Source organism: Dreissena polymorpha, chromosome 2 (genome assembly GCF_020536995.1).
Source record: "Dreissena polymorpha isolate Duluth1 chromosome 2, UMN_Dpol_1.0, whole genome shotgun sequence".
Lineage (NCBI taxonomy): Eukaryota > Metazoa > Mollusca > Bivalvia > Myida > Dreissenidae > Dreissena > Dreissena polymorpha.
Genome location: NC_068356.1, coordinates 26,983,756 through 27,055,844, shown reverse-complemented (window position 1 = coordinate 27,055,844; position 72,089 = coordinate 26,983,756). Strand labels below are relative to the sequence as shown.

Genomic DNA, 72,089 nt, shown 5'->3' with positions numbered 1-72,089 from the left:
ACCACCACCACCACCTTTCCGACCACCACCACATTTCCAACCACCACCACCACCTTTCCGACCACCACCACCACCGTTCAGTGACAAAAAACGTATTCACACAATGGCTGCCACTACAACTGTTAGCCCATATGGGGGGCATGCATGTTTTACAAACAGCCCTTGTTTAATCTAGTCGTGATTTATTTAAAATCCTCGTACACTATATTTTATTTATGCGTGATTTAGTTACCAACACCACGCTTATTATTATTTATAAAATAACGGCATGATTTAGTTACCAGCCTCATGCTTTATATTTATGCGTGATTTAGTTGCCAGCCTCACGCTTATTATTATTTATTAAATAAAGGCATGATTTAGTTACCAGCCTCATGCCTTATATTTATGCGTGGTTTAGTTAAGAGCCTCACGCTTTTTATTATTTATAATATAAAGGCATGATTTAGTTACCAGCCTCATGCCTTCTTTTTATGCGTGATTTAGTTGCCAGCGTCACGCTTATTTTTATTTATAAAATAAAGGCATGATTAAGTTACCAGCCTCATGCCATATATTTATGCGTGATTTAGTTGCCAGCCTCAAGCTTATTATTATTTATAAAATAAAGGCATGATTTAGTTTCCAGCCTCATGCCCTATATTTATAATATTTCTTATATTTTAGTGTGATTTAGTTACCAACCTCACTCTTTTTACATTGTATTATTTTATCAATACATGATTCTGTTGTCAGCCGCTTGCTCTATAATTATTGTGTGTGTTACACAAAAGTAAGGGAACTAACTGGAGCAGTCTTGTGAATTGAAATATCAGATTTATCTCCCTTGTTCACAATGCAGTAACCAGCCTCACGCTTGTTCTTTTATCTAGGCATGATTTACTTGCCATCCTTTTGCCATATCTTTATGCGTGATTAAGTTACTAGCCTCATGCATTCCTCATGAATCATCGGTCCGCCTTTAACCATTTATCTTTGCGGGACTATCAATCTCGCACTTCTTCTGTCTATTTTATCACGTCATCTAATTGGGGATAATCAATTTTCCTTTTGTACAAAATATCTCGTACAAACACGGAAAGTATTTTAATCCCCGTTCAGAATGTTTAATAATAACATGGTTATGTGGCTTTATACACGACAAATCCAGCAATCAACACTTGGAAAAGTATACATTATAGAATATATTTGAATTGGATATCTAATTTTATAATTACCTATCAATTGATTTTTCGATGAGGCCTGCAAAGAAAACTAAAAAACGATCGGCAACAAGAACAACAACATGCAGTTGTGTGAAAATACAACGGCCAAGAAATCACGCTCCACACCCACCAGTCCTCCTCCATCAATACCCACAGCAGTTCCATTACAAGAAACGGGGGCATTGACTGGTCCATCCAATGCTCATAATGGATCTGGGAATATCACAATCTAGCACATCCAGGATGTTGAGTTGAATCCTGGACCAGTGCCTCTCAATGAAGTTGTTCTACCGCATCAACAATCCCATCAACCGGTACCATTCAACTTCTCGGACGACTCTTCTTCAGAAGATGAGGTCGACCCACCAACAAGTCTCCAGGACATTCTCAACACACATATGATGGCAATACGCAGAAACAATCACCACATCAATACTTCCACAAATTAAAAAGTCATTGTGAAAGGAAAATATGTAGAACTCTCATCTCTCCTTCCGGTCAATTCTGCCTCTCAACCTACTAACTTCACTCTGCAATTGGACAAACATGCACATATTTCCATTCAACCATCATCTACACGCTCTACAAAAATCACCTCAATTGAAGTTTGGACGTCTGCGTTCATTCGCTACATATCCCTTAGGACACACAAGTACCCTTGAGAAACAACTCCTAAAATACATGGAGATAGTACGGGATCTGGCTACTCGCTGTCCAGGACCGGCTTTTCAACATTACGACAGTCAATTTCGTTTGTTTCGAGCTTCTGTTCCTTTGCCTTGGGACAGAATTCACACTGAATTCTGGTTAATGGCAAGCACACTAAGCACAAATACTCGAATACTCAGTCCTTTCGTCCCTCAAGACCCACCACTCAACGTAGATCATTCCCCTCAAACCGTCCAAAACGTTTCGTGGACAACGTATGTTGGAACTTCAACAAACCAGCCCACTGTCAACGCATCAACTGCCCCCACCCTCGTATCTGTGGTTTCTGCCGGGGACCCTACACTGCTTTCAACTGCTCATTCTCCAGCAAGGAGCAGGCCTCCCAGTCCCTCTCTGGCAAGAACAACCATTCCGGTTCCGACCCAAAGCCATCCAAGCAATTATAATTTGGTCACACCAGTTAATGTCAACCAGTTAATCCCATTTCTTTCATGATACATATGGTCACAATATATTGTAGATGGTTTCATGACAGGTTTCAAATTGGGTTTTTTAGGACCCCGGAAAGCTTGCACTTTACCAAATTTAAAATCTTGTACTGATTTACCTCAACTGGTATCTCAAAAAATACAAAATGAGCTTTCAGCTGGTCGTATAGAAAGCCCTTTCGATTTTCCGCCATTCCATAACCTCGATGTAAGCCCCATTGGTCTAGTTCCCAAACAAATCGCCGGGGCAATACCGCTTAATTCATCACCTGAGTTACCCTAAAGGTGATTCTATCAATGATTGCATTGACCCCACCCTTGCCACTGTAGTTTAATCATCATTTGATGAGGCAGTAGACCTTCTTTTAAACCTGGGCCCCGGTACACTTTTTAGCAAAACTGACATTGATTCAGCATTTCGTCTTATCCCCATTCACCCATCAGATTACCAGGTAGGTTACAAATTCCAGGAAATTTTTTATTTTGATAAATGTCTCCCAATGGGAGCATCCTCATCTTACGCTATTTTTTAACGGTTCAGCACTGCTCTCCACTACGCATCAGAAAAAAATACTGGATATTAAACACATGGTACATATTCTCGATGACTTTCTTTTCCTAGGTACCGATGACTCACAAATTTGTCAAACAAATTTACAAAAGTTACTTGATTTTTGCAGCCTCATTGGAGTTCCCATTAAGTCTGAAAAGACCGAAAATGCCACACCTATCATCACTTTCATGGGTTTAGAATTGGACTCACTTACAATGGAAGCACGTCTTCCACATGACAAACTCTTAAAACTTCTGGAACTAATGATGAAAACCTCCAAGTCCAGGAAGGTTACACTTAAAGAATTACAATCCCTCCTAGGTTTACTAAACTTTTGCTGCCAGGTGGTAACACCAGGTCGCAGTTTTCTACGTCGCCTTACAGACCTTACCAAAAGGGTCACAAATCCTAACCACCATATAACTTTGAACAAAGAAAGCAGGAATGATGATCTACATGCATGGCGGCTTTTTGCAGATCATTTTAATGGAAAAAACCTTCATAAGCGCCGTTGGTTAACCTCCGACACCCTACACCTTCATACCGATGCATCTGGCTCAATCAGTTTTGGGGCAGTATTTAAACACCACTGGTTTTATGGCACATAGTCAGATAATTGGTTACCTTATGGCATCACGTTTAAAGAACTGTTCCCAATTGTTTTGGCAATTGAGATCTGGGGCCACGAATTACAGGAAAAGTGTATTATTCTTCACACAGATAACGCTGCTGTAGTACATATTATTAACCGCCAGACCTGCAAAATACCTTACATTATGCACCTAGTACGTCGCCTAGTTTTGGCAAGCTAAAATTGAACATTCTACTCAATGCTGAGCATATTCCTGGTAAATGTAACATATTACCTGACCTACTCTCTGGTTCACAGATCGTGAAATTTCAAGCTTCAGCCCCACAAATGGACAAGGTTCCAACTGCGATTCCGGATCCTCTTCTACTGCCCAACTGAACTTGCAGGTTTACAATCTTTTGAACGCGTCTCTTGCCCCATCCACTAGGTCAAGTTACCAAAATGCACTGCAGCATTACACAATTTCCATATAACCCACTATCCTCAACAACCGCTATGGCCCACTACTACAGAACAACTAGCCCAGTTCATAGCAATATGTAATGCACGTCAGTTAAAGGCATCCACCATTACCTCGTATATTTCAGCCATTACCTATGTTCACAAACTTAATGGCTTTTCAAACCCCGCAGAGTCATTTGTCATCAAGAAATTACTGCACAGCATCCGTCGCCACAAAAACTTTGAAAGGCGTTATTCTTTCACACCAGACCATCTTCAGTTGCTAATGTCAAATCTTCGTGTCTTGGTTGCAGACAAGTACACCCAAGTTCACATGCGAACTATGTTTTTGTTTGCCTTCTATGGGCTGTTTAGATTAGGGGAACTAGCCACTTCCTCTATGGGTTTCATGAATGTCATTCAAAGGCAGAACTTATCCTTTACATTTAACGGCTCAATTGTTTTAGGAGTATCAGTCTTGACCAATGCCTATAAACATTCACAAGACCGCTGTGCAACAATCCCATTATCCCGTCAGGCATGCAAACAGTTGAGGACTGTATTACGTTATTTACGTATAGCCCCACAATACCCTGGTCCACTTTTCCATTTCGCTATAGGCGAGGCAATTTCAACTACATTCTTCCGAGCATTGTTACACAGATGTGCAGTTTCATCAAGCTACTGGATCCAAAACTTTTTACAGCTCACTTCGTATTGGGGGCGCAACTCACGCACATAGCAACCACATGTCCCCATCCCAAATTCAGCAACTGGGTCGATGGAAATCACAAGCATACCTTAAATACATACGCCCTCAATCTCTCCCCATATAGGTCCTATATTGAGCTTACACAGCAACTCTGGAAAACTGGGAGCTGACGGTTTAAGGCAGCAGCTCTCGTTCTCTTTTCCTCATTTCACAAACTCATATACGAGTTGACGGTTTAAGGCAGCAACTCCTAGTATTTACTTTACTTGTTACAGTTCACGCTCAAAGCTGACGGTTTAAAGCAGCAGCTTTTGGCTCTATATTTGACCCTATTTCTTCCCTCATACTGTATAACCATATGAGCTGACGGTGTAAGGCAGCAGCTCAAAGGACGCAATTTTTGTTTTTGTACTTTAGCAGATATGACATTTAAAGCTGCAACCAGAAGCTCTCTTACGTGTATATATGTAAAAATAGCAATCCGTGTTTGTGTTACTTTAGAAGGTACTGTTTATTTTTTATAGTCTTTGCTGGTGAATGCTATTTTACTCATAGTTAATATGCTAGTCATTGTCTGTTCTCAATGGGCGGTGGGTAACCATTGTTACCCTTCAGTGGGTAACCATTGTTTACCCTTGTGGCGTTTTTCTATCGCCCATTATGGCATAACTTGTATGTTTACATGTACTATTATGTTTTGTTTTATATGAATGTACATATTTTATACACTGTTTTTTATATGTATTACATTCATTGTTTTAGGTCATCCAGTCTTATATGCCCTCACTTTTATGGCATTTTTAATAAATGCCCTTTTTCAATCTTAATACGGTGTTGGTTGTTTACTTCATGCCATACTAGTTTCGATCGGATCTATATGACTGCATATCAGGAACAATACATAAAACCAAGTTTATGCACACATAAAGTTTTTTATGTCATTGTGATAATTTTTCTTGTTTTGTAGAAATTATCCTCAATACCTTTCTTTAAATACTACGTTAGTGCAGTGTAACCTTACACGCTTAGGCATCAGCCAATCATTGTTTAGATAAAAGTCATGTGATCTGTTAATGCTTGTGTGCAAGTTGCTCCGCAAAAGATTACGCTTCAAAAACCTCCATCTCCCCTACCTCCGCCGCATTTCATTTCAGGTTTTTTCACCCAGTGTTCTCATTTGATTCGTGCCATGTATGTTTACAGGCGTTTTTCTATCGCCCATTATGGCATTCTGTACATAACTTGTATGTTTACATGTACTATTATGTTGTGTTTTACATGAATGTTCATATTTTATACACTGTTATTTATATGTATTACATTCATTGTTTTAGAGCATCCAGTCCTATATGCCCTCACTTTTATGGCATTTTTAATAAATGCCCTTTTTTAATCTTAATACGGTGTTGGTTGTTTATTTCATGCCATACTAGTTTCGATTGAATCTACATGACTTCATATCAGGAAAAATACATAAAAAACAGATGTGAAGCAGGAGAAGTACATTGACTAGGAACCATAACTCTGTCTACCTTCGTTTTTTAATTATCTTCCTTTTTTAATTTCAAAGTAAATTTTTGTCCGGAGCATAACTCTAAATCTACTAATGGGATTTACTCAAAACTAGAAATATAAACAGATGGCAACTAGGAGAAGTGCAGTGAACATGAACCGTAACTCTTTCGGTCGTAGTTTTTGAATCATCTCCCTTTATTTATTTATTCATTTTTTTAAATATTTATAATATATTTTATTTATTTATAATTTTAATTTATATTTGATTTAATTTTTATACTAAATATTTTAGCTTTTCAATTGTTAATATCTCCCTTTATCTAATTTTACAATACTATTTTAATTTGAACACTGAAGTATTCAATGTAAAATGAATATAGGAGTTTAAAAAAATACAGTGATCAAGAACAGTAAATGTTTATAGTTTTTTTAATTACCTCCCTTTCTTTTAATTCTATAAATTGTAGTCTCTACAGCATAACTCCAACACTATATAACTAAATGATCCTTGAAATATAAATAGAAGACACAGTTGCCATGTTTTACAAATATTATTCTACTCTCTTTAACAAATGTTTTCATACAAGCAAACACATTTCGGCGAGGATATGGCACTACTGTGACAAGCTCTTGTTTGAACTACTCTTTGGAAAAAAAAAAGATTCATATATAATATGAGTCTTGCTCTGCGAAAACAGGGTTCAATGCATGTGCGTTAATTATCGTCCCTGATCTAATCAACGACGACAATTTCTGCCTAAACAAGATTTTCGCTTATAAAGACTTCCTTTAAACGGAAAATTCCATTAACACGGACAGTGTCGTCCCTGATTAGCCTGTGCCGACTGCATAGGCTAATCTGGTACGACACGCAGCGCAAAGGTATAAATCCCTGTTTTCCCAGAGCGAAGCTCAATTATTTTACAGAATCAGCTTGTTTAATAAAAGTCGTGATATCATTTTGGTATTCGGAAACACAACGACATTCGTTCGTACCAGTGTTTTATTGACTAGAAGCAACCTCAAAGTCAATGACTTCAACATGAAAACATTTGCATGAAACATGAAATACGCCATCGGACACTACACACATGCGAATAATAAACCATGACTAAACATAAAATACAGGGGGTGGGATAACACACTGAAACTGATTAAAAGACCCGCGTTCTATTCTAGTTCTGACATGACAGTTATACTGAACATTTACCATGCTGTAAAATATCAATTAAATGCATCTTTTGACGATTTAAAAATCTGAAAATTATAAAGCGTTTCGCACGCGAAACGATTTAATAATTTGTAGAGTTCTGTTGTTATCTTTATATTGTGTGACATTACGAGAATTGCGTATATAAAGTATAAATTACGAATATCATTGTATGAGCACGGATGACCGAGTGGTTTAGGTGCTAGACTTTTACTCCAAGGGTCGGTGGTTCGAGTCCAGTTGATGATTACTTTTTTTCTTTCTTTAATTTTATTCGAGTTTTTTTACTGGGGCTGTATAGTGGCAATGTTTATATTTATCAATTTTAAGAATGTAATGACCAACTCCAATTCATGCCAAAATATGTGAAAAGGTCCCTTATGTCAGTAAATACCAATTTTATTTGAGAAAAAAGTAGTCCATAGGAGCCTACAGAATGGTCACAAAGATTATATAACATTTTACTTGGTATTACGCAGTTTGGTGTTCAACCACGTTAACCAAACAATGTACACATGATTAATTTTAATTTTTAACGTTGGTTTTACTGCGGAACATTTAAAGTCATTGGATTGAATTTCTTAGCATTTCATTGGATATTAAGAAAGGTAACTAAATGTCAAAACCTGGGTTAGACAGCTGCGTAGAAAGTGTCAGAGTGAAGCACCATTTTTTAAAACACATGCAACAGAATGTAAAAGTTTTCACGATGCATTAAGCAACGTGTACATGTTGGTTGTCTCTAGTTGTGTGATAATGTTTGTCCTCATTAAACGCTAGTGTAAATTGAATGTAGTTCGTTGTGCTTTTGAACGATTGGTAATGGTTTAATATTCCGCCCCCTTTATCCAATGAAAGTACTGAACGTACTGGTGGAGCGATTTTGCTCAAATTTTGTGGTCGTAAAAACACTATACACCGTGATGCCAACCAATCACCTTTGTTGAATAAAACAGATCGAATTAAGGAAGGGTGACAGGCTGTCAACATAATATATCATTTAGCTATTGGGGTTAAAAGTAAATGCTGCTTTTTAAAACAAGTCATTGTCGTACGTGCCAATTCATAACTGCGAAACGTTGACAGAAAAGATTTTTAATAAAATAAATCCCTTTAATTCTCACGAAAATGAATACAATTAAGTTCAAATTCCAATAAAATCAGGAAAGACCAATATTGTTTGGACAACCCCTGAAATGCAAAACACTAACGTAGACAACAGATGAAGTCTATAAAGCATTTTATAGTTTGGTTATTGCAAACCAACATATGAAACACTGGGATTGTACATATAATTTGATCGGAGTAAAAATAGCTGCTTGGAAGATCAAGCCGGCATAAAAATACATGTAGTTAAAAATACACAGGCTTCTACGAGATATTAAGCTATCAACTCTGCCCATCTCTGAAGTTCTAAAAATATGTCCTTTAAAACGGAATTTAGTTAGTCACAGCTAGATAGATCACTTTAATATACAGGGGTTTTCCTGGCCACTTTGGGAAAAGGAGTCTGGTCAAATAGGATTTTTTTTCCGACAAAGTGGACAGACAAAGAGGACCGAATTGGGATTTTAATCAACAAATATTGGCACATCAAACCTGTATTTTGAATAAACAGCATTAGTTTTAACTTGAATTAACATTCTGTTTACACAAAATCATTATTATGTTTAACACATTATTTGTTTATTATAATTAATGAAAATAACTATTAACTCGCCTGTTTATTTCTCCATTTACGTTAAAAAAACTGCATAGCAGTTTAATATCCAAGTTTGAACCAATATTTCGTCGCTGTATACACCTTCCATGAGGACTGCGTGTAACTCGGGTGCTAATGCCACAGTGAAAAGACGTTGCCATGGATGGAACGCGCGCTGTAAGCTGTTTGTGCGCATTAATACTAATACCATGCGATCGGAGCTATTTTGTTTGCGAATGCAGACTCTGGATGCAAAGTGGTTAATTACAGTAACGGACTTTATTCTTCGGTATACGTATAGTATGTTACCTATGGGGCGAATTGCAGAAGGCAATCGCCCCAAAAATCATGTATCGCTAATGCATTATCTCTATAACCTAATCGTGTAGTGAAACGTTTCCAATCATTATAATTATGATCAATTCCCCTGCAAGCGGGGCAACTCACGATCCCCGCATTGACAGTTTGTGCCTCAGACATAAGCTTAAGATAGGCCACGCTCTGGGAAAACCGGACTTAATGTATATTCGTAAAGTGTCGTCCCAGATTAGCCTGTTCAGACTGTGGTTCGTGTAGAACGGATTTGGGTTCAGGACACACTTCCTTTCAACGAACAATTCCATAAAAGCGGAAAGTGTCGTCTCTCATAAGCCTGTGTCACCATATGTATACCATTATTTCGGACATTCTGTTCACGTGAAAACAAACTCAGAAAGATTGCACTACACATGACTTAGACTTGAGGAGACTCCGCAGAGGCGGAGGCATCATTCAAAGACGAAGACGTTTGAGCAAAAATGTTTGTTGATGCATGCAAACTATGCAACAGCAAATTATATATTTAAAAATGTTTTATTTATTAAAATCGTTCAATAGTTTTGTATATATAACGGAAGAGGTAGTATACATAAGAATACGAAGAATTGAAAATATAAGGACAATGCAATGTTTTATAACCGGAAAACGTTTACGGTACTTTTCCTTAAGAACACAAAATAAAGCTATATAAGGGACAAAGGGTCCACGTTTTTGAAACATAAGTTGTTGTTTTTGTTCAAAACAAATGCCCAAATCCTACTCAAGATTTACTCATTAGCTTAAAAGTATCATGGACGACAGTTTAGCAAACAGTCTTCATATATATATATATAAAAGTAAATTTAAATAAAAAATAAGTCTGCTTTCCAAACACAAATAATGGAATACAACTAAAAACTGAATATGTGTTCATTAAAATCACATGTGGATAATCTTAGATATGCTAATATTTAATTGCCGCGTGTATGTGTTATACATACCAAGTGTATCGTCGTCGTCCGTTTAATAGCTACAGTATGGCACGCATGTAGCACTAAAGATATATTTTGAAATGTGAATCAATACAAAGCCTGAAATATTTACATAAACACCAATTAACGATTAAGACAAGTGAAAACAAATCGAGCAGATATCTTACCTTGCTCTTTTTGTCTAAAACGCATATACAAATAAAATAGTATGCATTTAATAAAATATACAACCGGTTCTACTTGATTCTTACTTTAGCACATACATAAATAATAAATTACGGTAGGACAAATAAATCTAAGTTTATTATATAAGTTTAAAATAAGCCTTTTACTGCAGTGAGTTATGTTATCTTTAGCTTGAATCAATACCATACGTTACATATTTTCACGCATTATTGTATTATTTACAAAAGTAGCTTCATTGCATTTTTGTTGGCTTAAGATTTAACTTAGCAAATGGGAATTATTCTCTGGCAAGGCAAAATACTGTCTTTTATCACAAAATATCAGATAAATATTATCAGTGGTAAAATCAGTTGCACAAGAAATTGAGAATATATGGTTGGTGACTTATGATTACATGTGATATCTGACAAAGCTGATATGGCGTAGGCCAAAGCGAGGCTTGCCGAGCCTTTCTTTCGCTATATCTGACGAGTCTGATATTATATGATACCAAAAGTCACCAACAATTTATTTTATTTATTATGCTTTTTTTAAAGGGTAAAGAACTAGACCCTTAAAAAGAAAAATTAAACAAACCGCAAATATTCAGCGGTTTACAGTACAACACAATATGCAAATGAGACAGTCTAATGACGTTAACATGGAAAGGATGTGTATTGAACATTTCACACACAAAAAGTTCTAAAAAACATCATGAATAATATCATTTTAACACACATTTGATCAATAAGCAAAAAACTGAAGCGAGAAAGTGTTACTTGTCGTGAGATTAAGCATAAGAAAAATGAAATCAAATAAAAATGAATAAAGTTTGTGGTGGGTGTATGTGTGTGAAATGTAAACACATAACAAAAACATAAAATATGCAATCATACGGATTCTTCATTATAAAAAACAGTGGAATTCTAACAAGTGCGTCTTTGATCAACTTTTTACAACAAGAAGTGACACATTCAACATTGAAGTTTTGATGATTACTCTTGAGAAATCTGGGATAATAAATTGGGTGAGGAGAGCATACCTTCATGAGTGGAATTTTGAATGTTAGAATTTTACATAATTAAATTTTAGGCGACAAACACGAAATTGAATTAAAATTTATGTTATTTTATAACAGCATTATTGCCTTGTGTAGTAATGACAAAATCGCTCTGATGCATGACGTTACTATGACATAAATTATTGCGATAGTTGTAGCAATATAATGGCTAAAATACTACCCAACTGTTTCAACACACAATGACGCCATAATATACGTTAGGATTGTTGTTATTATGCAACTCGAGCCCTTTATTTATATAAAAAAACACCTTATACTTAATTTCTCTGTCATACCACTCTTATACAGACACAACAACACTATACAGCATTAATGTTTCTCAACCAAGCCTATTGTCAATGTAACATTTGACACAGTCTCAGCCTCAGTCTTAGCAACCAGGTCTTTGGTGACCGTGATTTTTTCCGCTTCCTCGTTGAGATGGTCGTACAACGGAAACTCACAACAAAACAGACACTTGAGGGCCTTGGGCAGGCACCCATAGCAGGCTGGAGGCAGGGGTATTAACACGCTGGTGCGGGACTTTTAAACCAGGTACTGCTCATTCCTATAAAAGATTAAGGTTAAAGCGGGTATATACGATTTTTATATGTGCTGAATTGTAAAATATTGATACAAATATGTTATAATAACACACAATATGCAAGAAAAATGATACATTTAAGACGAATTTCATAAAATACAGCAAATACAAATTAGGGCCCTGAGCCGATTGTGACGAAGATAATTCGTAATTATTTTCCTACAATAACCGATGCATTCGTCTTTTTAGTAAGTGTTTGTGTGTCGTATGAATCGATATCGCTGCAGGAATTTCAAATGAACCGTTAAACTAAATTTAGATTCACATCGTACATGCATTATATACATGCTGGCGAATTCGGCTGTACAGCCTTTTTCGATTTCAGAATTAAATATCTGGCTTATTTAGCATTATTCGACACATGTTCTTCTTAACTTTTATTTTAGTTCATATTGAAATATATGTATAATAAATTTTTACACATTTTATATTAATAAATAAATATTTGACAAGATCGTATATACCCGCTTTAAGTAATTGAAAGTTCTGTATCTTTTCTTCATTAAAAGTTTGTTTACTTCTCTAAGATATGGCAACGATATGGTAGCAAATTAGATTAAAACGTAAGATACCTAGATGATGAATTTACAAAATAAAAGGTTATCGTTATCAACACAAATGTTTACTTTTGCGTTATTTTATCTTTAAAGTTAATATTATTTACATATTATATACCAGTGTATTTAAATTATATTAAAATTCAATTAAAATCAATCAATTAGTAAAGATGACATCATTCAATAACCCATAAACTTGATAATTTCTCCTTTTATTTTGTTTCGACCTAGGCCTTTAAACCTTTCATTTTAAGAATCGCTTATTTTTGGAAGAATGAAACATTATTAATTTTTAAACACGAGCACCGCATAGCGGGTGCAAACGCTCGGCTGTGGGTGCTTGGATTTTGTTTTCTGACCTTTGACCTTGAAGGTCATCATTGACCTTGACCTTTTCACCACTCAAAATGTGCAGGTCGATGAGATACACATGAAAAAAAGAAAAGAGTTTTTGACCTTTGACCTTGAAGGATGACCTCGACCTTGACCTTTCACCACTCAAAATGTGCAGCTCCGTGAGATACACATGCATGCCAAATATCAAATTGTTATTTTCAATATTGCAAAAGTTATGGCCAATGTTAAAGTTTTCGGACGACGACGACTACGACGACGACGCGGAAAGACGAGAGGGCTTTGACAATACCTCGGGTTTTCTTCGAAAACAGCCGAGCTAAAAATGATGTTGAATACCAGTTTGGATATTATTTACTCTCAAAACTGCGAAAGAAAGATTATATATGGTTTTAGTGATAAAGATAATCTCTGATTCATCCAAACAAAGTAGCATCAATAGAGATTTTTTAAAGATAATATAAAAACTTTAGGTATACGCTCAAGAATTCACATCAATACATTCACTCAGTGGGGCTGATTTCTTCCTTGGGTAAGAAAGTACGAAAAGACAAAGTGGAATTAGATGTTTTTTATTTTTAGGGTCTTATTTAAGAAATGTTCCAGATTTGTTTGGAAGAAAAACTAAAAAAAAAATATATAGGCAAAAGATAATTTTTTTGGGGAACTACTCAAAATTGGAGGTAATAAAGGATACATAAAAAATAAAATAGTAATAACAAGATGTGTTTGTGAAACACTATGCCCCCCAGTAGGTACCCTGGCTTACTCATGATAAATGACATTGGAAATGACGTTTTGCATATTTAAAATAACAGATTTTGACCATTGTAATTGACCTTTGACCTTTCATGATGACCTTGACCTTAACATCGTACCCCTTAAAATGTTCAGCTCCATGAGTTACACATACATACCAAATATGTAGTTGCTATCTGCAATAGTTCAAATTTTTTGGCTTATGTTAAAATATTTGACCTTAGACCTTAAAGGATGACCTTGACCAGCCACAAATGAAAATGTTGGGGTCCATGATGTACACATGCATGCCAAATATAAAATTGCTACCTTAAAGGGACTAAAGGTATATAACATTACTTGATAATTTTTATTTTTTTATTTTTACTTTATTTTTGTATTTATTTATTTTTACTGGGTATGTCTACCAGGTAGCTACCAGTTAACTTTAAATAATGCAAGTAGATTGATCATCATCGCCACCTGGTAAACCCAGGAATGCAAATTGTACATGCATAGTGAATTGTATAAATTTTTTATATAAAATGATCAAACTACTTGCGTTATTTATAGTGTGTATATCGTTATGTCACCTATTTTCGCGATGTACTTTCAATTTCATATCGCAAAATTTTATTACCGAATATACTAAAAATATGAACTTTTTCAAGTAATGTAATATACCAGTCGTGATATTTTAATCAATATAAACTCATAATTGTAAAAAAAATACAGTATTTTAGAACTTTTCTTTTTTCCTAATTCGTGGTTTAGAGTCCCTTTAAACGGTTGAAAAGTTTTGGCCAATGTTGAAGTATTTGAGTTTGTAGAAGAACTTGACCTTTGACCTAGATGGGTTACCTGGAAGTTACCAATTCACTATTTCAAAAATTCAGCTGTATGAGAAACATATGCATATCAGACATGAAGTATGTGAAAGAATTTGTTAAGAAGTTATAGTGTATATTGAAGAGTGATTTTGACCCATATATTTGACCTTTGACCTTGAAGGATGACCTTGACCTTTCACTACAAAAATGTTCAGGTCCATGAGATACACATACATGCCAAATATCAAGCTGCTATCTTTAATATTGCAAAAGTTATGGACAATGTTAAAGTTTGACGCAAACAATCTGACAAACCAACAAACAAACCAACAGACAGGGCAAAAACAAAATGTCCCCGAGTATAGACTGGGGGACATAAAAATGGTAGAAAATGAAAAGGATAAAAATAAGTAAAGGATAACACATGGGCTTAAACAAAGAAATTAACTTAATTTCTGAATCGCTCGTCTGCTTTCTTTTCGAGGAGTGGTATACCGCTGAGGAAGAGAAGTATGACAGATATGAAGATAGGGGAAAGAACCACAGCCCACTCGCCGTACGACAGCACGCTGGTGCTTATGATGAAGATACCGATCCATAGCAGGATCTCGCCGAAGTAGTTTGGGTGTCGGGACACCTTCCACAGACCTGAACACAAGAAAATCATTTATGTTGGTCGTAATGAAATTTTTGGTTATTTAAACGATGGCTTTTTCGTGATCATTTAAATTCAAGGACTTCTTATTTTGGAGAAAAAAAACACCATTGAATTTGCGTCGGTCATTTTTCAATTTGCTTGTTTTTAAAGCATGGATCTGGAAAGCGACAAAAATTAATGTTCCTCAAATAATTATTATTTTCCAGCATATGGGTCATGACAGTTTAGTGGATATTATATATTGCATTATTATATATTAAACAAAAGAACACCTTTGATAATTTTCCATGTGTGTGTACTTTTTTACACAAAGACTTGTGTGTCAGTTTGTGTTTGAGCCATTTATACAAATGTCCGCTCTTATGCGGGTTCTTTCTAAAACGAATATAAACGTTGGATATCAAGAGGGCTGATGGTCGCACCATACCTGTGTCACACCATTTCCCTTTGTTTGCTGGGTCGTTCCTGAACATGAACTTAGACTGGTCAGATATCGCCTCACACAGAAGTCCAAGGATAAACAGAACTAGTCCAACTATGTCCTGTAGTGTCCAGTTGTCGCGGACCACGGCATTGAGTCCCGCATTGACTATGATCACTTGTAGGCTGACTGTGAACACCCAGAAGGCCTTAACAAAACAAATCAAATAACTAATAATGACAAAGCTGATTGTTAAAAATGTATGCATTCACAGGTGCAAAAAACAACTGTAATTGTTTTCCGTTGATTCTGTAAAATAATTTATGTTCGTCTGCATGAAATTTCTTGGTTTAAAACAAATTGATAAGTAAATCCCCATTCTTCAACTTTTCTTGTCCAAACCAAAAAGAAAATGATAACAGTTCTGATTTAATAAGATAAATTTGGTTTGGATCATGGAATATAACATGAACAATTTGAAAACGGATTTCATATATATTACCTTTATATTACCCTCACAGTCTGTTAAGGTTTTATGTTGTTTGCTGCTCGTCTGTACTTTAGAGTTGGAAAAGAAGGCTTTAAAACTTGAATCTAGTTGAAAAAAATCTAACATTTAATTTGATTTGCTAAGGGACTACAAATGTGTCAAAGTGCGTATCTAAGCAGTAAAATTAAACTGAAACAAACCTGAAAGGTCCAAAATCCAGCAAATGCCAGACAGCTGTCCCGTTTGTCATCAAATCTCTTGTCCTCCCCAATCTTGATAATCCTGTAGAGCAGGTAACCGGAGAGCCGTACTCCCCACACGATTATACATATGGTCACCATTATCTGTCTTGCAGCCCATGTCTGTTAGGTGATAGTTTAGTGAATTATACAGGTTTCAAAGAAGATATTTAAAGGGACTTGTTTACAGTTTATGAAAATGAGAATTTTTCAACTTTTTGTCACAGATTCAAGAAACAATTAATGAACAATGTACATCATTGTGCGAAATGACACTAAATGACGCAGAATTATACTGAAAATACACTTTCGTGTACGAAAATTCATTGTTTGAAATTGATTCTAAGTATAAAATAAATGGCAACCCCTGTAAAGACGGATGGTCAGGTCCGCACATAATGTAGTCGTCAAGACTTAACGACAATCCGAACATAAACTCTAAATTACACACACATACACATGTGAAGACGTATGGCTGAGTGGTTTCGGCGCTTGGCTTTACTCCATGGGTAAGTGATTCGAGCCCTGATGTGTTTAACGTTTTTTTCCCATTTTTTCTTTCTTTTTTTACCATTGTTCTTGTCTTTATATGTGAGCTCTTTAGTTCTGACGCTTATATTTATCAATTTGAAGTATTTACTGACAAACTTCAAAACATGCCAAAATCTGTGAACAAGTCCCTTTAAAGTGTTCACTCCATGTATATACATATCAGGAAAACAAGATATCCTTAGGACTGGGCGTGATTTGAAAAACTTGGAAGAGGATCCCCATACGATGTTTACTACTGCATTATGTAATAATATTTATAATTCGTCCATTACATTTAAATTTCAATATTACATTTTCCTTTTAAAAAAATCCACTATATAGCACTGAAATAAGAAATAGAGCCTTGCTCTGGCAAAACCTGGCAGCACAGGCTAATCAGGGAGGACACTTTCTGTTTATATGGATTTTTTTTATCAAACTTAATCTCTTCTAAACGAAAATCCAGTTTATATGGAAAGTGTCTTCCCCTGAAAAGCCTGTGCAGACTGCAAAGACATAAATGGGAAAACTCTTTATGAACACTCATTAAGCCCCATTTTCCCATAGCAAGGCTCAATTGGTCTGTACATTTACCTGAGCCATGAGAAAGGTCAACAATGCCAGCACCACAAAGTTGGTTCCTCCTGCGAAATCTGTGACCTTATCAAACTTGCATGAACACGCCACAAGGAAGAACGAGAACTGCATCGCGGCTGTGACGATGGCGCACAGAGCCAAGTTTCGTTCGTCTAATACCCATACCATGTTGATTGATTAGGCAGTATATCTAGCAGCAATATGATCTGAAAAAATGCACATTAAAATTATAACTTAATGATATTACCTTTAATTAGTTTAAACCTATTTTATTTTAGATTGATTGCATCAAAAGCCTGAGGCTTTTGAAACGCTCTCGAGGCGGTTTCCTGGTCCTAGAATGTGAGCTTGGTGTCTTTGGAGGGAGATCTAAAGAACGCTCCCGGAGAGGGGATCGAACCCGTTACATCTCATATGCCAGCCAGACAACCTGATATCAAATACCCCATGGCAACCTCTTGATTACTTTTACTTGCCGGCCCTGTGGCCTAGTGTCTGCCTAATCCTAGATATTAGACATTATCACTTGATTGATAATTCCGAGAGAGATATCGTTATGTTTTTGAGAATAAGCTATATTATTCTCAGCTGCATTCTTATACGGGCAATTTCACACGACAACTAACAGATCACAATTTCACACTGACGATTTACACAGATCACTTGAGTAAATTAGTACCAAGTAATCATGAAACCTGTCTACCCACCAAAGTGAGCGAGACAAACAAAACAAAATACAAACAAGTGGGCGGGTCATGATGGCCCTGAATCGGTCTCATCATCAAGTCAAACAATACTTCATTACACAAAATACTGTTCTAGGTTCCTATGTCATTTTCTACAAGTAGGGACCCACCATTTGGAATTCGGTGATCACATAATTTCTATCAGAAGTGTAGCTGAAACAATTCGCGTTCGGAATAAGTAAAAGAACATCATGCCGCAATTTATATTGACAACGGTAAGTTTTTATGTGAGTAAAGGGAGGTCGTCAGTTCCGAAAATTCTTCAGTTCCGAAACAAATCAAAATTAATTCAACATTAAAAAAACTTAACACTTTTAGCAAAACAAATTGTGCAGTCATGAACAATAACATTTAATGTTTTCCCCCACAAAAACCGGAATTAAACAGACAACTCTTAGCAGTCACCATCATTGAAGCGCTCGCAGACATTTGTTTCGAATGGCTCAAAATTCTGCCTGCGGATGTGTAGATCAGTGAGAAAGAAACGATTATTTTTCTAATAAATTGTCAACAGTAAATGATCGTGGTATCAAGTTGAAGGATATTTATCAGAGAATCAGAAAACAACTAGATGTGTACATTTTCAGTTGAACTGTTGATTAAAACACGCGAAACAGACACCTTGGTACAGATGTCAGTTTTGAAACGCCCTTTTCCCATAATGGGGGTTGTCTCCTGAATCGTAATGTTACCCTTTTACTGTATATTCTGTTTCAAGATTTTTTTAATATGGTCCACGGAAATATTCATTATAGATCAGCCTGTGTGGACTGCAGCGGAGATAACAATTATGCAGATGCAATGTACATGGTTTTCTCTTGAAAGGGTCCATTTGTTTTTGTTTTCTTTATTGTAATTGTTATTACAAGATCTGTCATTACATATCAATCAGGTAATGTAATTTATATTTTAAGAATGTTTGTTTTGCGACAACCCCTGTAATAAAAATGCACCTGCTGTTACATAATTCGCTATTGGAGAATATTCACCATAAATAGAGCACCTGTACGATGTAGAAAAAACATAAAACACAAATTTATATTTAGAAAGTAACTGAAAATCAAGGTTAGTGCAGTATCGACATTGAAATTATCTGACAATTACCCTATATTCGAAATTAATGTCGGTCGCTGTTTTTAAGAGGCAGGTACTAAAAGGCGCATAAAAGAGCGGATGATATAGGGTATATAGTAAAGAGCGGATAATATAGACAAAGAAGGATTATCGGAAAGAGCGGAATATGAACAAAGAAGGAAACTGCGGATGATAAATACCAAGAAGGAATCTGCGGATGATATTTTTTATATAGGGTATATAGAAAAGAGCGGATAATATAGACAAAGAAGGATTATCGGAAAGAGCGGATGATATGAACAAAGAAGGAACCTGTGGATGATATATACAATGAAGGAATATGCGGATGATATATTTGATATAGGGTATATAGTAAAGAGCGGATAATATAGACAAAGAAGGATTATCGGAAAGAGCGGATGATATGAACATTACTTTATTGATAATAAACACATCATATCATCCGCTGCTTCCTTCTTTGTTCATATCATCCGCTCTTTCCGATAATCCTTCTTTGTCTATATTATCCGCTCTTTACAGATTTTTTTGGCGGCCGATCGCAAAATTTTGCGCTCGGTCGCCATTGGTGTGTATTACTATGTACACTTATACTAAGATTAGCAGACTATATATATCATCCGCAGTTTCGTTCTTTGTATATATCATCCGCAGATTTATTAATTATTCATGTTGTCCGCAGTTTCCTTTTTGTATATATCATCCGCAGTTTCCTTCTTTGTACATATCATCCGCAGTTTCATTCTTTGAACATATCATCCGCTGTTTCCTTCTTTGTTCATATCATCCGCTCTTTCCGATTATCCTTCTTTGTCTATATTATGCGCTCTTTACAGATTTTTTTGGCAGTTTCGTTCTTTGTATATATTATCCGAAAATCCCTTCTTTGTATATATCATCCGCAGATTTATTAATTATTTAACTGCCCGCAGTTTCCTTCTTTGTATATATCATCCGCAGTTTCCTTCTTTGTACATATCATCCGCAGTTTCGTTCTTTGTATATGTCATCCGCTCTTTCCTTCTTTGTTCATATCATCCGCTCTTTCCGATAATCCTTCTTTGTCTATATTATCCGCTCTTTACAGATTTTTTTGGCGGCCGATCGCAAAATTTTGCGTTCGGCCGCCATTGGTGTGCTTTACTATGTACACTTATACTAAGATTAGCAAAATAAGTAAAAAAATGCGGAACTAAAAGGGGAAGAAAGGGTGATGACGATATTCAAGTCAATGCGGCTACGGATGCTATAATTAAAAATAGTTCTAAAAAAGACATGCTAACGTCCTCCATTACACCTAATAATGCCGCAAAACAAACCGTTAATGTTCGTAGATCGTTATTTGACGCCTGAACGCCAAAATCATTCATTAAAACGCCTTATTCCACAAGTGGAAATAAAAGAAAACGTGAGTTATCCCTACAGAAGACCCATGTAAATTTAAGAAAATACCTGACCTGTCAATTATACACGAAATAAATGAATTCATTGAATTGAGCGACCTTCGAAATGATAGCGTGATAGGATTTTGTGAAAATGATGTTAAAGGGATCTTTTCACGCTTTGGTAAATTGACAAAATTGAAAAAAGTTGTTTCAGATTCGTAAGTTTTCGTTTTAGTTATGATATTTGTGAGGAAACAGTAATACTGAACATTAACCATGCTCTAATATAGCCATTATATGCATCTTTTGACGATTTTAAAACCTAAAAATTATAAAGCGTTGCAACGCGAAACGATTGAATAATTTGGAGAGTTCTGTTTTTGTCGTTAAATTTTGTGAAACTACGAAGATTGCTTATATAAGGTATAAAATACGTCAAGAATGTGTACTCGGCGGAATAGCTCAGTAGGCTAAAGCGTTTTTACTTCAGGACTCTGGCACGACTCCAGGGGTCACTGGTTCGAAACCTGCTCCGGGCAATGTTCTTTTCCTTTTTTTAAATTTTTTTCTTGATTTTTTACTGGAGCTTTTATGATCCAATGTTTACATTTATCAATATAAAGCATTTAATGAATAAGTTAAAAAAATGCCAAAATCTGTGAAAAGGCCCCTTTAAACTAGCAAATGATGATTAACATTTTTTAACAGTTCAAGAAAAACCTCTTACACAGATAGAATCGATTAACACATGTATTGATATCAGCGACCGTCGCGATAGCAATCCAAATAAAATCATTTTATGGTGGAACGAAAACCTCAAATTAAACGTAAATGACAAAAATGACATAACAAACAACGAAAAACTACATTCTCAGCATATGGAGGCAGTCAATAAGCTTTTAAGAAATCAATTCGGTAATGATATTGGCGGCCTTCAATTACCCGAGAAGGTCCCACAATTTGACAAGACAACAAAAAAATGGGTAACGCATATTCCCTTAAAACCAATTAATAAAAACCTGTCGTGTCAGATCCATCACACCCACAACGATCATAGGGTAACATCTTCGAACACAAATTTTTTTTTATTTACTTGACAGTTTAGGCAATACAAGACCCGATGATAAGATCATTCCTGATGGTCTGAAAATACAATTGGCGCAAATTTATGGTGAAGGCGAAGACAAAATTAATATCATAGTTCCGTCAGTGCAAAAACAAGATACTTCCGTCGATTGTGGTCTTTATGCAATTGCGCAGGCAACATCTTTGTGTTTTAGGAAAAAAACATTTTTTGATTTGATATTTAATTCCTTAAAGTTAAGAGAACATCTTTTGTCTTGTTTAGATTCCGAACATATGATTGAATTTCCAACAACCAGTAAAACTATCAGTGTTCGACAAAAAAATAAATCCAAGTCAATAACAATTGATTTATTTTGTATTTGTAATTTGCCATCATGTGTAGGAGATCAAGTTCAATGCGACAAATGCTCAAACTGTCAAATGTTTCACAAGCAATGTGTTCATGCACCATCGGACATTTCTAATGTTGATGTGCAATTTGTTTGCCCAAATTGCAACATGTAATAACTTCTATTATATAAAACATAATACGGGATAAATAGAAATGTATGACTCATTTTTTTTTAATTATATGTTATGTATTTATATTGTGTACCATATATTTAATTACACTTTTTTATTATAAAGTATTTTTATTATTTTTATTATATGTATTTATATTATGTACCATGTATATAGTTACACTTTCCGGCCAAAATACCGGTGTATGTCCTTTTTTTTTAAATTAAATATGTAATTATTTTCTATTATAATTATCTAATTTTTGCATCATGTAATAACTTCTATTATATAAAAACATAATACGGGATAAATAGTAATGTATGACTCATTTTTTTATTATATGTATTAATATTATGTACCAAATATTTAATTACACTTTCCAGCCAAAATACCGGTGTATGTCCTGTTTTTTTAAAAAATATACAATTACTTTCTACTATAATTATCTAATTTTTGCAACATGTAATAACTTAAAGAATACATTTATAATTTGATTGATGATTGGGAACTGACGACCTCACTGTACCAGTACCCTATATAAGTTTTACATGTAGATTATCCACACCTAAATCTTCGTCTATAATTTATAAAACAGTTGTTTTGAGTACAAGTTCTTCAACATGCAAAAATGTGTTACATAAAGTGTACAAGATACATGTTTGTTTACAGTTCTTTTTTGGATACGTCTCTTTTCCATTGGCTGCACAGTCTCTTTTCAATACTCGGCAAAAAAGGCAGTGAACCACCAAATTACGTTACAATTTTGTTTTATTTAGCAAAACAGTTTAACGCTTAATAGTTTGTGCATGATGTTCAAACGGTTAAAGTTAAAGTTTAAAGCAAACACGTTTTTGTTTGTAATATGTGCGGTACCGACGGACTAATACATTTAAAACAATTCTTGTAATTTTTTTAGTAGTTTCCTTCTTGGAGTCTAGCAACGGCGTGAGAAAATAATTATTCAAATTGCATTCGTTAGTACAACTCATCTTCTAGCACTGTAGATTATTATAAAATCGAAATATCGCTATTGACTATAAAAAGTCTATAGTCTTGACTAGAAGTCGAATATGGCCACAGTAAATACCACTTAAACATGCACTAAGGTTCGTTACTGAAAGTCGTATATTGCAACAATATATGGCTCTTAAAATCCCACTTTTATTCATTACTGCAAGTCGACTATGGCCACAGTAAATGCCTCTTAAAATGACACAATTGTTGATACCTACAAGTAGCCTATGACCACAATACATGACTCGTATAATGGCACCATTGTTCATTACTGTAAGTCGACTATGGCCACAGTAAATGACTCTTAAAATGACTCCATCGTTCATCATTGAAAGTCGACTATGGTCACAGTTAATGGCTCTTAAAATGACACCATTATTTATTACTGCAGGTCGACTATGGCCACATTAAATGACTCTTATAATGGCAACATTGTTCATTTATGCTAGTCGACTATGGCCACAGTAAATGACTAATAAATAGACACCATTGTTCATTAATGCAAGTCGACTATGGCCGCAGTGAACGACTCTTTTAATGACACCATTGTTCATTAGTGCAAGTCGACTATGGCCACAGTAAATGCCTCTTAAAATGACACCATTGTTCATTGCTGCAAGTCGACTATGGCCACAGTAAATGAATCTTAAAATGACACCATCGTTTATTACTGAAAGTCGACTATGGCCTCAGTTAATGACTCTTACAATGACACGATTGTTCCTCACTTCATGTCGACTATGGCCACAGTGAATGACTTTTAAACCATTGTTCATTACTGCAAGTCGACTATGGCCACAGTAAACGGCTCTTTAATTGACATCTTTGTTCCTTACTGCAAGTTGATTATGGCCACAGTAAATGACTCTTATAATGGCACCATTGTTTATTACTGCAAGTCGACTATTTGCAGAGTAAATAACTCTTATAATGGCACCATTGTTCATTAAGTCCAGTCGACTATGGCCACAGTGAATGACTCTTAAAATGACAGAATTGTTCATTACTGCAAGTCGACTATGGCCACAGTAAACGACTCTTTAAATGACAACATTGTTTATTACTGCAAGTCGACAATGGCCACAGTAAATGACTCTTAAAATCCCAGCATTGTTCATAACTGCAAGTAGACTATGGCCCCAGTGAATGACTCTTAAAATGACACCATTGTTTATTACTGCAAGTCGACTATGGCCACAGTAAATGACTCTTAAAATGACACCATCGTTCATTACGGCAGGTCGACCATGGCCACAGAAAATGACTCTTATAATGGCATCATTGTTCATTACTGCAAGTCGACTATGGCCACAGTAAATGACAATCGGTAACCCTCGGACAATTCCGCCATAACGGCGATCGTCTCTCGGGTGTATGTGGTGTAGGGATATGTCTAACGCCTTTAGACGGAAGATATTACACCGAAAATATAGTTCTCAACAACAATAACAATGTCGTCGTTCGAGCAATGCGTGTTATTATTGACGAAATTGAAAGCGAAGATTGAGCTTAAGCAGCAACAGCTAGATGTTCTTCGAGCTGTGTTCGATGGAAAGGACACAATAGCAGTCCTTCTTACTGGTTTTGGAAAAAGTTAAATGTTCCAGATGCTCCCATTTTTGATGGCAGTACTTGTACACAAATTTCCTTTTGCAATCACGATCGATTTCATAAATGGTTAAGTCAAAATTATTAGACGATGGCTATATGGGAGACAATCCCGGAACACTCGATACAAATTAAGACACAGACACCGTAGATTGAAATGTATGATCCGTGTTATGTTTTGTTTTCCGAAAACATTAACCCAGTAGAGGACTGCTGTTTTGTCTGTTGTAAAGCTATTCTTATTACAGTCGGTTGTGACACCTTATGTACCAGGTCTTTTATGTACCACGTTGAAATGTTACGTACCACCTATATATTATATAGTTGTTAATGTCCATTTATTCATAGCAGTATAGAAGAGAAAGGTATAGGTGTTGTTACTGATAACAAATTAAAATTTGACAATCATATAAATGAAAAAGTTAATAAAGCAAACTCGATCGTTGGAGTAATTAGACAAACGTTTGAATATATAGACAAGACAGTTTTTAAAATTCTGTTCACATCGTTAGTGAGACCTCATTTAGAATATGCAAATCCAGTCTGGAATCCACATCTGAAAAAAGACATTGAAATGTAAGAAAATGTCCAAAGGCGTGCGATGAAACAAGTACCTGGTTTATCTGAAATGTCATATGAGGAGAGATTGAAGGATATGAAATTACCTACTCTTGCTTATAGAAGATTACGAGGAGACCTCATTGAATAATATAAAATAATAACTATAAAGCACAACACAGCTGTTTCAAAATTATTCGAGAAAATCACCAGTCATTCAACAAGGAGACATGAGCATAAACTTTTTAAAAGGCGATAAAGATTGGATGTTAGGAAATATTCGTTTTGTTACCGGATTGTGGACATATGGAACAAATTACCTGAACATGTAATATCAGCTAAGACGGTTCACTCTTTTGAAAGACGATTGGATAAATTCCTAAGCGATCAACCCATAAAATATCAATACATGGAATGTCTAGAATTTACTAGAAGTATTCAAGATAACGAGGAGCTAGCATAAAAGGATGGGGACACCAACCTACTGCTAGAACGACATCTGTAAGTATCCGTAAGTATTAATGGGCAATAATAACCTGTGCAAACAACTTTGATTAATTTGACACAAGCGTTGATTGAGTCAAATTTGAGTTAATCAAATAGTGTTGCAAATGAATCCGGGTTGTTACTCTAATTCCCGTTCGCCCCTGAGTCGTTTCGCCCAAATTCCAGTTCGCCCTGGGTCGTTTCGCCCTAATTCCTGATTTTGTTCACAGTTTGACAATGAAGTTCATTCTATTTTTTTCTTCAAAGTATCACATTTCAATTAAACAATAGGCAATACAAATATTTAAGACTTAATAATCCTAAGTCAGGATAAGATAGAGACAAATGGATTTTTATCATTTTCTTCAATTTCGGGTTACTTATTGATGTAATTTATTAGCCCCAGTAGTAATAAATGATTCATTATTCTTACCGTAAGAATAATGAATCATTTATTACTACTGGGGCTAATAAATCACACTAAGAAACTCACTGACACTTAGACAATCTGGCAACAAAATATAATCTATGGCAATATATAAGTCTTAATTTATAAATAATATCACACAAAAATCATTTCATTAATAACACACATTTATATTAAACCATATATTTTTTATCTCTATATATTATATATATGTTACATAAAGTGTCAGATAGTGCAGGTACATAAAGTGCCGGTACATAAACAGACTGGTACGTAAGGTGTGACATTCATTACAATCTCATATTGATGGTACATCGTCAGCAGACACACATTTTAATAATGATCATAAGTCGTCTGAGCTTACAACTCGGATGCATAAGGTCCATACAAGTCAGCTGTCAATTTTTATGGTGTTATGGCTTACAGTCATGTCCTCTGTACCTTGGAATGTAATTAACAATATTTACATTTATGCCATGACCTACATGTAGCTGCTTGTTTAATATATATAATTCTACTATTTCTTAAGGGTAAATCTGTTATTCAGCTGTTTAACTTCCATGGTGTAACTGGTTAACATGTCCACTGGATCAGTGGAAGATCTAGGTTCAAATCCTAGTGGTAGTGACAGTTGTTTGCAGCTAAAATATTCTAAAATGTCTTTCAGAGTATTAAATGCAGGTCATTAATTCATTTCTTCTGCAGTATAACAAATTACTTGTTAAATGCATAGATATAAAAAAATACCATACTAGTATCTTCCAGACTGATGTTCTTGTATACACTTAACAGAAATACAATACAGACATTTAAGGTCAGTGTACTCCAATGTTACAGAGAAATCTTTGGTTAAGCGCAGTAGTTCTTTCTTTGGGTTGAATAAGATATCAGATTGTTTTGACTAGGAAACCTGATTTATTTATTGAGCCACAAAACGGGCACAAAAACACAAGAGTCGTCTTTTGCAGATGAAAAGAAAATATTCAGCAGCTTAAGAGCAATTATAAGTGTGGCAAATCATTTTTTTGTTGAGGACTGTATTTTTTGTAAATTTCACCACATTAGAATTTATTTTGTTTTTATATAATTTGAGAGTTTCTAGTGCCTTTATTTCCTACAGTTACAACTGAATACTCAATAAGTTTCTTTACTTTTATTTTTCCCCAATCATAAACAAATAACCAAGGCAATTAATTCAGTAATAAATTCCAACAAACATCACATTCAAGTTCAAGTATCTAATTTATAATTTGAAGTTAAAGCCACACACCTTGAAATGAAATACATGTTAATCAATACATATAGATGCAATTTGAAAGTGTGCAAAATTGTTATTAAATCTACAGCCTAGTTAGCAAGTAATTTATTATTTTTTAAACGGTACCGCTTTAAAAACCGAAAGTAGGATTTCTAGACGTATACGTCTATTTCGACAAACGCGATTATTTTTAAGCTTTAAATCTTAAAAAGAAGGATTTCTACCTTGTAACCACCAGAATTATTCTAATTGGCAAATATTAAATTAATTCAATAGCCCAGTTAGCAAGTTTTTTTTTTCAAACGGTACTGCTTTTAAAACCGAAAGTAGGATTTCTAGACATATATGTCCATTTTAACAACATGATTATTAAATTTATTTTTTAATTTTAAAGCGCAAAAAGACGGATTTCTACCGTGTAACCACCAGATATATTCGAATTGGCATAGATAAAATATGTTTCTTATTTATAATTAAATTTACTATGCCAAATAAGGTGTGTTGCTTTAATATCCTAATTGAATCACAAGTCGAAAGGTTAAAGTACTATAGATATAATCCAAACAGTCTCTAGGTGGAACTCTTGGTAGAAACTCTTATGTCGGCCCCGTATATATCATCCAATCCTGTAAATCATTATTTTAACAAGCAAATTCGTAGAATTAATATCCCCCGCAACATATATTTTGTTAAGGAGTGGATGCAAATCGGACGGATGAACATACTACGATACAAAGGGCCATAACTCCGTTATTAACAGATGGTGTACAATGCCATTTGGTGTGCATCATCCTCTTATCCATATATATATACTCATAACAAGTTTCAATGAATACCGCCAAAGCACTTCCAAGATATGGCTCCGGACTCAAAAGTGCCTATAGTAAAAAGCATTTTTTCAAGATACAAAGGGCCATAACTCCTTTATTAACAGATGGTGTACAATGCCATTTGGCGTGCATCATCGTCTCATCCATATATATATACTCATACCAAGTTTCAATGAAATCCGCCAAAGCACTTCTAAGATATGGCTCCGGACACAAAAGTGCCTATAGTAAAAAGCATTTTTTCAAATACAAAGGGCCAATACTCCGTTATTAACAGATGGTGTACAATGCCATTTGGCGTGCATCATCGTCTTATCCATATATATACTCTTACCAAGTTTCAATGAAATCCGCCAAAGCACTTCCAAGATATGGCTCCGGACACAAAAGTGCCTATAGTAAAAAGCATTTTTTTCAAGATACAATAGACCATAACTCCGTTATTAACAGATGGTGTACAATGCCATTTGGCGTGCATCATTGTCTTATCCATATATACGCTCATACCAAGTTTCAATGAAATCCGCCAAAGCACTTCCAAGATATGGCTCCGGGCACAAAAGTGCCTATAGTAAAAACATTTTTTCAAGGTACAAAGGGCCATAACTCCGTTATTAACAGATGGTGTACAATGCCATTTTGCGTTCATCATCTTCTTATCCATATATATACTCATACCAAGTTTCAATGAAATCCGCCAAAGCACTTCCAAGATATTGCTCCGGACGCAAAAGTGCCGGACGGACGGACAGACGGACGGACGGACAACGCCATAACAATATCCCTCCGCCTCTGGCGGGGGATAATAAAACGATTTAAATCACGTATTCGCTCTACCCTGCTTGCCTGTCGAATGACAAAACCTACAAATATGTGCACGAGGAAATATTAATTTCCGCACCAATGGACATGTACAGTATCACCTTAAAAACCTGTATAACCAGTTGATTCAATCACACAACGATAATAAATACATCTATATTTTGAATGAGATGCGAGTTGACTAAGGTACGAGTTAACTCCCGTGCGAGTTGACCAAAATACGTGCGAGTTGACTACGAGTTGACTGTAAACCTTTCTTGGCTATTACCCGTGCCATTATACGAGTCATTCACTCAAGCCATATTCGACTTGCAGTAACAAACAGTGGTGTCATTTTAAGAGTCATTTACTGTGGCCATAGTCGACTTGAGTAATGAACGATGGTGTCATTTTAAGAGTCATTTACGGTGGACATAGCCGACTTGCATTAATGAACAATGGTGCAATTATAAGAGTAATATCGCGATCGTGTGGTATAATAAAGGTACAAAGCGTTGTTTGTTCAGGTTCTTCCTTTTACTTCAGATTCAAATATAAACATGACGTATATAAACAACAACAAATATGGCGTGACGTCAGGGACGTAATACACTTAAGTGGCGCGGCAAATAACGTTACGTTACATTCACAACCTTCTGGGGGCCGCGAAAAGTGACAATTATTAACAATCAGAGGAGAATATGTATCATTACTTATGAAATCCTGAATCATTCGTGACAATCGTAAGATTGCAGAAACACTAATTTGATCACGAGTATACACGTTAATTTGAAATGAATATCAAATGTTTATCACTCAGTTTCTTAACAACAATTCATTAAGTGTCTCTCGTATTTCAATTACATGTACACTCGACTGTCTTTTTCGGTAGTTCAATCACAATTGCGCGTTTAACCTTTAATACTTAAATGTTCTCTATTCAACATCACTGGCTGTTTCTAATGGATAGAGTTTCACTATTGGTCTATTTGTTATTCCACGTTTCGTCTTTATTTTCGCGGCACGGACTGAACCATCATTTCCGGTCATCAGCTCCAGGACTACAGCAAGTTTCCAACGGATACGTGGTCCCTCATCGTATATCTGCACGACATCTCCGACCCGAATGCGTTTCTCGTTAGAGCCCGTTGTTGTGTGGAACTCTCTTAAGGCAGTTAAATACTCCGACTTCCAACGTCTCCAGAACTGTTCGATGATGTCTGACTGCTGCTTCGCCCGATTGGTTAGTGTCGTCTGGTCACTTTGAATTTGCATCATTTCATCGTCGGGTAAATGTGTGTGATGCGGAAGTGACGTCATCTTGCGGCCATAAAGAAGATGTGACGGCGTTAACGGCTCCAAGTCGTCGATGCTTGATGATACGTGCGTTAGCGGTCTATCGTTGATAACAGCTTCAATCTCTGTCACTATCGTCTGCAACGTCTCCATGGACACGTATCGTCTTCCGAGGATCTTCTTTAGAGACGTCTTAGTGAGTGCAATGAGACGTTCCCAAAAACCACCGTACCATGGTGCACGTTTGGGAATAAATCGCCACTCTGTTCCTTTTCTGCTGAGCTCCTCTTGAACGACTTGGGAGTTGAATAGCTTCTTAAGGTGATTAGCAGCAGCAATATAAGTCGTAGCATTGTCTGATATCATCACCATGGGCAACGACTTCCGGCTGGCAAATCTCCGAAACGCTTGAAGGAACGAGTCGGTTGATAGGTCTTGTACAACTTCCAAATGGACGGCTCTTGTTGATGCGCATGTAAAAAAGCAGATGTAGCATTTCGTTTCACTTCCGGTAGCCTTCTTTACAAATAATGCGCCAGTGAAATCTACACCTGTGACGCTGAAGGGCGGGGCTTCGCTTACTCTGACTTTGGGGAGGGGAGGTGGGTCTGGTGCTGCATAGGGTCTTCCGGTTACTCTGGTACACTGTATACATGTCCTTAGTAACGATCTTACACACTGGCGGATGGATGGTATCCAGTACTTCTGTCTGATCTGTGTAATGGTACTGTTAACTCCGGAATGAAGTTGGTTCTTGTGGACATCGAACACAATCAATTTGGTCAGGACATGTTTCTTTGGTAAGAGGTAGGGAAATTTGACATCATACTCCAAGGGGGCGTTATGAATTCTACCACCACAACGAAGTAACCCTTGCTGGTCCAGGTACAATCTAAGTTGCTTAACAAGCGGTAAACGGGTACTGTTTGATTGAAGATTTTCTACTTCATCTTGAAAGTTGGTTGTTTGACACGATCTCAGCCATTTAACTTCTGCCTCTTTTAGTTCTGTTGCTGACAAGCTGTTGGTTAGTCTTTCATCTCTTGGTCTTCTGCAGTTGCGGATGAATCTGTGTACATAAGCGGTGACGCGAAGTAATTTCAGGTAAATACTGTACTTCTCTATGTTGATGGCTCTATGAACGCCCGTGATCTCCGTGCAATTTAACGTTACCACATTTGTCGCCTGCTGAGAACTCGTGTCTTCACTTTCGGATGTCTTCTGCAGAATTGACTGGTCGTATTTTCAAGTAGGCCATTCTTCTGAGTGAGGTAACCATGTCGGACCGGCGTTCCATAACTGGTTGTCAAGGTAGGTATCTGCTGATACACCACGTGTCAGTAAATCTGCTGGGTTTTCTTGGGTGGGGCAATACCTCCATGGTGATTGATCTGTTAGCAGGTGGATTTCGTCTACTCGGTTTTGGACAAAGCGTTTCAATGATTTGGATGTAGTTAGCCAGTGGAGTACAATTTGGCTGTCTGACCAAAATGTCACTTTCTGTGGGGGTATGGACTTTTGTAGGTGGGATGACAGTCTTGCTCCAATCAATGCTGCCATCAGTTCAAGTTGGGGTAGGGTTAATGTCTTTAGTGGCGCTACTCTGTTCTTTGCCATTACCAGTCTAGATTGTGATTGGTCGCAAATGTAGGCTGCTGAACCGTAGGATTTGACGCTTGCATCTACAAATATATGAAGACTGGTTTCACTGTTCACAGCGGGTAAGAATTGTCGGGAAAAGTTCACATCTGTAGCTCTGTTGAGGGATTTAGCTAACTGGTTCCAGGTCTCACATATATGATCGGGTAAAGCGGTATCCCAGTCATATTTGGCTTTCCATAGTTCTTGAAGTAAGATCTTTGCACTGACGGACACGGGGCTAAGTAGACCAAGGGGGTCATAGATCTGGGATGAGTATTTTAGAATGGTTCTCTTCGTAACGACATCTAGGATTGGGATGTTTCTTGCAGCAAATGACATTTCATCCTTGACCGGGTTCCATCTCATTCCAAGTATCTTAACAACTTCGGCTGTATCTAGCACCTTCTCATTTTTACACGGGATCTAAGTGTTTCACTGTTGGAGGTCCATGAACGGAGGTTCATACATGCGCTGGACATCAAACGTCGGGACTCTGTGAAGTAGGTTAGTAGATCTGACTCTTTCTCGAAGCTTGAAAGTATATTGTCCACGTATATATCTTTCTCGATGACCTTGGCTGCGGACACGTGCTTGTTTATTTCAAGATGTTTCAAAATGGTCGCACTAAGCATGAATGGCGTACAGGTGGCACCAAATAACACGGACTTGAAACGGTAAGTTTGTAATGGGCTGTTGGGATTAGAAGTATCACTTGTCCATAGAAATCTGGTAGCGTCCCGGTGTCCTTCATTTAATCCGAAATAAAGGAAGGCTTTCTCAATGTCTGTTGTGATGGCGTAACCATGGAGACGGAATTTCACTAGTATGATGGTAAGGTCATTCAACATGGGTGGGGTCGACTCTAAACAATCATTCAAGCATGGGAACTGGGTAGATGTGCGGCAGCTGCAATCATATACTATCCGAATGGGCGTGGTCGCTGAATCCTCCTCACTGGGTGGTGGGGAATGTAGTGGAGTTGTCCTGTGGGTGGGGTATCGTTATCAATTCTCTCAATAAAACCACGTCGTTCCTGTTAAGCAATGATTTCGTCATATTTCTGGAGTAGATGGGGCTCTCTACGTAGTCTTCTCAGAGTACTCTCGGTTCTTGCTTTCACTATGTCGTAGTTACTAGGGAGGGGCGAGTGGTCTAGTTTCCAAATTAATTTGGCAGTGTACCGTCCGTTCTCGTATTATATGGATGAAGTCTGGTAATTCTTGAAATAGCGTGTCTTGTCTATATTCTCGTCGCTCTAAGTAACTCCCATACTCTCCAGATTCCAAAAACGTTCTAATACGTCCGTTGTCATAGGCGACGCCATAAAATTGAACACGTGATCTGTAGCTCGGTTGTTTTGTGCTTGGAAAGGTCCCGATAACAGGTAGCCGATCTTTGATCTCACAGCGGTGGGTCCATTTCCACGTACTATGTGATCTTCAACGATATCCCAGTAAAAGTCTGCACCTATCAGCATCGAAATTGTAGATATGGAGTTTCCTGTAACTGGATGGGCGAGCTTAAGACCTTGTAGATACGGTAAATCGGACACTGATTGTTGGTATCTCTGGTTGAGGGGCGTTGAAATGGTAGGTACTATTAATACTCGTATCGGGATCTTCTGGCCTCTATCTGTAACAACGTTCACTATAGCAACATCTGTTTGCTGTGCTTTGTTGCTAGTGCTCCCGAACGACGATAAGTATATAGTTTCTGTACCTTGTATAGGGAGTTCAAGTTCCTGTGCCAATTGTTCCGTAATAAACGACTTCTGGGCACCCTCATCGAATAAGATGTTTGCTTCAATCTGTACTTTCACAGACGATACGGTTGCTATGGCAGTTTTTAACAATACATCCTTGTCTGGAAGGCTCGTGCATGAATGAAGTACGGCTGTTTCCGGCGATGCAGTCTCGGCGTTTTTCGTCTGGTTGTCCTTTTCTCCTGATTTGCAAATTGCCGTATGGTGTTTTCGCTGGCATAATTGGCATCGTCTCCTTGAACCGCATTAGCTACTTGGTGAGTGCCTTAACAGTTAAAACACAAGTGTTTCTCTTTTACTATTTTCAGACGGGATTCTGCATCTGGGTGGGTTTTACATTCATGGGATTTGTAGTCACTATCACAAAAGGAGCACTTTATCTCGGGTCTGTGTGATGAACTTCCGGTTGAGGGTCTTGGGTAATTGGGGGTGGCGGGATTTGTGGGCGTGAGGGGTTTCCTATAGTTCGCTCCTGTATGAAATGACGCTGTTGCGCTGAACTCCTCTACTTCCGGTTCGCTACGGATGTTACCTGTTTCTAGGATTCCAATCTCCCTATTGATTTCACGACGCAGATCTTCTAGTAACCAACTGTTATCTCCCTTTTCACTAGCTAACTGCTTCTTAATTTCAACTGGCATCTTATCTATAACAACTGGGACTAGCAAACTACCGTAAGTGTCTTGACTCTGACCCATAGCTTCTAAACTCCGATGTAGGTCTCCATTTTATCATGAAAAGTTCTCAAACTGGACACTTTACTGGACGGGGCGGGTAGTTGTAATAGAGCCTGCATGGAAGCGTGTATGATTTTATGTTGCTGGCCATACCTTTCCTTCAGTAGATCTATAGCACGTGCATAATTTGCGTTAGTCATGGCAAAACCTTCAATTACTCGTGCGGCATTTCCTTCAAGTTGGGATTTGAGATACGTGAATTTCTGGACATCGGTCAGATTAGCGTTCATGTGAATGGTAGACTCATATGAATCCCAAAAGGATTGCCATCGCAATATATCTCCACTAAAACTTGGTAATGCAATTTTAGGTAGCCTGTAAAATCGCGTCGAATTGCTACTGACTGAATGATTAGAATTGTAACTTACAGTTCTGTTGGGAAAGAATGAAGAAGCGTCTGGGTTCAAACCATTGTTGTTGCTCTGCTGATTACATGAATTTCTCTGGTCATCTCGTGGTAGGTCGTTTGTATGCGGGGCTGCTCTCTTTTCCTGATGATCTCGAAAAGCTCGTAAGCGACACAGCTGGATATCCAGTTCCGCTGAATACGTGTCTGTTTGAAAAATTTCTTCCTCCAATCCATCTATCTCCGTCTGTGAAAGTATTTTCTCATTCAGTGTCTCTAGAATCGTGACTTTCGCTTCGATAGCTTCGAAAATAGCGTGAAAATCGGTCAATGAATCGTTCTCCTTAGATTGTTCGATTTTCTCCAAATATTTCTCAATGAAACGGCGGTGACCCTCTCTCTGTATCTGTATTTTCTGTAGATTCATTTTTTTAATAACGGCACCAATATCGCGATCGTGTGGGATAATAAAGGTACAAAGCGTTGTGTGTTCAGGTTCTTCCGTTTACTTCAGATTCAAATATAAACATGACGTATATAAACAACAACAAATATGGCGTGACGTCAGGGACGTAATACACTTAAGCGCGGCGCGGAAAATAACGTTACGTTACATTCACAACAAGTAGTTTACTGTGGCCATGGTCGACTTACAGTAATGAACAATGGTGTCATTTTAAGAGTCGTTTACTGAGGACATAGTCGACAAACAGTAATTAACAATGGTGTCATTTTTAGAGTAATTTACTGTTGCCATAGTCGACTTGCAGTAACGAACAATTGTGTCATTTTAAGAGGCATTCACTGTAGCCATAGTCGACTTGCAGTAATAAACAATGGTGCCACTATAAGAGTCATTTACTGAAGCCATAGTCGACTTTCAGTAACGAACAATGGTGGCATTTTAAAAGGCATTCACTGTAGCCATAGTCGACCTGCAGTAATGAACAATGTTGCCATTATAAGAGTAATTCGCTGAAGCCATATTCGACTTTCAGTAACGAACAATGGTGTCATTTTAAGAGGCATTCACTGAAGCCATAGTCGACTTGCAGTAATGAATAATGGTGCCATTATAAGGGTCATTCACTGTAGCCATATTCGACTTGCAGTAACGAACAGTGTTGTCATTTTAAGAATCATTTACTGTGGCCATAGTCGACTTGCATTAATGAACAATGGTGTCAATTTAAGAGTCATTTACTGTGGCCATAGTCGTCTTGCATAAATGAACAATGGTGTCATATTAAGAGTCATTTACTGTGGCAATAGTCGACTTCACTTCTTTATATTGCAGTAATGAACAATGGTGTCATTTCAAGAGTCATTTACTGTGGCCATAGTAGACTTTCAGTAATGAACGATAGTGTCATTTTAAGAGTTATTTACTGTGGCCTTAGTCGACTTGCAGTAATGAACGATGGTGTCATTTTAAAAGTCATGTACAGTGGCCATAGTCGACCTGCAGTAATGAACGATGGTGTCATTATAAGAGTCATGTACTGTGGCCATAGTCGACTTGCAGTAATGAACAATGGTGTCATGTTAAGAGGCATTCACTGTAGCCATAGTCGACATGCAGTAATGAACAATGTTGCCATTATGAGAGTCATTTACTGTGGCCGTAGTCGACTTGCAGTAATAAACAATGGTGCTATTATAAGAGTCATTTACTGTGGCCATAGTCGACTTCCAGTAACGAACAATGGTGTCATTTTCAGAGGCATTCACTGAAGCCATAGTCGAGTTGCAGTAATTAACAATGGTGCCATTATAAGAGTCATTTACTGTGGCCATAGTCGACTTTCAGTAACGAACAATGGTGTCGTTTTAAGAGACATTCACTGTAGCCATAGTCGACTTGCAGTAATGAACAATGGTGCCATTATAAGAGTCATTCACTGTAGCCACATTCGACTTTCAGTAACGAACAATGGTGTCATTTTAAGAGACATTCATTGTAGCCATAGTCGTCTTGCAGTAATAAACAATGTTGCCATTATAAGAGTCATTCACTGTAGCCATATTCGACTTGCAGTAACGAACAGTGGTGTCATTTTAAGAGTCATTTACTGTGGCCATAGTCGACTTTCAGTAATGAACGATGGTGTCATTTTAAGAGTCACTTACTGTGGCCATAGTCGACTTTCAGTAACGAACAATGGTGTCATTTTAAGAGGCATTCACTGTAGCCATAGTCGACTTGCAGTAATGAACAATGGCGCCATTATAAGAGTCTTTCACTGTAGCCATATTCGACTTGCATTAACGAACAATGACGTCATTTTAAGAGTCATTTACTGTGGCCATAGTCGATTTGCAGTAATGAACGATGGTGTCATTTTAAGAGTCATGTACTGTGGCCATTGTCGACTGGTAGCAATGAACGATGGTGTCATTTTAAGAGTCATGTACTGTGGCCATAGTCGACTTGCAAAAATGAACAATGGTGCCATTATAAGAGTCATTTACTGTGGCCATAGTCGACTTGCAGTAATAACCGATATTGTCATTTTAAGGGTCGTTAACTGTGGCCATAGTCGACTTGCAGTCGTGAATAATGGTGCCATTATATGAGTAATTTACTGTGGCCATAGTCGACTTACAGTTATGAACAATGGTGTCATTTTAAGAGTCGTTTACTGTGGCCATAGTCGACAAACAGTAATTAACAATGGTGTCATGTTAAGAGTCAATTACTGTAGCCATAGTCGACTTTCAGTTACGAACAATGGTGTCATTTTAAAAGGCATTCACTGTAGCCATAGTCGACCTGCAGTAATTAACAATGTTGCCATTATAAAAGTCATCCACTGTAGCCATATTCGACTTTCAGTAACGAACAATGGTGTCATTTTAAGAGGCATTCACTGAAGCCATAGTCGACTTGCAGTAATGAATAATGGTGCCATTATGAGTGTCATTCACTGTAGCCATATTCGACTTGCAGTAACGAACAGTGTTGTCATTTTAAGAATCATTTACTGTGGCCATAGTCGACTTGAATTAATGAACAATGGTGTCAATTTATGAGTCATTTACTGTGGCCATAGTCGTCTTGCATAAATGAACAATGGTGTCGTTTTAAGAGTCATTTACTGTGGCAATAGCCGACTTGCAGTAATGAACAATGGTGTCATTTCAAGAGTCATTTACTGTGGCCATAGTAGACTTTCAGTAATGAACGATGGTGTCATTTTAAGAGTTATTTACTGTGGCCATAGTCGACTTGCAGTAATGAACGATGGTGTCATTTTAAAAGTCATGTACAGTGGCCATAGTCGACCTGCAGTAATAAACAATGGTGTAATTTTAAGAGTCATGTACTGTGGCCATAGTCGACTTGCAGTAATGAACAATGGTGTCATGTTAAGAGGCATTCACTGTAGCCATAGTCGACATGCAGTAATGAACAATGTTGTCATTATGAGAGTCATTTACTGTGGCCGTAGTCGACTTGCAGTGATGAACAATGGTGCTATTATAAGAGTCATTTACTGTGGCCAGAGTCGACTTCCAGTAACGAACAATGGTGTCATTTTCAGAGGCATTCACTGTAGCCATAGTCGACTTGCAGTAATGAACAATGGTGCCATTATAAGAGTCATTCACTGTAGCCACATTCGACTTTCAGTAACGAACAATGGTGTCATTTTAAGAGACATTCATTGTAGCCATAGTCGTCTTGCAGTAATAAACAATGTTGCCATTATAAGAGTCATTCACTGTAGCCATATTCGACTTGGAGTAACGAACAATGGTGTCAATTTAAGAGTCATTTACTGTGGCCATAGTCGTCTTGCATAAATGAACAATGGTGTCATTTTAAGAGTCATTTACTGTGCAATAGTCGACTTGCAGTAATGAACAATGGTGTCATTTCAAGAGTCATTTACTGTGGCCATAGTAGACTTTCAGTAATGAACGATGGTGTCATTTTAAGAGTTATTTACTGTGGCTATAGTCGACTTGCAGTAATGAACGATGGTGTCATTATAAGAGTCATGTACTGTGGCCATAGTCGACTTGCAGTAATGAACAATGGTGTCATGTTAAGAGGCATTCACTGTAGCCATAGTCGACATGCAGTAATGAACAATGTTGCCATTATGAGAGTCATTTACTGTGGCCGTAGTCGACTTGCAGAGATGAACAATGGTGCTATTATAAGAGTCATTTACTGTGGCCATAGTCGACTTGCAGTAACGAACAATGGTGTCATTTTCAGAGGCATTCACTGTAGCCATAGTCGACTTGCAGTAATGAACAATGGTGTCATTATAAGAGTCATTCACTGTAGCCACATTCGACTTTCAGTAACGAACAATGGTGTCATTTTAAGAGACATTCATTGTAGCCATAGTCGTCTTGCAGTAATAAACAATGTTGCCATTATAAGAGTCATTCACTGTAGCCATATTCGACTTGCAGTAACGAACAGTGGTGTTATTTTAAGAGTTATTTACTGTGGCCATAGTCGACTTGCAGTAATGAACGATGGTGTCATTTTAAGAGTCATTTACTGTGGCCATAGTCGACTTTCAGTAACGAACAATGGTGTCATTTTTTGAGAGGCATTCACTGTAGCCATAGTCGACTTGCAGTAATGAACAATGGCGCCATTATAAGAGTCTTTCACTGTAGCCATATTCGACTAGCAGTAACGAACAATGGTGTCATTTTAAGAGTCATTTACTGTGGCCATAGTCGACTTGCAGTAATGAACTATGGTGTCATTTTAAGAGTCATTTACTGTGGCCACATTCGACTTTCAGTAACGAACAATGGTGTCATTTTAAGAGACATTCATTGTAGCCATAGTCGTCTTGCAGTAATAAACAATGTTGCCATTATAAGAGTCATTTACTGTAGCCATATTCGACTTGCAGTAACGAACAGTGGTGTCATTTTAAGAGTTATTTACTGTGGCCATAGTCGACTTGCAGTAATGAACGATGGTGTCATTTTAAGAGTCATTTACTGTGGCCATATTCGACTTTCAGTAACGAACAATGGTGTCATTTTAAGAGGCATTCACTGTAGCCATAGTCGACTTGCAGTAATGAACATTGGCGCCATTATAAGAGTCTTTCACTGTAGCCATATTCGACTAGCAGTAACGAACAATGTGTCATTTTAAGAGTCATTTACTGTGGCCATAGTCGACTTGCAGTAATGAACTATGGTGTCATTTTAAGAGTCATTTACTGTGGCCATAGTCGATTTGCAGTAATGCACGATGGTGTCATTTTAAGAGTCATGTACTGTGGCCATAGTCGACTTGTAGCAATGAACGATGGTGTCATTTTAAGAGTCATGTTCTGTGGCCATAGTCGACTTGCAGAAATGAACAATGGTGCCATTATAAGAGTCATTTACTGTGGCCATACTCGACTTGCAGTAATAACCGATATTGTCATTTTAAGGGTCGTTTACTGTGGCCATAGTCGACTTGCAGTCGTGAATAATGGTGCCATTATATGAGTCATTTACTGTGGCCAAAGTCGACTTGCAGTAATCAACGATATTGTCATTTTAAGAGTTATTTACTATGGCCATCGTCGACTTGCAGTAATTAACGATATTGTTATTTTAAGAGTCGTTTACTGTGGTCCTAGTCGACTTGCAGTAATGAAAAATGGTGTCATTTTAAGAGGCATTCACTGTAGCCATAGTCGACTTTCAGTAACGAACAATGGTGTTATGTTAAGAGTCATGTACCGTGGTCTCAGTTGACTTGCTGTAACAAACAATGCTGTCATTTTAAGAGTTATGTACTGTGGCCATAGTCGACCTGCAGTAATGAACAATGGTGTCATTTTAAGAGTCATTCACTGTAGCCATAGTCGACCTGCAGTAATGAACAATGGTGCCGTTTTAAGGGTCATGTACTGTGGCCATAGTCGACCTGCAGTTATGAACAATTGTGCCATTTTAAGAGTTATTCACTGTAGCCATAGTCGACCTGCAGTAATGAACAATGTTGCCATTTTAAGGGGTCATTTACTGTGGCCATAGTCGACTTGCAGTAATGAACAAGTGTGTCATTATAATAGTGGTGAATGCATGAGTCATAACCAGTGCCACTCTGTTAGTATATTCATACATGCCTCAGTTTACTCAGTCCATTGCTAGCGCTCATCACATGCACGCGCACTATCAAGTAGTCTGATAATATTTTTATTACGGATGTACATTAAACTTATAAACCATACGTTTAGTTTATTAGGTACACCATACACATCCATATTCGACCATTGTATGTAGAAGACAATTAACAGTGAATATCATTTAATTCGTATTTTAGAATGAAATTTATGTTATTGTAGAATTATTTACTTTATATCTTTTAGTACTCCGACGTCTTTGTTGGCTATGACCCGGCTATGGCAATGAAACTAAAGCTTCCATAACCGAATCAGCGAATGGCGTGTCGAATATGGAAATGAGTGTTTCCCTCTTTTTTTAGAAGTCACACGTGCGTTGTCACATGACTTTGCAAAACACTCAAATATCTAAATACATTTATAGAAAACGCATGTGCACGAACTGCATATTACTATGCAGTTCGTGCACATGCCTTACTTATTGTGTTATGTCCATGTCAGTAACTTAAATCGTTTTATGCTTAGCCATAGAAACGAAAATAAGTAGAAATTAACTCTATATACAGGGCCAGACACTGCGGATAGGAATTTGAGTTTTTTAAACCATGTAAATGTGGTTAACTTGAATTTTACCATATAACATCTGTTTTAAATTATGTGAATACCGTATTAAGAATTCATTTTGTACGAAGAATGTTATCATAATGTGTTATTTTTTCGGTCATTAAGTCAATCTGATTTGTTTTATTTCAGTGAATTTAATTTAGTACTAATTCCCTTTGTCTTTACTGATGAGTCATAGGGAAGGGCTAAAAGACCTCTTCTATAATAGCTCTTGTCTTCATTCAAAATTAAGCTTTCCTCTGGAATGGTGCATCAGCCAATAAAAAAAGGTAAGCAAAATCATGGAAAAGTGCAGCTCAAGAATTGTATGAGATTTTGACCATTTTCTCATGGTATCTAGCGTGAATGTTATAACATATGCTACATAGGGCTTTAAATAAGCATGCTGTAACTTAATTTCAACATCTTACAGAGCCAGTAACACTGGTAAAAGTAATTAATTTATCATTAGTCATTTTTGCAGTTGAGTCGATTTCTAAGAAATCCTCACATTTATAAGAATTGAAAAACATGCAATTATTAAGGTCACATAACCCCAAACCGGAACTCCCGTTTTTAGGGTTACATGCAGTCAGTTTGATACTTAGCACACATTGTTGAGTGCATGCTTCCTAGGATTTGTAAAATTCATTGCAAATGGCTAGTTTTGGTATCAACTTGAAGATATATTTGTAAGCAATAAGAATATAAGCCATTTTTGTGCTCTACTTTTTGTGTTGATGGTTCCCGGCTTTGAAAGTAGGTCATTCTATTTGAGCCCAAAATGGTTGTCTGCACAGCTGTCAAAACCGGTTTGCCTATTCTAAGGTAAATATTTTGAGTAAGCACACATAAAATTTAATGACATACATTTTTTTCAAAAGATTATGCATTTATCTTTCCAATGATGTATGATGATATAGTGGGTATGCGCTTGATCATGGTAAAAATTGATATCAAACTTCAACTATTATATGTAATATAGAAGGAAATTAATTGCGCATGAGAAAGATATGCGAATTCGAAGCTACTTATTTTGGCTTATTCATCTTTTTTAACGAAATAGGCTTTCGTAAGCCAGCAAGGTCATACGAAGATTGTGATATTAAAATAGACTTTTATTAAAACTTTTAACTAAATACTTGAATTGGTATTGCAAAGGCTTTTTTGAAATTAATGGGACTTGTTATTGTCAGAGACGTAGATATATAACATCTTCGTCTCTTTTATTGTTTTAGGAACTTTGGAAAAACGCGGTTCATTTATAACCGACTTAACAAGCCAGTGGTGTCGGCAACTTGGTATACCGATATACGAACAGATCCCAAAACCAAGCAAATTCGAAACGACGAAACCGAAATTAACGACAGACAAAAGGTGCTTTAATTAAACGAACCTAGATCATTCAATTAGCAAAAAGTATATTTGGCATATTTAGGTCTGGATCTGGATCTGGATCTGGATAGGTACGTTGCAGGACCTTTCGGTGTAGGCGCAACGGGGGAGGGGGTGGTGTCTTGACGCACAGATAGCGGTTTTGTAAATTTGCTTTGGGTGAGTTCAAACTTTATTTTGGTAGTATTTGGTGCATTATTTTCATAAGAACTTAGACATAACTACACAACATATATTTATTAGTTAATTATTGAAACATAAACATATTCGATGTTATATAAATTTGTTAAAACACGATCACAAGCAAGAGACAACAACAACATGGGGAAGAAGACAGCCTGCCACACACCGAGGCCATGTCAGTGGTGCGCAAAGAACTGGCAGACATTATACAAGTTGTAGTTGATGCTAGTTAATAATAAATAGGCTATACAGTAAGCGCGGTGGTTGGTACACTCTTTTCACCAAGGCCACCTGGGCTCAATCCTTGTTCCCGGTGAATGTGAGTTTAGTTGATGGTCAACATGCAGGACCAGCATGGTTTCCTCCGAGAACTCCGGCTTTCCCTCCACAAAACAAGACCACAGCAAAATAGAAAATCTTTCATTTCCAAGTAAATGGCTTGAATTGCAGCAATAATTCAAAATTTATCCCAACTTTTGTTAGTGTCGTAAGTAAATAAGATAGGATTGATCATGCCAGAAGGACCTACAATACACAAGAAGATTTATTTAACGTGGGATTTAATAAACAATGAACATAAGCTAATAGCTTTTTCCCAACAAACAAAAGTACATGTTATACATATAGGATCTGACATGAGTTGTCATATCATACCATATTTTATTTAAGGTTCATGGGGGGGGGGGGGATAAAATTCATTAAAACTTCGCTTTTGTTTTTCTTCATTGAATGTGGTACAATCTGGCCAAACTATATATCATTTTAAAGCTAAAGACTGATAAAATAACATAAACACATTTTTGACATTCAATATTTGTGTGCTTTATTCATATTTTGGTTTAAAACCAATACATTTTTACACTAATTTACAAAAGCTTAAGTTGAATTAATACAAAGCTATATACATATACAAGTTCAAGTTTGCAACATTTCACAGAAAATTATTGTCATAAAACAACAAATGAGTTTTTATTCAACTGCCTTTTTAGGATAAATATCCTAAACAAAGTTCTATAAATAACTAAAACGTAACTACTTTTTAAAAATCCAGGTATGGTGGATAATAAGGTCACAATTCTACTTCAAAGGCTAAACAATTTTGTTATTTACCTCTCAACTAAATTGCAAATTTTAACCCATCTCAAATCGAAATAGATTGCAGACGACATATAAAATTGTAAAGGAATATAAAGCTATTGGCAAAACGATTGATTTTATATTTCGATTCCATCTACCCATTTTGAAAGCGTGGCCATCGCTGTGATCCGTAGAAAAACGCGCAAAACAAATCGGTCGAAACCACGTGCAGTGGTGAGAAAACCGGGTATGTGTAACCACATACCTGAGAAAACACATACTTATTTTGACAGTTGGGTGGCAACTAGTAAAACAACTATTAACATTAATCAGCAAGAAATCGCACTAAATAACAGAAATGACCACGTAGAGATATCATCACTTACCCTATTTCAAATATTTTCCAGCTGAAAATTGTCCCCCACACGTCTTTTTTAGTTTATTTGTATTGTTTTTCTGGAGCCGATGTGCATCTCACACAATATCCATCCAACTTCCGTTGTTTTCACTTTCGTTATTAAAAACTCCGTTTAAAAGAATTATTTCTACTTTTAGATTGTTAAAGCGATGTATTATTATATATTATCAATAGAATAGTATACCGTGATGAATTGAACGGAGTTACGTATCGATCTTTCTGTCAGTCTGTAAGCGTACTATTTTATGCGCAATAATAAAGTACATGTGATTCGACAACGATTGTAAACATTGGTGAAATGCTTCTTACATAGTTATTCTTTTGAGTGTTTATGAGGTCTGATCGTGCAGTTTGCAAACATCAACGGAAAGATTACAATCCAATGCATTTGTCATAGTCAACCGTTTGGAATGTCAATTAGGCGATGAGTGAGTTTTTAGCATGTTTCTTTCTATTTTATTAATTTAAAAATGGCTGCCCCCATGGTGATGAAATGACATGTGTTCGAGTTTTGATATTTCTAGATATGTAAACTTTTTTTACTATTTAAGCGTAACTTGCCCTCGTCAATGTCGATATTATTCACTAGTTATATAATTTTCCGCCGAAATACGTGGAATAAACATGATTCAGATTTTTGAAAAATAATGTATATTTTAGTGTTAAAATCGCTTTGTATTTTGATTGATTTTGTGAATGTAATAATACGTTGATGTACAAAATTGGTAGCAGTTTGAAGGAAAAACATCCTTTAAAGCATATATGTATACATTTTCAATGTGGCACTCTTCCTTTAGTCAAATTTGAGCTCAATGCTAGGGGTCTCACATTTTTCAAAATGAAGCCTCTACATGAACCTTAACAAGTTCAGGAACTTTGTAAGTAAGCGAGCCTTTGGCGAGTTAATAAAATATGGTATGATATGACAACGAGTGTCAAATCTTTTTTATCACATGCTTTTAAACTAAATAATATACATCTTAATTGACCAAACAAATGCTGATAGATCTAAAAGTTGTTTACTATCATGACGTCATTTCATGTTTAAGACGTCATTTCACCAAAATAAAGCCATGCCATTGGTTAGTTATTGATTCTGAAGCCAATGAAAACTCTTCAAAATGTTGTATTACACATGTGTACAATAAAAATATATGTAATGGTTATATTACATGGGAAACAAGGTATAGCATGTGATAAATAACAAATAATAGCCTCTTAAACTTAGATATACACACATGGGAATTGGATTTTATCTGCTGTTGTTTTCTATTAGATACAAAATTGTCACTCCCAGACATAACATTTGTTGTAGACACGAAAACAAACCTTGGAGTTAAAGTGAGCTCTCTGAAGGACTTGAAACCAAAGTGCTCTAGCAACAGAGCCAACATTTCTTACCCACTGTTACTCAAGCACACTACACTCCTCCACCCCCTTACATTTAACCTCCAGGGCTGTCTCAAGGCATGCCTGTTGTGCACTTCTGACTTCATTAGTGTGAACCATTGAAAAAGTGTACCTTATGCCTAAACATATCTCTTACATGTTTCTCAATATTCGTCAATTGGAGATTTATATTTGCTGAGATAAATGGATAACTACCTATTCATCTTTATGTAAACATTCTCAAATCTCTTTACTTTGAAGTTTTCATCCTAGTCCCTTTAACTCAGGAATCCTCAGTAATTATTTCTATATGTTTTATTGCAGGGTGACCTTCTGCTGTGTGATTTGCCAGGGGAGATAACACTCGAAGAACTACAGTCTCAGATTGCCCTGGAATATGGACAAGCCATGGTGGTTAATGTACGCAGGGCGGACAACCAAGTCATGGGTAACATTTTGTTAGTTGTCCAGTGTTTGATTTTTGTCAAATTTGATGCCGATATTTTGCCATTATCCTTATTTCAAAGAGTTCCAAATGACTGCCTAAAACTAATAATAAAAGGTTTCAAAAAAATATGAATAATGAATTCAAAATGAATTATAACATTTAGTTTATTTCCCTATCCAGCTTTATAAGTTAAACCTTAGTAAAATAATATGTAACACTTCTTTATACTCAATTTTAAAGTATTTGTGAGCAAAATAGGTAAATGTTGATAAGGCAAGAAAGGTGACAGAAATTGAGCAAAAGGTGATCACAGAAGCTCTTTTTATGTAGGGTGGTATATATCAGTTGAACTGTCCGTCAGTCCGTCCGTCTGTCTGTCTGTCCATCCGAAAACTTTTACATTGGTCATAACTTTTGCAATATTGAAGATAGCAACTTGGTATTTGGCATGCATGTGTATCTCATGGAGCTGCACATTTTGAGTGGTCAAAGGTCAAGGTCATCCTTTATGGTAAAAAAACAAAATCCAAGGAAAGTAATAATCTTTAAAGGGAGATATTTTCTATACCTGTCAAATGATAAATAGAAATGTTATTTCAAAGCGGCGCAGTAGGGGGAAATGAGTTTCTGACAAACACATCTCTTGTTTCATTTTTCATCCTATGATTGCTTAACGTTTTTTTATTGATTTCCTTATAACATTGAGGAGCCTTTGTTTTACAAACAACTCCAATCAAAGAATGTTCAAATCTTTTTGTGTGGCATTTTGTTTTTACTGATCCAACTATTTTGCTGGAATTGTGGTTACCCAGAATGCAACTGCTTTAGACCTTAAACATGCTATCAAGAGACACTTCGTGCTACAACAGAACAGAGCTGATGGACCTACAAAACTATTTGGCAAAGCGCCATTTAAAACTGAATTAGTACGTCAAAGTGGGATAAAGTAGCCTTGAAAACTGAATTTTCAAATCAATCAGGAAAAAAATCAATCTACAAACATGAGTTGGAAAGTCAATGAGGATAAGCCTACACAACTCATTAAGTCTATTTGGAATAAAGCAACCTATATAACTGACATTGTCAATGTGGGATAAAGCAGGCTGTAGTATTTGTCCCTACAAAACATAGTTAGTTACATAGAGAATACTAGGTTAGTGTCCAATACCGAGCAGTTTATTTTTAGCAATGCCCAGACTACCGAAACCACGAGCTTTGCAAGTGGTACAGGTTTTGTGCTGAGTAAAATAAGCACATTGGTCTGTATTCAACACTTATTTGGTACTCTATGAAATCCATCATTTTTGCAGTGTTTAGCTTGACTATTCATTGAATAGTTCGAGCTTTGCTTCTCACACATTGTTTGGCGTCAGCGTCTGAAAAATTGAATTTGGATGGAGGTCTTGTGGTGTAATTGTGTGTGTAGGTAACTTATACAATGACATTGCTTTCAAAGTTAATTAATTCAAATAATTAAATTGGCAAAACAATGAAAATCTAGTTTCATGAATTGGTAACATATCTTGTTTTAATTGATAAATTTTCAGCTTTTAGATAACATATTATATTACTTCTAGAGAATGTATTTCTATGCAACAATTGTTATTCTCATTGATTCCTGGTTGTTCAAGATTTACTACTGTAGATTATTGATGTGGGAAAACAGGGCTTAATGCATGTGTGTAAAGTCTCCTCCCAGATTAGCCTGTGCAGCCAACAGTCTTCTCTGTGACAACACTTTCCACTTTTATGGATTTTTTCATGTAAAGTCTTTTTAACCGAAAATCCAGTTTAGGCGGAAAGAACGCTTTGTCCCTGATTAGCCTGTGCAGACTGCACAGGTCTATCTGGGATGATACTTTCACTCTACACACATGCATTACGCGCATTTTCCAGAATATGGCTTTATACATCTCGTTTCTGTTTATAGGAAGTATGTATGGAAGAGACACTGGCTGTACTTTGATGGACAGCGACTAACAGAGGACAACAAGAAAATCAAGGAGTAAGGCTCAGTCTTTAAATATTAATACTGTTGCAATGTGGCAAAAAATGAGATTCCTCTGACATTGAAAATTAAGATCTCTAGAGTTTTACATGGATAGAAGTGTAAGCTTAAATTGTCAGAGGTCTGTATGGAAAAGTATATAGTCTTAATTCCTGAAAATAATTGCCATGTAACTTTATATAGATAAGTACACAAATTTAACGATTCTGTTTTCCTATTTGTATAATTTATTAACAGAAATGATTGGATTTGATGTCAGATATGTAATCTCAATTCAGATTTCACTAAGATAATGGTGTAAACAAAACCACTGGCACTGCTTACAGACCAAAGCTGTCAACAGTGTTTTTTCACGTGCTCTAATAAATCTATGTAAAAACGCTATGTTATTTCACAACTTATGGAACATAAACAGCATTGTTGCACCGCATTTTCTTGTAAACACAACTTAGGTGTTGAACTCCGAATTGCTGTTTGCACTGTTGAATTGAACACCAAATTGTTTAACACCAAGTCAAATATAATATGTGGTACCATTTTATAGGCTCCTATGAGCTTCTTTTCTCTAATACTGGATAAACAAAACCAACAAGTTTCTAAAGACTGTATTCCAAGCTCAAAAATCAACCCCCACACTTTTCATTTTTAAATTTTTATAATTTGCTATTCTAAATAAAGTGTTCGACACGTTACCAAAAGGGATCTAATGTCCTAAAAGGGATCTATTGTCCTATTATTAAGGCACATTTTATAACCATTAAACGAGAGTAAATCGATCTTATGAAATTGTTGCTGAAATCTGACACCAACTATATGGGTCGTGTTCTGAGAAACCTGGGCAAAAATGCATGTGCGTAAAGTGTCGTCCTAGATTAGCCTGTGCAGTCCGCACATGCTAATCAGGGACGACACTTTCCGCCATAATTGGATTTTTGCTAAGAAGAGACTTCTTTTAAATGAAAAATGTCATAAAAGCGGAAAGTGTGGTACCTGATTAGCCTGTGCGGACTGCACAGGCTAATCTGGGATGACACGTTACGCACAAGCATTATGCCCAGTTTTCTCAGAACGCGACTCATATTATCTTATACGTGTTTTAATGAGCGAGGACCATATAAGGATCATTTGTAAAATGTAGAGGATATCAAATACCATATTCATTTATTAGTCTGTATAGGATATCAAATACCATATTCATTTATTAGTCTGTAGCTATGGTATCGATATGTTATATTTCCATGGTGCTTGCCTTAAGTCAAGAATTTAATATAAGGCGTGTCAGGATTTCATTTGCATTCAAAAAGAATTCTTAAGCCTTAATTTTTAGTTCTGCTGAGCGTAGCACTCACTTGTGACTATTATCAGAAATGAAGCCACCGAATCAAACTGCGTATAATGAATACCGTTCTTCGAATGATTGATAAAAATGAACGAATGTGTCGCCGGTTGCTGACAACGAGTTACAGTAATTCCCGACATTTGTCATTGACAGTGCAAGGTTGGTTTCAACGGTGACGACGCTTCCGTAGCGTGTTTTCATGATGCTTCCGTAGCATGTTTCCTTGTATTGTTGGTCGACAAAAACACCGTTTAACATCCTGTGTCACTTCTTGATATCTAGAAGTGATGTTTAAATCTATTGATTTTCATCCTCACAATAATTTCTGATTTCAAGATATTTGATAATTTTAATTTAAAACATAGTCCGTATTATTTATGTATTTATTTATATAAAAAATCGATTGTTTGTTATCAGAACATCATTAATTCATATACAAAAATCGACTTTTTCATCATGATAATTTCGCCCGAATATATTTGCAGGTCCACATGTCCATACTGAAACATACAGTTTAAAAAAATAATAAAATCCAACGTAAAAGCGGCATAAACTGCGTAATTTTATTTGAAGATGAAGTAAAGATACCTCACTAGTATTTCGAAAGAGTCGCACGCAACCTAATGTGTCTGCCCATATTAAGACATTAAGTTCATTTTATTACATACTTTTTAGAGGAGGAATTAACTTGGAAATTTTTATTTGAAGTAAAAGAACCGGTACTGGTATTTCGTAATACTAAATGCCACTAAATGTGTCTGTACGACTATTAAGAGGTTAGTGTCTCTGTTATTGCAGTCATCTACCAACATCCAGGCTAGTAAAATATATCGATATCATAAAATTGCTTTGAAAATAACTCGAGGACAACTTTTTATAATTATAAAAATAAACATTTTAATGAGGTTCATGAAACGAGACCGTTTTGTTAAGCAAGCATTCAATACGTTTAAATTGAAGATATTTTTTTATAATACATCGTAATATAAAATACTATAAAAGCCATCAATAAAATCTTTAAAAGTAGGCAGATCAGCTTTTCGCAAGTTCGACAAATAACTAATTAATTAAAAAAACAAACAAATAAAATACAAAGAACAGCAAAACAAAATATAAATACAATATTGCGGTAAACAAATACAATATTGAAACCAAAACCATGATAGGCCGTTCTAACACCTTTTTTAGCAGGTCATAAGTGTTTCGTTTTCGTTTTGCAACTGTTTTGATTTAAATGTTTTCAGCGTGTCCTTACATTAATGAATAACAAATATAATATAAACCCATTGGCAAAAAGAAAAATTCCCACAATAAGTAAGGTCTGTGCTATTAACAGAGGTTTAGTGGTTGCAAGTCTCTGCAAATGGAGATAAACACGGGGCATCATCTGGGCTCACACAACACACAGCACGCGCGTCACAATGACGATACTGATGGATAACGTTATTCTGTAGCCTGAAATTACAAATGTGTCAGTATACCACGATTTTATATTGACGACTATCGGTTTCTCTATCAGTCTGGAAACTCATAATCTCCAATATTGGATAAATTATAAACATGTTATACTGATAACACATAACTACTTTATTACACATATTTCATTCACTGCATCTCAATAGAATACCGTATCCTCACAGTCTACTAAACCAACTACAATAATTGGTACATGATACCCCTACATACCTGTGTTATAAATGTCGACCCCCTACATACCTGTGTTATATATGTCGACTTGGAGAGATCGTAACTGCTCCTCGGACATGTACGACCTCTGCATGGCGGTGAACGCCTCTCTCTGGGGACTCGTCATCTCCGACAGCTGGTACGCAGTGAACTCCTACAGGGGACATGATTTATAACATTAACCTTGTTCTGAAAGATAAGTCTGTGAAGTCAGCACGACTCTTTTCAATTTTAAGGAATGTTTCTTTTGAAAGAAGTCTTTTCTTAACGAACATCTAGTTAGGACTAAAAGTGGCTTTCCTGATTAGCCTGTGTGGACTACATTGGCTAACTAGAACGAAACTTAATGCACATTCATCGAGCCCATATTTTTACAGAACGAGACCAAAATATTCATCAGATATTTTTAAATGAAGTGTACAGTAACTAACAAATATTTGGAAGGCGCTAAGGCCTGGAATGGCTTAATGGCATCTGTTTTAAAACAAGACGCAAACAAGATTTTACCATCGATTGTAACGGGTCCATTCCGGTCAATACATGCGGCTCTATTTCTTTGATTTGGCTTTTTGTCAGATTCTGCAAATCTTCCTTATCAAGACCGCCTGGACAAGAAACGCACGCATTAAAACCAAACCAGAGCAACCAAAGGATGAATATATCGTTATGATGAACGCAGGCTCCCACGGTGTTTATTGTTTAAGGCATATTCAAATCATTGTCTTTTGCAAAATTTAATACATTAATGATTTCATCCTTGAAAGATTATGTAATGAATCAGTGTTTGAAACTTATTTAGTAAAATATCATCGTCATAATTAAGCATACACGTGCAATGTAATTTTGAACATCAATCAATCCTACCTAATAGTACTCCCATTTCTGCGACCATGCCATGCTGGAGACGGTTGTTGGTGGTCTTAACGTGCTCCATAAAACTGCGCGTGTACGCCTTCAGGAGCTCGCCCATACAGTCCGTCAACTTGCCGAAAGTATTCAAATTCATCCTGAAAGGTTTATGATCTGATATAGATCTAGACATATTAAGCTTTGAAAGTAAATACCTTGGAATGATTGCGGTATAATATGTGTTATTAAAAGTAAATTAGGGTTGAACAAAACACAAGAAAAAGACGATTTGTATTATTATATTATTTGAACGAGTCCATTTTTAGTATGCCGTTGAGGAAGCCTACTGTAGTGTGTGTGGGGAGGGGTGCACGCGTGTGTGTATATGTCTACACATATTAGTTCTGTGACGCCAGTTGGTGTTGTTTACCACAGAGTTATGTGTTTTAAATTACTGGACATATAAATAAAAGATAAATAAGTCACTACTGTACATGATGACGGCGCCGCTTACAAGACCGGTTCCAGCGGGTCCTATGACATCCTCTGGATCTGTGCCGCACAGCAGGTTACCTAGCAACGCGACATCATCGTCCATCATGGCACCTGCCGATCGCGCCGACAACCAAGTCTTAAAGGCGTTCTTCAACTGTGCATTGAATCAAATCTATTGTTGCTTGTTGCTTATCGGTCAATAAATAACGGAATCGATTCATATTATTGTGTTACAGAACATCAAAGAGTTGTTTATTTACCAACACATATCGTCTAACATTGCTTGTTACCTATTTATGCAAATTGACTGAGAATCATATGTGTTTTTCGAAGTCGTTGACATGTTTACGATTTCTTTTTGTTAGCGTGTGAGTTCCTCTACAACAATGATCACTCCCTTGTTTGGTCTATATCTAATTATTATATAGAGGATATTTGTTGGATTCGGTGGATTATCGATTTTAATTCACGAGTGATCATAGAAAATATATATTTTATATGATCACGAGTGAATTTAAATCGATAATCCACCGAACCCAACAAATTTTCTTTTTATTTAATGCTTTTTTCACAGTTTATATACATTGAGTTTAACTAAAGAATTTCGCTGAGAAAATGACGTCCTGTCGTCAAAAAATGACGTCATTTAACATAATGGATAATTTTCACTGATAATTTTTATTGTTTGAAACAGTGAAATTATCAGTTTTATTTCACTGATATTTCTCTATAAACCACCGGAAAGCATAAAATAAAATAAGCGAATTACAGGGCTGATTCTGCTTTTACGGATTGTTTCGTTGAAAGGATGTCTCTTCTAAACGAAAATGTCTCCTTGTGTATACTGCAACTGCATGAAGCCAAATTAACCCAAAAACGCGGCTGAGGCAGCAGAACAGCTACGTGCGTTGTACCATTTCTAGTGAAATGAAAAGTGATCTGGCTCTTTTCTATATTTATAAGGGCCAATACAATGTTATTAAGCAGGTCATCGATAATTTCGCGCGGCAAAACTAAATCATTCTTTTGGCGTTGGTTTTCAATACACGAGTGCATCATTGAGCCTTCATTTTGCATTGTAATCGTAGTAAACATTTCGTATAAACTGTCCTATTAAACATGATATTGATTATGAATAGTTTTCAATAAATCGGTTTATCTGCGTATTTTAATATGACATTTTCGTGCTATTTTTGTGTTCTTTTTAGGGACATGTACATTGAAAATGGTCTTTACAAATCTTAACATGATTTTTAATGGTCGTGGATCTAGCCCGGAACCACCCTAGCATTTCGTTTTAAGTAAAAAAAAAATCCATATGAACGCGCATTATATTTAAATACACAAATGCGCATACATGCAATTTCACACACGTTGGTATTCTAAAACATTTTTCTTCGGTAAAGCTAAATTAACCATTTCGGCAAATTTTCACCCTTCAATCCGTCAATTGAGTACATTAGAGTTGCCCTCAGGTTTGTGCAAACCAAGTTGATGTTCTTAGCCATATACATAATTATCAATATTACACCAACCATTGCTAATTGAAGCTTACGTGATTTTTTGATAATCCTCGCACGGACCCGACGGCGTATATTATGTCGGTGTCGGACATATTTAGGGTCAACATTTCGTCGGGGTTAACCCCGGGTAGCAGACCAGGATACTCGATTGCTATGGTGTTAACAGGTGCATTCTGAAATATACATAGTGAATGTAACATATAATTTATTTGGTTTGTTTTAATCATCTGTATCAGCGATCCGTATATATTTACGAGTTCTTACATTTTGCATGTGTATGCTTTATGAAATGCGACAGCAGATTTTTCGTGTGTATGTTTTATGAAAAACGACCGTTGACGTTTTGTTATTTTTGTTAAGAATTTAAATTCCATCTAAAAACGAATAAAGAGCGCCATGTGTCCAGATTTTTTTAATAAGCCGCCGCAAGGTCTCGGTTTAGAGCTATTTTTGAACAGGTATCACGTATTTTAAATGATTGCATGGATAATTTTGAAGCTTCGACTTGGCTACCTTTCTGGTCCTGATTTTGTTCACTATATCCGCCGCCTGCTCACTTGTCCACTGTAGCGTACCCAGGTGGTCAAGACACCTGTCCAGCTGAGTTCCGGTCAACAGGTCAGCCACGTGCACACCCAATGGCCCGAGTCGCACGAGCTCGTGGCACGTGGCGATACCTTAAAGTGATACCACGAACATTATATACCGGTATATATAATTTAAACGACTTTTGAAACTGGGAAAGACTGTAAAAAAACTACTGATGGTTACACATAAGACTTATACGTGTGTTAAGCATCTATAGTAAAGATGCGATATCGGCAAAATAAATAATGAAAAAAATGTTGTTATTATGACAATTATTTAATTATGGAACATCTAGCGATATATGTAAATAAACGATATGATCAGGTTCAACACAACTTTGACATCATTCATCTCCCAGGTATTTTCCCCTCTGGGTTTGAACAGTTCGTAAAATAACTAGTTAAACTATCGAATCTTGCACATTTAAATATGTCTTAGGACATTCACATTTTAACAAGATGTGTGCTAGTTTAAAACATCGAGTGTTCCTTTATTTATCCAACGATTTATAAGCCATAATACATAATACATAATCTATTGTCCTTTACAATACTGACGATACAGTCGGGGAGGTGGGATAGTTACTGATATAGGATCGCGTTTACATTTGTTTTCAAGATTAAACAATAATATAACATAATAGCATGTGAAGGTTACCAGTAGACGCTGTCATTGAAGCGTAAATGTGTTTTATGGCCGCCCTGTTTTTCTTCTGAATATTGTCCATCTCATGGCCGTCGACGTCGCGAATGAAACCCCTCGCTGTGATCGAATCCAGTAATTGCTCTTTCTCCTGAATAGACTTAGCGACGTATCCACCGACGTAAGCGAGCGACGCCTGTTGGTGAACAAAATGCAGATGCATATACATTTGTAAATAAATTATAACACGCTCCTGGTAAACGGTGTTTAATACATTTTCAGCCCGCACAGGCCAATCAAGGACCACACTTTCCACCTAAAACTGGATTTCTGCTAAGAAGAGACTTCCTTTAAATACATTACAAGCGAATGGTATCGTCCACGATTTGCCTGTGCAGACTGCACATGCTTATCTGGGACGGCACTTTACAAACATTCATTAAACCACGTTTTCCACGAGCGAGGCTCAACTGTTACTAAGGCAGATGGCCACTGAAAGATAACGCAAATATAAGATTGATGTATACTATAAAAAATCATATATTATTTCATATATTACGACTATTGTTAATATAAAAATTATTTAATTATTTGAGTGTATGCTTTAAATAAGCGATACGGTATTATACCAAGGAATTTACAAATCGAAAGTTAAACAGAAGCCCCCTTTAGGTGAAGACTCCTATCAATTAAATAAATTAAGGTTACTTTGGTAACAGCTTTATAACAGTTTTTGTGTACACCGCACGCGGGCAGTTTACTAAATGAAGCTCAATTGGTCGCTGTCGGCTCTGTTACTACTTAAAAGTCACCCGGATACTATTAAGTGTACTATAACGTACCCCGAGGACGAACTATGCCATAAAAGGCACCCGGTCATGATCCGGAAACTTTTAGTATATGTTCAGTACCCTAGGTACTTTGGAGTTAGATAGTAAAGGAAAGGATTTCAATGACGGGGAGACGTGCTCGCTCGAGTACGGGTGTCAATGAAGAAAGGGCCTCATTGAGGCATAAGCTTCATTGCAAAGGTCAAGACCACTCAACATTTTAATGGCAAAAATGACGGATTCTACACTTTACCGAGTTTTATCTAGTATGTATATTCGCTTATGCGTTCAGTTATGCCGTGGACACAAATTGCACGCCCTACTCACCGGTATGATTCTGTCTTTATCCTGTTTCTCCAAGCTGGCGATGAGCGTTCCCATAGCTACCAACTCCTCCTTCACTACTAAACGGGCCCTAAAATGGGGCAAACAGTACGTGAAGTGTTGAAAAGTACGTGAGCAACATGATAGACGAAATGAACAAATGATCTCTCCTTATTCGTTACGGCACAATTGAAGAATTATAAATACATCTTTTTATTATATGTGTCGGTAACGAGTCCGTGAATAAACAGGAATTAGGGACCATACGGACCATGGACCATACAGCCCAGACCATACGGCCCAGATAAGCGGAACATACGGCCCTGTTTAGCGGACTATACGGCCCAGATTTGCGGACTATACGGCCTAGATTTGCGGACCATAGAAAACATGTTTGAATTAATATTCATTTAGTGTTCCACTTCCTAATATTGTATTAATATATTTAATACAATATTTAAGTTGATGTAATGAAATTAATGACTACATTCTTGTTTAAATTTTGAACATTTGCGGACCATACGGCTCAGATTTTTGGACCCTAAGGAATATTTCAGAATTTATAGTCATTTTTGGTTCCACTCCTTCAATATTGTATCAATAATTTTAATACAATATTAAAAGTTGCTGAAATAACATTAATGACAACATACTTGTTTAAATTTGAACATTTGCGGATCATAAGGCTCCGATTTACGGACCGTACGGACCATGTCTATATTAATATTTATTTCGTGTCCCACTTCCTTCAATATTTTACCAACACATTAAATAACATATTAAAAGTTGCTGTTATAACATTACTGACAACATACTTGCTTAAATTTGAACATTTGCGGACCGGCCCAGATTAGCGGACTATACGGCCCAGATTTGCGGACCATACGGAACATGTCTGAATTAATATTCATTTCGTGTTCCACTTCTTTCAATATTTAATCAATAAATAAATAAATATATCAAAGTATCTGTAATGACATAATGACATTAATGACATAATACGTGTTAAAATTTGAACATTGGCGGACTATACGGCCCCGATTTGCGGACCGTACGGACCATGTCTACCGGTATATTAATATTTATTTCGTGTTCCACATCCTTCAATATTGTATCAATTAATTTAATAGCATATTAAAAGTTGCTGTTATAACATTGATGACAAGACAACATACTTGTTTAAATTAGAACATTTGCAAACCATACGGCCCAGATTAGCGCTCTTGAAAAAATATGTATCAACAATATCCCCTTTATTAAACACATACTAATAACAATAAATAATTAATGATAATAATAAAATAATACTAGAACTTATACTACTACTACTACTACTACTACTACTACTACTACTACTACTACTACTACTACTACTACTATTTATAACAATACTAACTTTTGTTCATTCAATTCACAGGTAAAATGCTTGAGACATGCTTACATGTTCATGTCAATCGCCCTCTTAGCTAGTGTATCAGCTATGTTCGGGTTCAGTGGACATGTTTGAAGAAACTCCATGTTCATGTCTAATGCCTCTTTTGTAAGCTTCCCTACCTTTGGGTATAAAAGATTATACCTGATATAGTGTATATGTTTGCAACAATTAATTATTCATGAATTCTAAACAAACAAACTGACAACCTCTTTACCGAAACAACGCGTTTGACATGAACTTTGTAATAATACACATGCATGGTTTCCTTATACTTATTCATACATGTATATACCAAATTCAAATTGAATATTTAATGTAAAAATGGAAATTGTAAAAAGGTTGTAGAAACCTAAAGGTACCGATATGAACCATGGCTAATACAAGCAAAGAGTGTTGTTGTTTTTAATAGCAAGCATCAAACAGTTCTATGTGATATGTGTAATAAACATATTGAAACAATAGAACACCTTTTCTGGGAGTGTAAACATATTCAATCTCTATGGAACCAATTGACAACCTTTCTAGAGAAACAACAATTAAATGTTAAACTATCTCTCTTAGACATCAATTTAGGGGTAAAATCCTTTAAAATACAAGAGGTTAATAACGCTGTGAACTACATAATTATATTAATGAAATATTTTATATTCAGCATGAAATACAGAAAACAAATACCAACAATGAACTGTTTTATCAATTATTTAAAGCTGAAGATTCAAATAGATAAAAGAAATAGCCCTAAACAATGATACACTTCATATATTTGAACAAAAATGGAAACATATTAAACTTTCATAAACAAGTCCAGTATGCTTTCTACCCACTTCATACAACTCATCCTTATTCGTAATTATTCTGTTGTTTTTCCTTTTCTTTTATGTCTTTCCTTTTCTTTCTTTTCTTTAAAAAAAGTATATATTAGCATATCTTGTATAACATGTTTGAACATTATTGTTGCTAAATGGTATCAATTTGTTTTATGATCACATACATGTATACATTGTATGTCTTATATTGAATTAAAAAAATCTAACAGTTTTTAATATTATGATCGAATCCAGCAAGCAGCGCTTTAGTTGTAATACCAGTTTTTGAGTTATCCCACAGCGCAGGTGTCCGAGCTCCAGAAAAGAAGCACTGTCCACTTTGGAGGAGATATCAACCAGATTACCAGATACTGGATCTTTCTAAAGAACGACAAAAAAAGTTAGTAATATTGGTGCAGATACGGGCATAGGATTGTCATACTTATTCATGTATTGACCCCGAGAACATTCTAAGTATTGGTCGAACAAGTATGGCACATCGAAGGAAAACAACAACACGTGAATTGCGATTGACCAAGTCATGTTATTATATTGTAATGATGATCGGTAATGAATTTTAAATGTTAAAACATATCCGATCCAGCTAAAATACACTTTCTGTTTTTACGAGTAAACGGTGCCATATTATACATGTTTTTTTCGGTGTAGTTTTTTTTACAAAAGGATACCTGTTGAGAACTATGCTTGTATTGTTTTTAAATTGCCGCGACAAATGACAATAAAAACACACCATATTCTTCAGAGCAAACGTGAGCAGCTCTTGCCGCTTTCTCATCGGGATGTTGAGGAGCCTGGAGCGGCCGATCTCGATGCTGATCCTGGGCCGGAGTTGCTTCGGGAATTTGCTGATCTCGAAATGAGGACTGACGAAACCACGCACAATGTGAAAATCTCGAATAACAGTTAACAGGGCACGGTGTACGAGCCAAAAAATACTGCATTCAATTCGATTAATTTAGTTTGATTACACAAACAATTTTGTTTCAAAAAGCCTGGTAAAAGAATCCAAATGAAACAAACAGTATCAAATTTCTTAATTATAAATGTATTCAATCTAATAGTTGTTCGCTTTTTTCTTATCTGTTTAAATGCAGATTATCATGGAATTGGATCAAACACGTGTAAGTTAGCAAGCATTATATTGCCGTTTACTTTAAGAACTGCATATATCGCCCAATCTGTACTACGGTGACATCGTCAGCATCTTCGATCTGGTTCCGGTTAGCGATGTCGAAATATTGCCGTATCTTTTCCACTATGGACTCAATCTGAAACGAAAGCAAACAGTCAATAAGTTAACATCGTTGTCTGCTATAATTAAATACAACAGACACGATAAATTGTTACAAACCAAATGTTAAGTAAGTAGTCCAAAAGGTATAATTATAATTTCTTATTGTATTTAGTATGTTGTGCATACGAAGTCAATAATTTCACAATCCTCACCTGACCACCATCAAGTTGATCCTCATGTGTGGCAAGTATTTCCAGTGACGTCAACAGATCGGAGTCAAGCGAAAGTAACTCAATATCCGCAGGAGACAGTCCGCGTACCAGGCCACCCAGTCTGGCTATTGTAGCTGACGTCCACAGTGACTGGTCATGATTGCTTGCGAATTGCTCCCGGATGTTAGCAACAATCACAATGGCCTTCGAGGATTGGAAAAAACAGAATTTCTTCTCAGCGAAATGGTTTAATAAACCGTTAGTGTATTGCCAAATGATATTGTATTGATTCTAGTTATAGCTATAGTACGTATTCATAATGAGTTTCATAAGTTACAAACATCATTCGTATCTTATTTAAAATCTACATTTGCACGACTTTCTAAATCTTTAACAATGCTAGTAATCCGCCTGTCAGTGGTTTAAGACTGTTACTCCATGACAGGTGTTATACCTGTTGCTTTGTGAGAGCCAGTAGGTCCACGTTCAGATGAGAACAGTTCTGGTTGTAGAACGACACTGGGATGGCCTTAGTGGTTCGGAGAACATTGTTGCCGATGTATTTGGCGAACATTCCTAGCGCGTAGAATACATCTTCGCAAGGGTCTTCTGGGGCGAAAAGTGCAGGTTTGTCGATCTAGAATATATTTCAAAAGCTCCATTATGTTTGGGACACTTTTAAAACTGTGAAGATCCTGTCTAGTCGTCGCTGATCATTGGATTTAGAGCTTTACTAGATTGACGTGTGCTCTTTTGTGAAACAAAATCGAGCAAATATCGATGAACATTATTTATTGAAACCCTTCAGCAAACGTTAATATTATCGGAAAACGTATTCTATACCGATACAAAACCAACCAAATAACGATGTGTGTAAGCCATAAATGCCGGAAGACCGCCAACGCCTCGAACGTTCTGCGCAATGTCCCTGATATCTTGTCGAGTCATCTGTCGAACGTCTGCAGGACTCAAAGCATGAATTAGCTGGACCGGAAACGGAAGAAGCTGTCAAAATAAAACGTAAAAATATATAAAGTTGTCGAGAAATTAAAGAACCATAAACAATTAAAAAGATAGTACGGATTGTGATCGGTTGCAGAACGGCTACTATACTAATGAGTTTAAGGACAGGTTATTATGTTTTAGCTCCATAAACCAGACACAGAAATTATCAAACTGGCTGCAGCTTGTTTGCATTAAAAAAGCACCATGTTGTTAAAATAGGTAGTTTAAAGGGGCGTATCCACTGTATCTCGCCAAAATATCAACATATACAAGTAGTACGACCATGAATGTTCCCTTATTTCAAGTATATATGTATCTAGTAAATCGTTAAACATACACACAGTGTCATTACAAAATATATTGCTCCATACATTCATCCTGTACAATTCGAACAGTGTCGTAAGCCCCAGTCCCATATAAGCACGGGTGGACACGGCACACTGGAACAAGATACGAGGCGATACGGGACGACCGTACGTTTTGGAATTTCTGAGCGTTGACGGTATTCCAAACACCATCACCCCGATTACCACACGGTATTCACGCGGATCAATCCGTACTAACACGGACAGTCCCAGCAATAACACGAAATCAACAAGGCGTTCACACGGACTTCCCGTACCAACACGGAAGAGATACGGATAGCCCCGGATAAACACGGACCAACACGTCATCTACACGCACCATGTCGGACCAACACGAAAACGACATGGATAAACACGGCAGCGATACAGACCAAACACGATATGCCGCGGACCGACGATAATTTATATAAAAGCAGGTCGATTTCGGTGATTCGATCAATTCGGCTGCCCGGATAGCACAGTGGTGGGTACACGCGCTTCTCACCTAGGCGACCCGGCTTAAATACCCATTTCCGGCAGCATGTGAATTGTCACCATACCGGACGGATAGGTGGGATTTCCTCCGGATACTCCGGCTTCCCACAACAGCACAAAACCACAATAATATTAAAAATATTTCAGTAAAAGAAATAGATGGAAATTGCAGGTATGATCTAATGTTCATCCAAACTTTCAAGTAAATTTATTAGGTATGAGTGCAGGTTCACACTCCAGGTCCTCACATATTGCACCCTCAGGCGCGAAAGTGCCTCATTAACTCCGAAATGCACACACCAACACACATTGTGATTCCATCATTCTGCAATCGGAAATCGCATCGGGAATCGAAGGTGTAACCTAGTGCTTTGAACACATATCTAAAACGTCAAAATGCCAGCCAAAATGGGACTACTGTAAACGTGGGCCTTCCAGTTACTAAAAGATTTTTACGAGCACCATCCATTACCGATGAATATCAGCAGAAACAAGAAGGAACAGGTGTGAGGTCCAGTACAAGATCGCAATCAGCTTTACAAGTAGATCTGCAAGCATCAGCACCACCAACGGAAACTGAAGCTAAAAAGACGTCCTTCGTCCTTTTGAAGGAACAGCTAGGGTCGACATGGCCGATTGGCTCAAGGAGAACCCGGTGATGCAAACGAAGAGAATGAAGTTATATAAAAACAGGCAGAGAAGTCAGACCTCTGGAATTCAAACGTAGCAGAGCTTAATCTCGAGTTCGGACCTATGTCGAATACCTGGCGTGAGAGCATCAGGACTGATAGACAAGAAGAGATGATCGGCACCAGAAGACATTACTCTCAGGGACAACTTCGTAATGTAGAACTTAATGATCATGGCATAGCGAGAGTGAAGGGCAGACCAGCATAAGCGAAAGTACAAATTTATATAACTCCTGTATTTAGTGTGTAATTTTTATTTACAGGATGTTATTTTGTATTCTGTCAATTGCCATATTTACTGTCTGATAAAAGGGTGTGGGAAAAACCTAGTGATATTCGGTTAGTTGACAAGTGAATTGAGTATTAACTATATCATATGCTGGAACTAACTGAAATGATGGTTGCTTCTGAGTTTTATCGATGCTTTGATTTTAAATTTTTAATCCATGACAAGAAAAGCTTAAAATAAAGATTAAAATCACAAAATGGAAGCACCAGGATAAACAAAATAGGTGGTTAGTGTAGCTGATGGGAAGGGGGGGGGGGCATACCGGATAAATTTTCTAAACCTAAACAACGTGTTTCAATGAAATGTGTTCCTGGACTGTCAATAACGCACACAGACAGCCAAATCATAAATACGACTGTCCCCGTAACCCTGCCCGAATCGTCAAGGATAAACACGGCAATTGTGAACGTCTAAGAATTTCCATGTTGGCCTCCCGCGTAAGATACACAGCGGCTACACGGTTCACATTCCGGATCTTGCTGGACATGATTCTTGTTGATCCGTCATCTGCTAGTATATGGGACTGGAGCTTTAACAAGTGACGTGTTAACAAAATGCAACCACGCATTATCAATATGCGTCTGTTTTAGTCCCAAAGCAAATGAGTAGTATCTCTTACCATGCTGATATTCAGTTCCGATTTTAAATCTTCCATCAAGAAGCGCGCCTGCAAAATTTAAAACAAAAAGTTACCCTCTGTGATACACGAATACAAGTAAACATAAACGTATAATCCAGAACATAGCAATCGAACACGGATATTTACATAGAGCAACACCTTGTAGTATATATACGATATTAGCTGAATGCCTAGTGACAATACGTAATAAAACCAGTGTAAGAGGTAGGGGTATCTCTCCTCTTCATTAAATATTTCGTATATACAGAATGCGATAAATACCCGCTTCCTGCACTGAAGTGGACTTCCCGACATGACTGCAATGGCTGATCGCGTCACGTTAGGTATGCTAATGAAGAAATCTTCTCTAAAGCTGCAGATAAAACGGCGAGCGATCGCATGCATATCCGTATCGTTGGATAGGATCGAGTCATTGAACAATGGAAACGTCTCCAGGCGTTCCGCAATAAGCATTTCCTGCAATGGGCAAGAGTTGTAAGGTAAACAAAGCAAAGACGTTGTGCTTCTTGATCGATTAATGAAGGAATAAGCAGGTTCGTTGGGTTTCGACGATTATCACATGCGGTCAAATAGAAAGCTGGATCACCAAAATTAAAAAAGAATTTCTACTGATTCCACAGTCTTGTCTTTCCTTACTTACAGTAGGACCCAAATAAAAAAGTACTGTGTTCACACACATAATAGCTGTGTTCATCGTATTATCGTTTGCCATTGTTTCACCTTACGAAAATATAGTGAACATTGTAACGTTAATTGGTACCCACATACGTAAACCTGATCAAGAATGTATACCTCTGCCTGTGTTAAGGTCAGGTCGTCTTTTTCTTGCAGCGCTTTCACAAGCATCTTCATATCGATCACACTCATCATTTCTACGTCTGACTTGATCCACGGCAGAGCTCTTCAATATCGACACAGTATACGAAAGGATATATGATGTAGTTCTACATCATTCATAAAACAACGTAGCGTTGTTTAATCGATAGCAATATGTTTAAATGATCCTTCAAACACAAGATTACATATTTTATCCTACAGCTTAATGATTTTATAGAACAAATACGACTCATAAAGAAAAGATAAGGTTTTCTCCAAAGTTTTTTTTAGATCAGGTTTCATCCACACTTATTTTTAGAACATTACGTAGGGACTATTTTTTTGGCCTTTCACCCCTGATTGCGTCATTTAGGTAATTGGGTACGCAGTCGTTTAACGAGGTTACGAGTGTGTGTGTGTTTACGATTAATTACTATAATATTATGAATGTGAAAAACACAGTGTTTGGATATAAAACTGGAATGAAACTGGTCAGACTGCATTTTCGATTTAGTTAAAATGTCGAATGTACTCGAATAACGCGATGTTTTGTTGAACAATTGATGGATTCAATTTAAGAAAAGTGTCAGTGAATTGTTCTTTAACTTTTCAAAGGAAATCGATGTCGAATTAAAATGGTAATTTCTTTGATGGTTTAGTCGTTCCTTTGTCAGTCGATCAAAAAATGTCTATCCACAAAGAATTGCCTGCTTACATCAAGTGCTTTAAAATGGAAAAGATGGATGGCGATGAAGAAATTTGTCTAGAATTTTAACTCGTCATGGAAGCAAATTAAACATTACGAAAATAAACATGGACGTGGTTATTATACAACTTCGGTGAGTAGAACAATAATTTTATGTAAGTAAGTATAAAGTGTGTAAAAATGTAAAAAAGAGTTGTTTAAAGACTAAAATTAACAATATCGGCGGGAATAAATGCTGAATCATGCTTCACGTAGCCACGGTATGTGTCTACACATTTTGTAAATTTCAAAATGGCGGGAGCCATGTTTGTTTTTTGTTTTTTTACAGTGGTGAAGCAAGAATTGTAGTTTGAACACAACCGTCTGTGTTCTACTTGAGTGTGTTACATTTGGAACGCTGATTAAATTTGAATTGAGGCGTATAGCGATAATATTTTGTCTCGTTACTTTTCTTTTGCGTGGAATTCTTAAGGACTATTTCGATTTCCGTAAACAGGAAAGATCACAATAAATATTACTACGCAATGTAAGATTCAGTTAATTTAATGTGTTTTTGCTTTAATTTTAGGAATAAATTAAATAAAACAATATTGTAGGATAAATAGAATACTCGTGTCAGAAAGGCTTACAAGGCTCGGTAGGCCTCGCCATGTAAACCTTTCTTCACTCGTGGGATAAATTTAAGTACACTATCACACTAACATAGTATTCTTTATATATTCGCCATTTATCATGTTAAAGCCATGCGATACTTCATGTAACTCGCCATATAATAGATGAGAAAGTAAAAATATGAACTCATACTGCTATACACAATGTTGTATAGTTTTAACTTTGATATTGTCGCGACTTACTGTAAAAGTGAACATTAAATTATATTATATTTTTATTTTAAACAGTATTTAGATGGCATAAATCATGTTTGCATGCATATAAATACAATAAATAACATAAAGATCGAGAGCTCAAGGCTGTGAACCATGGGTTAGTCATCTTGAAAAATATTTTTGGCCAAATACAAGACCTCTTTACTAACTCTTTGGGTGGTGTTGGTGCGTACCTCGCAATTTCACTCGGTTTCTTCTTCACCGCATCCACGATCCCGGATGCTATCGCAACGCGGGCAGGTCCCTCCGGCATGTCCGTCAGATGCAGGCCGGGTACCACATTGAGTAGCTGGAAGACATAAAACAGGGCATTGACAGCATTCATATTATTTCGACACCTGTCAGCAGAAGTGGAATGCATTCATAGTTCGAATTAAATTGGATGATACACTGCCGCTGTAGGCATTGAATATAAAATGCTTCAATGCATGTTCGCATTAAGATATCATAAAAAGAACTTATTCAACGCCTGAATTACTGTTAATGTTTGCACCCATTACAGTTCGTATTGCGATGCAAGTAAAACAATATTAGGTGTGATAATTCCCTCTCGACAGAAAGTGGGTTGTGTAATTCATTGTACATGCGTTTATAACAATAATGCGATTTCTAAAATAAGCCAAATGTATTGAAGGCTGTTTTAGAATAATCGACTGATCGACAAATGGATTTTCAAAAGACAACAACCGTCAGTATTAGGAAATAAAGTACTGATGACAATTTCTGGTTGCTGTTTTTGTCATTAATGGTATGTCGGGAACGTCAACATTTTAGCTACATTCATATTAATTTTCATCAGGCTTATAAGAACGAATAATGGCATGAAACTCTTGCGCATATTTCAATAAGTGTTACATATTGAATATACGTGTATAAGCAGCATTATGTACACACACAAACATTTGGCGGATGGGAGTGCACACAAAAATTGATTCGACCAAAGCAAACAAAATCATTATAAAAGAAAACACATCGTTACGTTCAGTATGAAATTTTGATTATTTTTTACTTCCACCAAGGGAGAATAAATATAACATTTCATATATATCGCCGCACCTTAATTCTGCACCGTATGACATTTTAATTGATGGCGTGCGTGGCAGGCCAACTATCTAAGCATAAAATACATTTAATTTTCACGTACTGAATCTTTCCTAATCAGATTAATGTCCTGTGCGGGTAGGTCTTCAATGAGTGGTCCGAGGTCCATCAGAAACGTCTCCGGCCACGCCGTCGGCGTCCGGTACTGTGACGTCACGCGCTTCAAGAGCTCGCGACGTTGTGCGAGGAACGGTAGCGGTGACGTTGAAATGTTCTTCAAACTTAGTGTAGCGTTTGTATATAGGATGAGGAATAGAAATGAAAATATCTTATATTTACGAATGTAACGCCTAAATAAAATTACAGATATTTTATCATTGATTATTTAGTATGATTATTTCTTTTAAAGTATGCAAACATGCGACAATGTACGATTATGTTATGTACCTCTCAGTAAGCGTAGAAACTGATATGTTTGCAATATCGTCTGCCGCAAGTGCCGGGGCCAAGTGTCTGAACGCTGACATCACGTCAGATTTAGTCCAGCTATAAGGATAGTTGATGAGGCGTAACTGGGACAACAAGATGGTCAATTTTGACGTCGAGAAAACCTGAAAAAAACACTATTATTTTGGTAGCTTTTTCACGGTACAGAGAACCGATCTGGGAACAATATTTTATCCTACTGCAATGGTCGTGTTATTTTTGCAACTGATTTATGTGCGATGGAAGAATAATGGTTTAGCATTCTTTAGTATAAAAGGGAAACATCCGTAATCTTGAAGCCGTTAAACGCATAGAAATGCATTACTTTGTCAAATGTTTCTACCGAAAATATAATGTAGTTGTATTTCTTTCTGAATACTATACATGTTATACATAATGATATACGTTTTAGTTAACGTTTAGCCTGAACGCATTAATGTTCAACATTACTCATACGTACGTCCACATCTGTCAGGTCAAGCACGTTCTGGCAGTTGACGCCGTGTTTCAGCGCCCTCTGCAGGTTGCGCGGACACGAGGTAACCTCGAAAAGCTTTGCGCACAGCGGAACAATCCGGTCTTCGCCCCATCCGCCGGCGGCTTCAATGACACTGTCCTGCAAAATGAACTTCGCAATTGCACAAGCTCGCTCTTTTCTGTGTGTCCCTATTTCAATTTACTGCATATTTAACCAATTACACGCATCTGATTTAATCGTACTCATTTGCGACTCAACACAACTGAAATCAATCATCAGCTTAGACTAACGATAGCTATCATTAGAAAACCAACATGTTTAATTCAGTCCGGACATACAGTATACAGTTAGTGGATGACAATCAAATATCAGTTGGTATCACCATATCAGACCAGGCATAAAATATGCTTGTTTCTGCGAAATCGTTCTGGTGTGTTTGCTTGTTTAAGGTTAGCCAACTAAACACGTCATAATGTTATATACCAAAGGAACATATAAAAAATATGATGTATTGCCTTTTTTTTCAAAAATTGCATTTTAAGCAATCTATTTTCGTAATCATAATGTGACCAAATCCAGTCGTTGCGTTTGAATAAACGTCGCAAAACAGCCTAAGAATCGAATGGTTCGACCACAAACACTAGAGCAATATATCCTATATTCTCGTTTGTGCAAAATACAATCGTTCATTCGTTATTATTTCTTTAATCTTTAAGCATTTATCGTAACATGTACTTCCAAATCTTCATATGTTCGCAACATAACCCAATAATATGCCAAAATATCGTACAGCACGCTGGTTACAACAATGAATAGTCTGCTTAAAATAGCAAGTATCAGTTTTAAAGGGATCTTTTCACGGTTTGGTAAATTGACAAAATTGAGAAAAGTTGTTTCAGATTCGCAAATTTTCGGTTTAGTTATGATATTTGTGAGGAAACAGTATTACTGAACATTTGCCATGGTCTAATATAGCCATTATATGCATCTTTTGACGATTTAAAACCTAAAAATTATAAAGCGTTGCAACGCGAAACGATTGAATAATTGGAGAGTTCTGTTGTCGTTTAAATTTTAGAAACTACGAAGATTGCTTAATAAAGTATAAAATACATGTCTTATGTATGCTTGGCAGGATAGCTCAGTTGGCTTATGCGTTTTTACTTCAGGATTCCGGGGGTCACTGGTTCGAGCCCTGCTGCGGGCTACTTTTTTTACCTTTTTAAAATTTTATATTTGATTTTTTACTGGAGCTTTTAAAATTTAACGTTTACATTTATCAATATAAAGCATTTAATGACAAACTTCAAAACATGCCAAAATCTGTGAAAAGGCTCCTTTAATGAACGGAGAAAGTAATATTTCATTCAATTAAAAAAATAATCAAGCGTCCGCTAGTTTTGTACGACCCTTAAAGCTCAGCACATGCAGATCACTGGCCACGAACACTTTTCGTAGCCCTCCTTGTTAACTGTTTACGCTGTAAGGACTGCATCATTCTTCCGAAAGTGTTCCGAAAAATAAGAATCCTAGGTAGAAAATATATACCATAGCTACTAGCTAGTAATGACGACGTCTGTTTTGTTTGTATTTGTCTTCCAACAACATGCCGATGAACATCAGAAACCTCTATATATTACGCCAGTTACAACAGAAATGCTTTTAGCGTTGCCAGGCTTCGGATGATTCAATTTGAGAATCGCATAACTATTTGTGTCCTTGTTGCTTGTTTTTTTATCTATATAACATGACTTTAAACTATTGTCTATGCACCATATGCCATGTTATTTTTTTGCGAATTTTGTCGAATTCATAACTGCCATATAGTATTTTTTTGCGCAAATTTTAGTCTTGAACAAGCACCATATATGTATTTTATTTAGTCAATTAAAAGTAAGTCAGGCTATTTTGTTTGAACAAGAACCTACAAAAATGGTTTCGTTTCACAACATACGCTGAGAACGGCAAACAAGTCCGAGGGGAGCTGTCTCCATTCTTGTGATGTCAAGTTACCCATGTCGGCATCGAGGACACGCCGTAGGATCGGATCTGGAATGTCCGCCAATTGCCTTAGAATACGGACAGCGTCGTGTTCGGACACTCCGTCCAGAGAAATAACTCCTATACATTATAAAATAAGGAATTGTTCATCTCAATTGTTTACTTTGTTTAAAAGCCATTGGTTAAAGGCTTTAATCAACAAACGTAATTACAACAAACCTGAGCATATTTTCAATTATCATTGAAGCTTGATATATAGATAATATAGCAAGCATATCAATTGTACGATATTTGTCGCAGATACTTTATTGTAAATTAGAGAGATTCAAATATTTAATAAAAGAACACATAAACTAAAATGGATTTTATGTGTCAGTCTAACAGGTTTAATCAGAAAAAACGCGATTTGGCTATAGCCTGTTGTTATTTAAGGGAAGATGCGATATGCATGGCTATAGCCTGTAGATATTGTACAATGTGGATATAGGTTGTGCTTATTGGATGATATGGCTATAACCTGGGGATATTTTACGAGTTAATTTTCTGACAAAATATGTAAATGCTTCGCGTATAGAAACTAAAATTAAACAAATTGTATTTTAAAATGGTGTGCTTTTTGAACATACTTTCACCAACCTTCAACTGCATTCTCTATTAGCGAAAAGACGTCGATAGCTTTAGCAGGCAGTTTCTGTAAAAAATCTTCGTTGTTTTCAAACATTTCCTTCGCGGAAATAACAACACGGTCAACAAACAGTTTGAACCGGTCTGTACGGTTTTGCAGAGGGCTTTCCTCTGCTGGGAGGTCATCTGTTTTTGTTTGATTAGTGGAAGGGGCATTCCGCAGTTGTGGATCGTCACTATCAAACATAAAATGATCTGATTCAAAATCACTTTCTTCGTTAGACTTGATCATATTTTCCATTTTTGTTGATGAAGACGGAATCACAGGCGGCATGTCTTTCAGCATATCACTCGGGTTTCTTTTCATTCGGAATGCTGTAGCAACGTTGTCCTGCACTGGCGTTGTCATGGATACAGTAACATCCGACATCGTTTGCAACCGCGATTCTGTGTATGACCAAGTTTCACCGTCTGGCGGAATCGTTGCTACCTGCACGTGTTGCCATGAGATTACTGTGAAAACACTTATGCTTTCTGTAAAAAAGACGTGGACTTTAAAGCCTATTTATTAAGTAAATAAATGCAATTTTAAACCTGACGTATGTTGTTGAAAAATGGATTTCTCTCGGTAAAAACGAAACAGTTTGTATAACATTTGGGCACAATATTTGCCATAAATCAAAATACACATTTGATATTAATTATTTATAGCTCATGATTGAAAAATATTATCCTACCAATAAGACAAATTACTAAATTATGATTTGTGTGAGATATTATTT

General features: G+C 36.6%; 3 protein-coding genes and 1 pseudogene across 3 annotated transcripts; 1 reads left to right on the top strand and 3 right to left on the bottom strand.

Moving 5' to 3' along the window:
• Positions 1-11,931: 11,931 nt before the first annotated feature.
• On the bottom strand, positions 11,932-17,794 carry LOC127869618 (uncharacterized; annotated as a pseudogene).
• Positions 17,795-30,348: 12,554 nt separating this feature from the next.
• Positions 30,349-34,809, bottom strand: LOC127869617 (uncharacterized). Its single transcript, XM_052412274.1, has 2 exons — positions 34,411-34,809; positions 30,349-31,503 (listed from the first exon to the last, which is right to left on the bottom strand). Exons 1-2 carry the CDS (start codon positions 34,807-34,809, stop codon positions 30,349-30,351), a joined length of 1,554 nt encoding a protein of 517 aa, XP_052268234.1.
• Positions 34,810-45,828: 11,019 nt separating this feature from the next.
• LOC127869616 (U11/U12 small nuclear ribonucleoprotein 25 kDa protein-like) lies at positions 45,829-48,823 on the top strand. The gene is made up of 3 exons (XM_052412273.1): positions 45,829-45,855; positions 46,691-46,824; positions 48,745-48,823. Exons 1-3 carry the CDS (start codon positions 45,829-45,831, stop codon positions 48,821-48,823), a joined length of 240 nt encoding a protein of 79 aa, XP_052268233.1.
• A 2,541-nt stretch (positions 48,824-51,364) lies between these two features.
• On the bottom strand, positions 51,365-71,737 carry LOC127869615 (uncharacterized). Its single transcript, XM_052412272.1, has 25 exons — positions 71,320-71,737; positions 70,637-70,803; positions 68,665-68,820; positions 68,166-68,329; positions 67,822-67,999; positions 66,851-66,966; positions 65,061-65,169; positions 64,530-64,724; positions 64,248-64,295; positions 61,650-61,811; positions 61,261-61,443; positions 60,807-61,010; positions 60,513-60,628; positions 60,091-60,223; positions 59,619-59,720; positions 58,540-58,652; positions 57,102-57,189; positions 55,960-56,140; positions 55,228-55,391; positions 54,747-54,887; positions 53,191-53,345; positions 52,712-52,854; positions 52,355-52,452; positions 51,878-52,001; positions 51,365-51,616 (listed from the first exon to the last, which is right to left on the bottom strand). Exons 1-25 carry the CDS (start codon positions 71,735-71,737, stop codon positions 51,555-51,557), a joined length of 3,720 nt encoding a protein of 1,239 aa, XP_052268232.1. The 3' UTR covers positions 51,365-51,554.
• Positions 71,738-72,089: the final 352 nt, after the last annotated feature.

What these genes read in the sequence shown, in the direction of transcription:
- LOC127869617 (XM_052412274.1), bottom strand. Translation starts at nt 34,809, where the DNA reads ATGGGTCAGAGTCAAGACACTTACGGTAGTTTGCTAGTCCCAGTTGTT. An exon ending in CAGAATCCCGTCTGAAAATA is followed by an intron (nt 31,504 to 34,410) that starts GTAAAAGAGAAA and finishes CTCTTACCAAAG; the next exon opens with AAACATGTCCTGACCAAATT.
- LOC127869616 (XM_052412273.1), top strand. Translation starts at nt 45,829, where the DNA reads ATGAACCTTAACAAGTTCAGGAACTTT. An exon ending in TTAACAAGTTCAGGAACTTT is followed by an intron (nt 45,856 to 46,690) that starts GTAAGTAAGCGA and finishes GTTTTATTGCAG; the next exon opens with GGTGACCTTCTGCTGTGTGA. An exon ending in CAAGTCATGGGTAACATTTT is followed by an intron (nt 46,825 to 48,744) that starts GTTAGTTGTCCA and finishes TTCTGTTTATAG; the next exon opens with GAAGTATGTATGGAAGAGAC.
- LOC127869615 (XM_052412272.1), bottom strand. Translation starts at nt 71,737, where the DNA reads ATGTCGGATGTTACTGTATCCATGACAACGCCAGTGCAGGACAACGTT. An exon ending in AATAGAGAATGCAGTTGAAG is followed by an intron (nt 70,804 to 71,319) that starts GTTGGTGAAAGT and finishes TATAATGTATAG; the next exon opens with GAGTTATTTCTCTGGACGGA. An exon ending in TTCAATGACAGCGTCTACTG is followed by an intron (nt 55,392 to 55,959) that starts GTAACCTTCACA and finishes TATCACTTTAAG; the next exon opens with GTATCGCCACGTGCCACGAG.